The sequence below is a fragment of the Dryobates pubescens genome, chromosome 22 (genome assembly GCF_014839835.1).
Source record: "Dryobates pubescens isolate bDryPub1 chromosome 22, bDryPub1.pri, whole genome shotgun sequence".
NCBI classification, from domain to species: domain Eukaryota; kingdom Metazoa; phylum Chordata; class Aves; order Piciformes; family Picidae; genus Dryobates; species Dryobates pubescens.
In genome coordinates this window covers 5,970,160-6,041,483 of record NC_071633.1, presented here as the reverse complement: position 1 = coordinate 6,041,483, position 71,324 = coordinate 5,970,160, and the positions used below count along the sequence as shown (strand labels likewise).

Here is a 71,324-nt window from a genome sequence, read left to right as displayed (position 1 = left end):
TTGACAGTTAGCCAGCCATTCATCTTGTCTGAGCCTAGTCCTCCGTCTTGCGTAGGCAGAAACTAAGTTTGCATTTAAATGTTGGATAAATGCTTGCAGGAAGAGCACGTGCATTTGCCTGCCTTGACAGACACTGACAAGCTTGAGTACTGTGTCCAGTTCTGGGCCCCTCAGTTCAGGAAGGATGTTGAGTTGCTGGAACATGTCCAGAGAAGGGCAACAAAGTTGGTGAGGGTTTTGGAGCACAAGCCCTATGAGGAGAGGCTGAGGGAGACGGGGTTGCTTAGCCTGGAGAAGAGGAGGCTCAGGGGAGACCTTATTGCTCTCTACAACGTCCTGAAGGGAGGCTGTAGACAGGTGGGAGCTGGTCACTTCTCCCAGGCAACCAGCACCACAACAAGAGGACAGAGTTTCAAGCTGCACCAGGGGAGGTTCAGACTGGACGTTAGGAGGAAATTCTACACAGAGAGAGTGATTGCCTATTGGAATGGGCTGCCTGGGGAGGTGGTGGAGTCACCATCATTGGAGCTGTTTAGAAGGAGGCTTGATAGGGTGCTTGGTGCCATGGTTTAGTTCATTAGGTGGTGTTGGATGATAGGTTGGATGTGATGATCTTGAAAGTCCTTTCCAACCTGGTTTATTCTATTCTATTTACAAGATGGGAATCACTCTGAAGTGAGAAGAATTAGATTTGTTGCCCAACCACAGGAAGGAGATACTTTCAAGCTTTGAACGTGTTTTGCTATAAGATGAAATATATGAGTTTTAAATAAGGAAAGTTGTCAGCTAACACTGGATCAGTGGTAATTTTATCGGCCTCAGAACCATCCAGTGTTATTGGGAAGAATCTACTTCATTTTCTGTCTGCACATCTGTGTAGCAGCTGCAGGCACATACTTCCCAGGGGCTCAGCCTAATTTGTAGAATTACAGGGCTTGTGCCTGGCTATAGAAAAGGTCTATTAGTGTTGCTCATGTTGAAAATTTAGGCCTGATGCCTTCCACATGTTTTTTGTTTTGTTTTGTGTTGTTTTGTTAGTCTCTTTCTGTGTCTGTAATTAACCCTCTTGGAGCAATTTCTCTGAGAGCAAGGTTACTTTTGTGTTGTTGAATTCCTGATTAACCATTTTCAGGAGGCCACAGCTTCATACTGCGTCCTCTCTGAGTTTCTAATAACAGTGTCAGATGAACCGTGAACTCAGTTGGATTTTTCCCTCCCTCCTCCTTTCTCTCTCTTTTAATTGCATACAGAGATCAATTTATCCATTCCTGGAAAGCAGCCACTCCACCAGAAAGAGCAGTTGACAGAAGAAGTGTGTATGCGGCACACGGAGAGGAATGTATCGGGCGAATTGAACCTTAAAGATACTTTTGGATGGCAGAGTGACACTGACCAAATTTGAATTTGGTCAAAACACCAAACACAAGAATTCACTGCAATATTTACCAGCCACCAGCAGCAGCCTGCACCCCCTGCCGCAGTGAGGCACAAGGCTCTATTCTGCGTCCACAGTAAATCAGCAGTGGCAGGGTCAGTCCTGTAGCCAGCTCCGTGCAGATGGGCTCCTTGCCTCTTTATTTTAGTCCAACAGAAATCTACCATATGTTTGTGTTCTGAAAGTTAAAAGCATCAGAGAAAAGGGGGGGGGGGGGGGGGGGGGGAGGGGAAAGGCAAAAATAAAGTGACAACAGAAAAAGCCCTAACAAACCCCAAACACTTCTCATTTCTGAACCTCTGGACAATATCATGGTTGTCTGGGGTCTGGCTGACCAGGGCTTCTTGCCAGACTACAACCTCATGGAGAAAAGTGCCACCTACTGAATAACCACTACCACATCCTGCCCTTTTCCTTTTCTGTCTGCTGTCTAAACGCTGCCGCAGCTCGGCTCATCCACTCTGACAAAAGCTGACAGCTTCATGTCAGGCTCGTTCTGCACTTGGAGGAGCCCTTAAGCTGAGTTTTCAAGTGGGAAAAACATAGGCTTTTCGTGGGAGCTGGAGGGCATTGCTCTGTTGTCGTGTGGAAAGGGAACCAAGGTGTTTTTGTAACTGTTTTGCTGGAGTTTTGGATCTGCTACTGGAAAAGAAACTGCAGCTGAGAAGAAAACACTTTTTTTGTCAGGCTAGCTCTAAAAACACCACTTAAAAAACATCACTTTGTAAAACTAAGCCAATTCTTTTCCTTCTAAATCTGCTTCTTATTAATCTGTGTTGATCTCTGTTGTTATGATACCTTCACATTGCTTTATTTCACAGGGCCTGGGTTCACTGGAAGAGCCACGTTCTTCTTGCCAGATGATGGCCATGCAACAAAGTCTGCAGCACAGAAATCCTATTGCAATGGAAAGCACAGACCGTGGAGAGGTTTGGCACAGAGCACAGATATGGGATTCAGGCAGACTTCATGAGGTGCTGAGAAAGATCCATGGAAAATAGTCCAAAGAAAACAGTTCAACATTTCCCACTATTTTGAGTGGTAAATGTCTTTTCAGGGAAAAAAATAATCTCCGTTTGTGGTAGTTTGAGGCTATGGCTTTAACATTTAGCTGCAGGTTTCGGGCAGAGAAGTGGAAAAATGCAAATCAATCACTATTGGGTGTAAAAAGAAAAACAAAAGATTATTCTAAACAAATTCATTGGGTAATGTACTGTGTCCAGTTCTGGGCCCCTCAGTTTAAGGAGGACATTGAGACACTTGAACGTGTCCAGAGAAGGGCAACGAGGCTGGAGAGGGGTCTGGAGCACAAGCCCTATGAGGAGAGGCTGAGGGAGCTGGGGGTGTTTAGCCTGGAGAAGAGGAGGCTCAGGAGAGACCTTATTGCTGTCTACAACTACCTGAAGGGAGGTTGTAGCCAGGTGAGGGTTGGTCTCTTCTCCCAGACAACCAGCACCAGAACAAGAGGACACAGTCTCAAGCTGTGCCAGGGGAAGTTTAGGCTGGATGTTAGGAAGAAGTTCTTCCCAGAAAGAGTGATTGGCCATTGGAATGTGCTGCCCAGGGAGGTGGTGGAGTCAGCATCACTGGAGGTGTTTAGGAAGAGACTTTATGGGGTGCTTGTTGCCATGGTTTAGTTGATTAGATGGTGTTGGATGATGGGTTGGACTTGATGATCTCAACTGTCTCTTCCAACCTGGTCTGGTCTGGTCTGGTCTGGTCTATTCTATTCTATTCTATTCTATTCTATTCTATTCTATTCTATTCTATTCTAATTCTACTTTGATTTCCTTGATCCTGTGGTAATTGTTTGAAGAGATAACTACTCAATTACAGCAATTTTCCCCTGGAATTGTCATCAAAACCTTTGATGAAGGAAGGAGCAAATGCTTTGTTTTTATCACAAAATTCATTCTTTTGAGTCAGCTTTCTATTCAGTGTGTGCTACAGCTAGTGAATTGCTCAAGCAGCTGTTAAGCAGATGATTTACCTACTTTTTTTTTTTCTTTTATAAGAATAAGGTTTATAATTTGATCATCTAAGCAATCTGATGATAAATTTCAAGTACAGAGGTAATCTGAAGAAAATATTGTTCACTGACTGCCTGTGGACTAATGCTACCTGGCATTCATCTGAAATTTGTTACACAAGATCCAAGTGCACTTTAGCCATGATTACGAAACTGATTGTGTGAGCAGTTTGTTAAACTCCCATAATCTTCAGTGGAGCCATGAATTTGTCCTTACTTGAGGTCGTTAAGCCCTCTTGCTCTTCCTTTTCTCAACATCTGCCCTCTTCCTTTCTCTCTCTCACCCTGAATTCCCCTTATGGGCTCAGTACATTCATCATTAAAATGCAGCTATTCCTGTTCAGCAGCTTGCAGCGGTGTTACATAAACAAATGAAGAGAAAGAGAGGGTTGGGTTATTAAACAAGGTGGGTGCCCTAAAACTTTATTTTTAACATTTAGAAGATTATTAGACCTGATTTTGACATGCAAAATTGCACCACCTTGTCTTTGCATGTGCTGTTTCTTCAAATCCATAGTTTTATTTCTGGCAAACAGCTAATCCTGTAAGAATTGCCCGAGTGCTTGAAAGCATGTGTTGGCAGGTGCAGCCAGAAGCTTGCCACAGCACAAGCAGGCTCATACAATGGATTCAAGGCTCTTCCACCTACAGGTAAGGGTAGTTTTGTCATTTATTTGGGTAACAAAACTATCAGGCCCAGAGAAATAAAATAGAGATGGCGCATCACATTTTTCCTGTTCATTGTTTACCTTTCATTCCTCATCTGCTCTTTAACTATGAGCTCATTATTTTATATTCCTTCAGCTGAATATGTGCAAAAGGAATAGATGCTCACATGCTGTGTAACCATCTGTTTGCTCTGGCAAGTTGTATAGTTGTGCCTTTCAGGAGGCTGCCATGATATTATGCAATCGTGTCTGTGCATTTGCTACACCATCTTGGTTACCACCTCAGCCACAGCCTCAGTTCTGGCTTTCACATCTGTATTTCTGACTGTGGAATGGCCAACCCCATTGCTATTTGGAGAACTTCAAAATGAAAGGAAGAGATAAATGGCCATTTAACAACCTGTGAGCAAAACTCTCTGCTTTGGTTGTCTTCATTGTTTAAGATTAGGTGATGCATGTGCAAAAGAAAAAAATGAAGTAATGGGATCAAACAGCCAAGTCAGAGGAATGTCTGGAAGTTAGATGTGTCTTGGGTTTAGTGAGAGCTTGAAAAAGTAGCAGGTCTGTGGGAAACATGAAAATATAAAAATATATGCAATAAAGCATATAAAGAGAGTCTCCACTGGGCAGCTTTACTAAAATACAGTGGTAGATTGTGCAGTGCAGCTTTTGTTGGCTGAAAACCAAATAAACCCGTTGGAAGTACCTGCCTGCTAGCATAGGGCCTTGAAGTGAATGAGTTTACTCCAGTGAATTTTAGCCAAAATCTGTCCCTGCATACAAATAAACATGGTGAGGATGACCCATTTTTTATGGCTGCATAGGTCAGATTGAAGTTTCTGGAAAGCTGTGCTGTCCCTAGAAACTGCTTATCTCCATTCAACTGAGTGAGGAAAGGAATACAGGTTGGTTATAGTTTGAGGCTGGGTGCCTTGAAGAACCCTAAAGTTGAGGCCTCCAGGAGGTCCAGAGTATCCAGGGGTGGACATGAAATTGTAATCTTTTGCTATTTCATCCCCATAATGACTGCACCTCTAGAAAAATGGCTGCAGAGTCAGCTTTCTTCCCTTTCCCCCTTCCGTTTCTGCTCCCAGGAGGATGTGCAGGCTGTTATCTACACCCCCCTTGGACCGCATCTTCAAGTTAGCTCTTCACACTCCTTGGAGGGCATCTCCAAGTTGTCCCTAGGAGACTTTGTCCTTTTTGGGTATAAAAGAAGACGTGGATCTGTTCCTAAAAACAAAGCAGGCTCTCAATGATTGTCTGCAATGTATTGGGAAGCTGCTATGCCACCAGGACAAATTTGCTGGAGTCGGTATGCGAACGTCCATGGCAAATCTCCAGGCTTACTGAAACTTTCCTTCTCATGTAATTCACAGCGATCCTTGAAAGCTTCCCAACTTTTTCCTATGTTGCTATTTTTTATTTTGAGTGGGAAAGGAGGAAAGACATATGACCAGTACCAGATGTAGACACCTTTTATGTAAAATTATACCCTGCTCCTCTAATAGCACACAGAGATGAATTCATGATCTGCATTGGCATCAATGTATGGTCTTCATTCACAAGCATGTTGTGAAATTGATTCCAAACCAAGCACTGCTGTTTCATCTGGGAGAAAAGGCTTTGGTTAGATGCCTATGTGCAGACTACATTTTCAGAATAATGATGGCAATGCCTTGCCTGCCATGTTCACTTCCAAAACCCAAGATCAGTTCCAATTTTTAACTAAGCTTATTTTGGGAAAGAGCAGTTCCTGGCTCTGCAAGAATTCACGCTAGCAAGGAACTGAATTGGCTCATTAGAAAGACTAATTTGGCAAATCAAATCATAATTTTTTTATCCAAGCTTTACAGTTTAATTTAATTTTGAGTAATTTTCAAGACACTTGGGAAGCCAGCTGCAACCAAGGATGTTGTGAATGGCAGCTCCAAATAAACTGCAGAGTTGGCTGCGCCGCAAGCAGGGACTTAGGGATGCTTGCAAGCAGGGGCTTAGGGATGCTTGCAAGCAGGGGCTTAGGGATGCTTGCAAGCAGGGTTCAGAGCACAATCCCCAGCTCTCTTTAGTGGATAACTACTCCTCTAGAGAAAGATCCCTCTGTGGCTAAAAGCATATGGCAACTGCTTTGTGATACCTGCATACAAGGGCTCTCCAAATAGTGCAGCACCCTCTGAAACAAAGGCAGGAATAGAGTAGAGTAGAGTAGAGTGTAGAGTAGAATAGAATAGAATAGGAGATTTATTGATTGTCTGTTGATGCAATTGCTTCCATTTCTCTTTGACAGACCTTTGTAAACATCCTTCTTGTTGGACCCCTTCAGGTACTGGAAGGCCACTATTGAGTCTCCCTGGAGCCTTCTCTCCCCCAGGCTGAATAACCCCAGCTCACTCAGCCTGTTGGCCTGTGAGTGCTCCACAAGTTTAAATGATCTGGAAAAATCTGTTTCAAGGTAAATCTGTTATAGTCTAGTTAATACTGAAGGTTCAGAAGCTAATGAAAGAATGGTATCCACAGAGCAAAAAAGTAATGGTGGGGTTTTTTTGGTGGTGTGTTTTGGGTTGGTTTTGTTTGTTTTGTGGGGCTTTTTTAATATGGTATCGCAATGACCCTGTTATTTTGTTAAAGCCAAACACAGACATTGGCAATCATATTGCCTCTGCTTGAACAAAGGTGCTCGACACACAAAACCACATCATTCAGCTGTATGAGGAGCAGAATCAGACAAAGGGAACATAGCAGACTCCATCTAGTACCTGGCCATTGTAATGTGTCTAGCTCCTGACTGCACAAGCTGTACAACATGACATATCTGCTCTTATCACTAGGATTTTGAGGGCGTGGAGGTCTACATGCACTCAAGGCATTTGACATTCTTCTCTAAGCCAGATAACATCACTCAGAGGGAGGGCACTGGGCTGAAGGAGGGAAAAAAACCCCTCTATTTGAGTTGCAAGGTCACTCAAATGAGGGAAATGGAGTGCAGGCACTGCAGAGCTCTGGACAGGAGTCTTTAGGACATTCATTCCTAAAGTTCTTCAGCCCATGTATTAGAAAGAACAGCATAGTAAGATGTGAGGACAATGGTGATTTCCCTGGGCATGGCAAGTTTGTGACTTGATAGTGGTTCCTGCCAAAGGTCAGTATTTAATCAGATGAGTGGAACATTTGCACAGTTTCCTGAGCATCCCAAACACTACATCTGTTTGTAAAGTACCGGCAAAGGATATTTAAAGTACTTGCAATTATTCAGTCCCTGCAACAACAAAGTGTTTGCATCTGCAATTGCAGCTGAACCAAAGACTAAGCAAGGCTTTCCATGCCAGCGAAGGTCTGTGTTTGCACTTCTTTCTCATTTTAACAGTTTTATGCAGTCAGTAGATGGTGTGTGCACTGTGCAATTTGGGAAATGAAAGCAGTTACTGGTTTAATAAATGTTTAGCAGAATGTGATTACTTCAGCCCACCTGCAGGTGAATTTTTAGTCTGTAAGGCAGGCAGTTACAAAGATACTCTAATCACCTGCAGGAGAAGCAAACCAAACAGAACCACAGCAGGAAAAACCCATTTCTGGTTAAGTCTGTGGAACTGAGACTAGCCAAAGCAAGCTGTGTGAGATAGCACAAAGGAAAAGGCCCAGTGCTAGGTTAGCCTCAGGAAAGTTACTCGAGTTTACAAATTAATTTGGATTCAGTATGCTTCTTGTTTACAACCTGTTCCAAGATTCTCAGAGGGAAGAAGAGTAACCTTCCTGTTATAGATGGGATTAGATGCAGTGCTGTCTATTGTATTAGCTTTGACTTGAATTGAGCTGGGACTTCATCCTTTTAACAATATCCAGCTCCCAGAAGTTTAGCCATTTTGATCTCACCAAGTCTTCTCTTAGCTTACTTTTTTTCCCCCTTCAGCTTTGGAATGTCCCCCATGAGTCTGTAAAATAATGGGGTTTGTGCAACAAAGAAGAGGAGTCTGAGAGCAGACCTTATTGCTCTCTACAACTACCTGAAGGGAGGTTGTAGCCAAGAGGGGGTTGGTCTCTTCTCCCAGGCAACCAGCACCAGAACAAGAGCACACAGTCTCAAGCTGCACCAGGGAAGGTCTAGGCTGGATGTTAGGAAGAAGTTCTTCATAGAAAGAGTGATTGGCCATTGGAATGTGCTGCCCAGGGAGATGGTGGAGTCACCATCACTGGAGGTGTTTAGGAAGAGACTGGATGGGGTGCTTGGTGCCATGGTTTGGTTGATTAGATAGTGTTGGATGATAGGTTGGACTTGATGATCTCAACGGTCTCTTCCAACCTGGTGTCTCGGTCCGGAGAGGGAAGGAGACTAGTTCTTTTGAATATTCCCGTGCTGTGAAATTAATCGGCACAAACGAGGCCAAAATATCAACAGCTAGACTATTTATTGCATAGAGAAAATGGAAATAAGAAGGGGAGAGGGAGAAGATAGAGAGGGAAAGAGAGAAGAGAGAGAGAGAAGAGGAAAGGAGTTATATTACCACACCCCTCACCCACCCCAAGACAGTTTGAGTCTGTGGAGGAGAGGTGCTGCATGAGGTGCTGGGTTTGTGCTGAGGCTTTGGCTGGAGATGCGATGTGATCCCTCTGGGCAGCCTGGGTCTGTAGAGAAAGGGTGCTGAGGCTTTGGCTGGAGAACAGATGAGGTCCCTCTGGGCAGCATGGGTCAGCTCCATGAGTAGAGGACATGGAGAGAGGGTTCAGTCTGCTTCCTTCCTTCTCAGCGGCATGGTCCTCCTTCAGCGTTTTTCTCTCTGCGTTTTTCTTCCCTTCATTGCGGTTTTCTTCCTCTGTGGTTTTCTTTCCCCTGAGCCAGTAGTGGTCAAGTCTTTTATACAGTTTTTAGTCCTTAGGTATGTGTCCAAGCATTGTCCCTCAGGAATTCAGGAGCCAGGAAATCATAAGTATCCAGATATCGTTCCCCAGGAAGTCTTTCTGTGTATTCATGTGAGTTTGGACAGTGGTCTGGATGGAGTGGGGGGGGGGCCTCCGCCTCCTTCCTCTCCATCTCCCTGCCTACCCACTTATCACACATCAGGACACAGGTGGAGAGTCCACTGACTCATCACCCTCCCTTCCTGGGGGTATCTGATAGCTGTCTTGAAGGCGTGATGGCTGGGTCCTTGGGTCATTGTTATAGGCCAGCTGCAGCCCAGTGTTATCACGATGCAATCACAAGGTGATTTGCATCCAGGATTGGTACTGTCTGGGCAAGCAGCAAGTGATTTTATCTTTGTTGAGTCACACCAGGAGTAGACTCTTACACCACCCCGTCAATCAAAGATAAAAGCAAGAAAGAAAGAAAGAAAAGAAAGGAAAGGAAAGAAGTTTTAAACAATTTTTTTCAATAGACATAAGTTTTGGTTGGCTAATGGCACAAATCTGTTGTACACCATCATTAGACACAAATTGCATATTGGACACTACACAAGGTGAAAGATTAACAATACTAGCAAAATAGAACAAAATTTAAACAGGTAATTACACAAGGTGAAAGCATCCTTGTTCCTCCTGGAAGCCAAGAGAACAAACCCGTACCCCCCCACCCCGTCAGTCCTTCAGTTTGGAATTGAAGTGAGAGCTTCCATCCAGATCTGAATGTCTGCGGAGCTATGGAAAGTACAGTCCTTGAAGAGATGTCTTCTGCGATGCAAAACTTGAGAGGTCTTCTATATTGTAACAAGACAAGTCCTTCCGACAATACATCAAGTAGAATTCAGCATTATAACTTAAACAACAGGTAATTTTAGCATTAGACTTAAATAAGAAACTCAACCTTAAAACATACAAAACTGGTATTTCCAGGTTCCCATACAGTCACCCTCTCAGGTGATGTCCCTTGAAAGAGTTTGCTTAATTACTTTGAATGGGCCTGGAAGTATCGTTGATTGTTTCAGGTTCTCTCAAAGCCAAGTTAAACACGAACAAAAACACAAACAAAAGCTTTGTCCCGAGCCACGTACAATTTTCATTTGGTGATCTTCGGACTCATGCTTCACCCCCCACTCACCACTGAGAAGTGAAGCCCTTAGTTGCCCTGGCGGGCATACCCCTCCCCTCACCAAATGGTTTCACAAAGAGAGGAGCAGTGGCCTCAGCCCTCTTTTTAGGCTCAGGCCAGCATTTCACAATGATTTCTAATTGCCTCGTGGGTACCCCATCAACCACTTCTTTTGGGATACCTTTCTTCTGACCCACCCCCCACCAATATTGCCGGGTATTCAAGTGTTCCCTGCCCCTAGCCAGGTGCCTACTAGGAATACGGCGCGACTGGCCCTGGGGGCTTGGTGGGTGAATCATTTTCACATGTCTCAAGCCTCTAGTTTGAGGTTTTTTACTTTCCTCAGGAATATTATACTGCCTGGCATAATCTAATAACTCCCTTCCCAAATCTTCCCATGTCCTGGAAGAAAGTGGGGTATTAGCTATTTCCTTTTGGAGCTGGATACCTCTTATTTTAAGCGAGTCAGGGAGACCCCTGATCAAAGGAGTCATTCTGTTTGCATCCACCAGAAGAGAAAGGGGGGATTCAAAATGATGCTTTAGTTCTCTTTCATATATCATTTGCAGGCATGCAGCCTTTTGCACATTCTCCATTATCTGATTCATCCCTCCCTGCAGAACTACAGGTTCTCCTCTCTCCTTTGGATCAAACCCCCCTGCCCAATAGGCAGCTCGCTGGGTAAGGCTCCAGGGTCCACTCCTGTTTTTCGTGGTTAGAAAAACATTATCACCCCAATAACCCATGGCTTCAGCTTCTGTTAACATAATCTGATCACCTCCAGTTTGTGAAACTCGCCACACATATTCCACCTCAGATTCCCCAGCAGAGCGTGCAAATTCTTTACGAATTTTGGCCAGCACAGTGTAGGAGAAAGGTGCATCTTTAGTTGTGACAGTGGGGGTAGTTTCCCCATCCTCATATAAAACTTCAGTTTTAATGAGAGGTCTCACATGCACAGCAGCTTCCTTAGCTGTTGCCAATTCTGCCCGAGGGTACATAGGGGCAAACTCCAGGTAATTCACACCCTGTTTTGAGTCCAAATACGAATTTTGCCTCCTCTCCTTTTCCAATCGAATTTTAAGGTCTGCCACTACGTCTTTCAAAGTGGCAACATGGCTTTGTAGTGACGAAACTAAGTCCTGCAAAGAGGAAATAGTTGTATTGTCCCGCTCATGCCATTCCTCTTTCTCCTTCACTGAAGCAGCTAAACAGGCGCCTAAAACCGCACAAATAAAACCTTTGCCTTTTCCGGCTTTTGCTCTTGCATCTTTCTGCAGAGCCACAATTCTATCAGCCACACTCTGGAAATTATGCCAATTTTCACGGGCCCAGTCAAGTACCTGTACAGATGGGCGGGCACCGTGAGCTTCTAAAAGGTTAAAAAGCCTCTCACTCCGGGCCATCTCTTTTGTTTCACAAGGCATTTCTTAATAGGGCACTAAGTTTCACAGGGAGTCGGATCAAAACACTGTTTGTACCAACAAAATCTTCCCTGGAAAACGTACACTTTTAAAAAGCTTACTCCAAACTAATCTTCTCCAGGAAAAATGCACAATAGATTTTTCAGGAGAGGTCACACACAAGAAAAAACAACCAATCTGGGCTTCTCAAGGAGGTAACACGATTTCCCTGAGAGAACCCACACTTGCAAAAGCTTCTCGGCTTTTGTACCTCAAATTTTCTGTTACACCGGGACAAGAAACCCTATGTTTCTCAGGGAAGAGTCACTCTGTTTCCCTGAGAGAACACACACTTTACAAATATCACCAAAACTGGGTTTACCAAAACAGGGTACTGAGAATCCTCGGGGAGGCCACACTATAAAATCAACGTTTGTACCCCAGTTAATCTTCCCCGGGAAAGCACACACATTTAAAGCAGGGTACAGAGGATTCTCAAGGAGGTCACACTATAAATTCAACATTTGTACCCCAGATAATCTTCCTCGAGAAAGCACACACATAGAAAGCTTTTGAGAACTCCCACACAGTCTCTCTGAAAATTTCGCTTCGTCCTTCTCCGGCCACTTCCCTCGCGGGAGAGTGAAAACGCGAATCTGGACTCCGCACTCACTTCGTACTCAGAGTACGTCTCAGACACACACACACATCTCGGGGTGCTCAGAAATACAGGAGTTTTGCTGTGATACTTTCACTGCACGGGAATCCTGCCGACTACGCCAATTAAATGTCTCGGTCCGGAGAGGGAAGGAGACTAGTTCTTTTGAATATTCCCGTGCTGTGAAATTAATCGGCACAAACGAGGCCAAAATATCAACAGCTAGACTATTTATTGCATAGAGAAAATGGAAATAAGAAGGGGAGAGGGAGAAGATAGAGAGGGAAAGAGAGAAGAGAGAGAGAGAAGAGGAAAGGAGTTATATTACCACACCCCTCACCCACCCCAAGACAGTTTGAGTCTGTGGAGGAGAGGTGCTGCATGAGGTGCTGGGTTTGTGCTGAGGCTTTGGCTGGAGATGCGATGTGATCCCTCTGGGCAGCCTGGGTCTGTAGAGAAAGGGTGCTGAGGCTTTGGCTGGAGAACAGATGAGGTCCCTCTGGGCAGCATGGGTCAGCTCCATGAGTAGAGGACATGGAGAGAGGGTTCAGTCTGCTTCCTTCCTTCTCAGCGGCATGGTCCTCCTTCAGCGTTTTTCTCTCTGCGTTTTTCTTCCCTTCATTGCGGTTTTCTTCCTCTGTGGTTTTCTTTCCCCTGAGCCAGTAGTGGTCAAGTCTTTTATACAGTTTTTAGTCCTTAGGTATGTGTCCAAGCATTGTCCCTCAGGAATTCAGGAGCCAGGAAATCATAAGTATCCAGATATCGTTCCCCAGGAAGTCTTTCTGTGTATTCATGTGAGTTTGGACAGTGGTCTGGATGGAGTGGGGGGGGGGCCTCCGCCTCCTTCCTCTCCATCTCCCTGCCTACCCACTTATCACACATCAGGACACAGGTGGAGAGTCCACTGACTCATCACCCTCCCTTCCTGGGGGTATCTGATAGCTGTCTTGAAGGCGTGATGGCTGGGTCCTTGGGTCATTGTTATAGGCCAGCTGCAGCCCAGTGTTATCACGATGCAATCACAAGGTGATTTGCATCCAGGATTGGTACTGTCTGGGCAAGCAGCAAGTGATTTTATCTTTGTTGAGTCACACCAGGAGTAGACTCTTACACCTGGTTAATTCTATTCTATTCTATTCTATTCTATTCTATTCTATTCTATTCTATTCTATTCTATTCTATTCTATTCTATTCTATTCTATTCTAAATTCTAACACTTCTGAAACAGGTAACTGCATGACCTCATACAAACCAAGAAACTTTGCAGTTTACCTGTTCTGTAAGGTTTCCTGAGCTGAAGAAGGAACACCAGAGTTATACTGTCTGGGGAGGCAGTCTGCACTGGGTTTGCTAATCTATGTGTTCCTTCAGAATGTAGCTTTGCACCTCACTGCAGAGCTCTACTGTGGTACCACCATACTGCTAGTGATGGCATTTATATTCAGGACTGTGATTAACTTGTGTCATAGACCAGTATTGCTGTGGTGGTCTGAACCATGCTTACAGCTAACAAAAACCTTGTTTTGTGCTGCTTCTCTGTTTTTTTCCTCCCCTTCTTTAAATCTTATGCTGCATTTTCATATCTTTCCACTGCTGTGCTGTCAAAGTATAGAACAGATATTTACGCACTGATCTAAGCTGTTCCCAAGAAAGGTCTGAAATTAATTTTGGTTCATCATTTGCTAATTTCATGCAGGCTATTGTCTAAACACCCCCAAAAGCTACCCTAAAGCTTAAGTAATTTTAAACTGCAGAAATTATTTTTACAGAACACACCCTGCTTGTATAAAATAGGAGCTAGATAGGATCCAGCCTTTCTTATTAAAACCCATCTACTTTGAATATAAGTCATAAAGCAAAGTTTATTTGTCACATCCTGAATGGTAGTTGCCTACTCAAGCAGTGTTTATGCTTGCTTGTGGTTAGGAGTCTCTTACCTAGAAGCAAAGGTTGCTATCTCACTCATGAAGATTATAGAGAGCACCTCCTGAAGCCTCATGACCTAACCGGCAGTGTTGCCATAGAGTCTGCCTGCTGTTCTGCTGTTCTGTTGTTCTGTTAAACAGATGGGAAGCTGTCATCCTTCCTCCTTTTCAGACTGCCCAGACACGCTGCAGTGCAACCTCCCTTGCTGAGGCAGCAGTCCAGAGTGTCAGAATACCTATGTGTTTACAACTGTTACTCTATATTAGGAACCCTGCTGTTCCTACAGGGTGTTCCATGATTTTACAAGAGCAGAAGGAAGGCCTCTTTTTTTTTTTTCTTTTCTGTGGTGTGAGATAAGTTAATTTCTAGAATCAGTAAGGTTGGAAAAGACCTCAGAGATCATCAAGTCCAACTTGTCACCCAACATCTCATGACTACTAAACCGTGGCTTCAAGTGCCATGTCCAAGCACCTCCAGTGATGGTGACTCCACCACCTCCCTGGGCAGCCCATTCCAATGGCCAATCTCTCTTTCTGGGAAGAACTTCTTCCTAACCTCCAGCCTAAACCTCCCTTGGTGCAGCTTGAGACTGTGTCCTCTTGTTCTGGTGCTGGTTGCCTGGGAGAAGAGACCAACCCCCACCTCTCTACATCCTCCCTTCAGGTAGTTGTAGACAGCAATAAGGTCTCCCTGAGCCTCCTCTTCTGCAGGGGAGACCTTATTGCTGCCTTTACATCCAGTATCTCTTGGAAACTATAGTTCTACTGGAAGCCTTCTTTGTGTATTTTTGTGCAGGTGAAGCAGGCGGTGTTGGAGATCAGTACTGCTTTGGTGTTAAGCTAGGACCTAGACTGTCCCCCATATTTTGGTTTTATTGTGTTTTCTCTCATGTGACTTGCAAAAACCACTGTGCCAGCATGTACCATTCATAAACAGAAGTGCCAGGCCACTGCTCTCTGCATGGCAGCATCCTTCAGTACCTCTATTCTAGCCACAAGCATAAAATCAAGACCCTGGTAGATCCCAGTGTCTGATTCTGTGAGCCACTAAATACATGACAGCTGTGTAATCCACCAGATTTTTTTTTTCCATGTCTCCCAGTGCCCCCCAGACCACAGAAAATTTGCTGATCACTTTATCACTAAAGCAAGGGCTGCAGCAAAAGACAGGAAGCCATAAAGCATCATCAGTGTCACAAGAAGAGTGCAAGAGGGACTGAACAACACTTTTGTTTCTGAGGATGTCCATGGATGCCTGTTCAGCAGATCTGACAGTGCCTGTTGGAGCTTGCTTCGCAGCCTGTGTGACATAGAAGATACATGAGCCCAGATCTGCTGCTTGGTGAGGCTTTGTTTGGCTCAGTAAAACACAGTAACCATTTAAGCGCTTCAGGGCAACTCTGCTTGTGTGTTTTAAAGCAAAGGATAAACACTGAGCTCAGTTAAGAAGCGAGAAGGGGTTAAAACTTAGTAGCACACATTCTTTAGGGAAAAAAAATGTAGGGAGGAGGGTTGTGGTACCTGATCTGTTTATTTTTGCAGCTGAGGTTTTTTCCTCCCAGGACGCCAGCTTGCCGGAGCAGTGCTCCGCACACAGAAGGTTCATTTACAGTGGCAGGCAGGCAGGCAGCTGGGCTTGGAGCTCTATTTGCTTTATGTTGTGATGGATGACTTGAGTGGGAGATGCAAAGAGTGAATTAACAACTTTAGTAAAACACACTGTTTGTCTTCCCATTGACTTCCCACTTTGTGTTACCTTGCTGTCTTACCTGCCTCAGGTCCCTGTTCTTGTCTGCCCTGCTCTCTCCTTGTGTCTCCTGAATTTCAGGACTGCTTTTCTCCCTTGGTTTTGTTGCTGGGTCTCTTTATTTTTCCCCTCCAAGCTAGTTCACTGAAGACATGAGAAATCATTGCATCTGCTGTCTGTGGTCTGGATGGAGGCCTGCTTCCTGGCCAGGACACTATTCTTAGTGTGAAGATCTCAGTAATCCAGTAATACCCCTGTTGGGGAATAATTCATATCTGGGAAGATGCCTTCAAACACCCTTTCCAGCTGTGTTTGTCCTAAAAGGTGGCTGAAGGAGATTACCAATATCTAGTTTAGATCATCAGTCACAGAGAGGGTTTAGGTTGTCACTTAGCAACATGACCAGCCTGCAAAATATGCCAGTGAGGTTGAGGAAAATCAAGCCTGTCTCTGGAAAAGACAGTTCTGGAGGAGAATTGAGGCAGGCCATATTCAAGGGGTAGTCAATCTCCCAGGCTTGTCACCAGGAATCTGGGAGGCTGATGTGTAGGCTTTTTATTTTCCTGTAGGCTTTTTTGTGGTGCCTTACCACTGCCACAGGAAAATGTCACTGTCCTGCAGAGAAATGTTCTGTTGGGTTTTGTTGCCTCCCTTTTCTTTCCCTGTGGTACCTAGACAAGCACTTCACATGATGACTAACTCACTCTGAGGGTACAAACACCAATTCTATCATCCTTCACTTGAGATTTATAGGTCTGGGAGTTTTGAGTCCTTGTTTTTATTTAATTTTTTGTTTAGAAGTTAAATGTCAGAAATATGAAGCTAGAGGGGACCTCAACAGATGCTGTAATTTCTTCCCCAGCAGAAGGCCAGAAAGCCCATATTTATGAGAGTCCTTGCAGATGTTTTCCTGCTTGTTCTTAGACATCTGCAATGATGAACACACTGTAGTCTGACAATTTCTTGACTTCTGCTATCCCAAACACAAGGATTTTTGTCTTAATTTTCTTAATTCTTCAGTCCTCTGTGATGAAATATAATTCCCCTTACATTTATTCATCATACATCTTGAGAACAGATTTCCTTTCCCTTCTGCAACATCCTTTTATTTAGTATCCTACCTAGCTCCTGCTCTCTCATTTACAGGCTATGCAGTCCAAGCTACATCCTGTTTTTATCCCACTTTCATCCAGTTCCAATAGCTCCTTTTCTTTCCTGAAAGGCAGCACCACCAGACTAGGTTCTCAGCTCCACCTGAATAGGCTGGAAGTGACACTTGCCACATGACCCCAACATCCCAGTGTGACATTCACTTCTTCCAGAGGATGATCAGCCTGACCACCACCAGCCCACAATTCCCTGGTTCATATTCATAAGGCTGTTTTTGTTCCTGTGTACTCATAACACCTTGCACTTGTCTCTGTGGAAAAGCATCCTCTCCTTTACAGTCTGCCCTCCAACTTCTTGGTTGCCTTTTCTTATCTTCATATCATTCATCAGGTAATGCTCTCATTCTTCCTTTCTCCTGACTATTTCCTATCTGCTCCTGATCATTTAGTAAAAATCCTGTGGCAATCCCTGGCAGAACCCTAGCTTCCATTTAGAATCATAGACTGAACCAGGTTGGAAAAGACCTCAGAGATCATCAAGTCCAACCTATTACCTAATACCTAACACCTCATGACAACTAAACTATGGCTTCAAGTGCCAATCCTTTTTTGAACACCTCCAGGGAAGGTGACTCCACCACCTCCCTGGGCAGCACATTCCAATGGCTAACAACTCTCTCTGTGAAGAACTTTCTCCTCACCTCCAGCCTAAACTTCCCCTGGCACAGCTTGAGACTGTGTCCTCTTGCTGTGGTGCTGGTTGCCTGGGAGAAGAGACTAACCCCCTCCTGGCTACAACCACCCTTCAGGTAGTTGTAGAGAGCAATAAGGTCTCCTCTGAGCCTCCTCTTCTCCAGGCTAAACAATTCCAGCACCCTCAGCCTCACCTCACAGGGCTGTGCTCGAGGTCTCTCCCCAACCAGGGGAAGTTTAGGCTCGAGGTGAAGAGAAAGTTCTTCACAGAGAGAGTTGTTTGCCATTGGAATGTGCTGCCCAGGGAGGTGGTGGAGTCATTGTCCCTGGAGGTGTTCAAGAGGGGATTGGACGTGGCACTTGGTGCCATGGTTTAGTAGTCATGATGTGTTGGGTGACAGGTTGGACTTGATGATCCCTGAGGTCTTTTTCAACCTTATTGATTCTATGATCTGGCATACTGTTTGCTTATCATTCTCCATCCAGTGCTGGTGGATTGCTGTGTTAAATTGCTTTAGTTAGAAGATCTGTCTGCTGTGTCAATTTTGAAGTCTGAAGGGAATTTAATTCCCTTAAATCAGACTTACATTGAAGCAGAGGTGGGATCTGATATTTCTAATTCATCAGGTAGACACAGCTATGCAGTACAGAATCCTGAGAGATGAGAATTGAAGTGAATCACATCCTTTGCTGCCAGGCATAAGGGTGCATCCAAGGCTACAACAAATGAGACACTGGTTAAATTTTATTATTGCCTAGTGGTGCTTTGGTGTCAATTTAATAACGAAACACTGAACTAAATAGAAACTACCAGTAATATCTGTGAGGGGGAAGTAGTACAGCCATTGAATCCTTCCCCTCAGCAACATGATTGCTCTTCTGTGTGATTGAATCAGTTTTGTTTCAGTTAGGTGGTGTGCACGCACGTGGTGTGAGGCTGGAAAGAGAGCAAATACATCATTAACAGACCTAACAGAGAAGGTAACTTTTGGCAGTGACTCATGAAGTGACCAATTCTGATGACAGTGCCACCTGCCAATATGAGTCTCAAGAGTAGCTGAAATGTGTATTTATTAGAAATGAACAGTTGTTCTTTTCATTTTGTGTGTGTGTGTGATCAAGTTCCCGTGAAACAAGGACATGAATCCAGCATCGTGGGTCTCCCATTTTTAAAATGATTGAGTTTAAGGCAAAAAGATTCAAAGATGACATTTTGAGTCTTAGGTTTTTGGGTGTTTTTTTGAATTGTGGTGGTTTTCATTGTTTGTTTGTTTGGTTTGGGTTTGTTTTAAGAAGCCGAATGGGAAGAGCAACCTGGGGAAGAGCATGCGAAGGTGAAGAAGTCCTTATCTCCAGAGAGCAATCTCTCTTCCCACTATCAGTGAAAGTTGTGTGAACTGATGTTATATACATATGGCATCAAAAAATAAACACTTGGTCCTAACAGATGGTCTAGACCAGCAGAGAAACTGGTGGCCATGGCTTTTCTTTTTTTTAATGGAAGCTATAGTTTGGTTAAAATGTATGTGGCATAAAACTGTTTGCTTTGAAATACAGTGTTTATAAAACTGGATGTAGTTACTAATGACTGTTTTTCTCTCAGGAAGAAAGGAAAGGGCTCTGCTGGGCAAGGTGCTACACAAATGCACAGATGTTATCACAGACCCATGGGCTGAATGTATTTTGAGAGATCTGAGTTCATTGTGCTGCCCCAAGGCAAGATTAACTATCCCTGTGTTACTCCTGAAAGATCTGTGTCTAACATGTTTTTAAAGGTCTCTGAGGATGGACATACCACAGCTTCCCAGGACAGTTTCTTCTAGTGCTTTACTACCCTTCCTGTTACAGAATTCTTTTCCATCATGTTTAACATCAGTTTCTTTTACTGCAGTTTAAGCTTGCTCTTTCTTTTCCTAGACACCACAGATACTGGAAAAAAAGATTATTTGCTCCACCTTGCAGCAGCTTTGAGCACTGGAAGTCATCCCTTCCTCAGTCTCCCTTTTTCAAACAGGAATTTCAATCCTCCTTTCCTCACTGTACTGTTTCTAACAGTAATTTCAGTCTTCCCTGCTTCAGCCTCCTTTTTCTAACAGTAATTTCAGTCCTCCCTTCTTCAGCCTCCTTTTTCTAACAGTAATTTCAGTCCTCCCTTCCTCACTCTACTTTTTCTACAGTAATTTCAGTCCTCCCTTCTTCAGCCTCCTTTTTCTACAGTAATTTCAGTCCTCCCTTCTTCAGCCTCCTTTTTCTAACAGTAATTTCAGTCCTCCCTTACTCACTCTACTTTTTCTAACAGCAATTTCAGTCCTCTCTCCCTCAGTCTCCTTTTCTGCCAACAACTATTTAATGCAGACTCTTCTCATGTCTTTGCCAGTCTGGGCTTCTGATCTCTCTGTCTTGCCTTCCTCAGAAGTCTTCCTACTGGTTTGTCATCCCCAATGTTCAGCTAAAGCAAGATGCTGTTCTTCAGCTGGGGTCCTACCAGCAGGTGAAGGAATTTTGTGTGCTTCACAGGGTCTTCTCCTATTGGTAACCGAGAGAGGCTTTTGCTTTTTCCATAACAGATTACATGGTTGGTTCGTGCTCAGCTGGTGATCCATTACAACTTTCAAGACTCTGGCTAATTGCTCCCTGTTTTGAATTTGTGTAGCTGATTAATCCTACCTAAGTGCAGTACTTTTGTTTTGCCGAGGCAGACTTAAGGTGCATTTTCCAGCTAGACAGAGGGTTGAAACAGGGAAAAATAAACTCACTTAGACAAGATCACACAAGGAGTTTGGGGAGAAGCCAGGAATAATTTCTAACTGACCTCTGGAGGCCTCATCTGCAGAGTCTCCTCCCTGGCTTTAGTGGAAAAATCACTGATTTGAACACTGAAAATATGGCAGGCTCATTTTCCCCCATTGCTGGTTTTATGGCCCTCGCTAATGAGACCCAACAAGGTGAGTCTTTGCCAGCTGTCAGTCAGAACTCCCTGTAAGTTCACTCTGCACACAGTGTTATTTATAACTGCACACTAAAAGCAGCAAATGTAAATGTTGTATGAATTAGTGGCTTCTGCAGGCAGACAGGCTGTCAGCCTGTTGGACAGCACTGACTTTGTATTTCGTCTTCTCCTGAGGTTAAGAGCTGTTCTGCTCTGTTTTACTTAATGACAAAACCAGATGGGCATGGTAGAGCCAGCCGCTGGTATTCATCATGCTCCTCTCCAGCTGTGTGTTGAAGAAAAGAGAAGGGTGGGAACATCATGAAATTGCTGAACTGCCTCTTCTTTAGGAAAGCTGTTTAGGTAGAGAGTTGTCAAAATGAATTTCCCCAAAAGGTATTTCAGAGGGAGTTATTTGGTGTTAAGCACTCCAGAATAGCTGGCTACTTCACTGAGTTCTCTAATAGGAATAAAATCCTTTAGGAAATCTAAGCACTTATTCCAATAGGAGTTGGTGAGTGGTTTTAAAAATCACAGTGCTTAAAATAGAAGTTGTAAACAAGCAAAGGAAATGGTATCAAGTAAGAAAGTTGGTGTGACTCTAGATGAGGTAGGCATAAAACAGTTGTTGGACAGAAGAGTGACCATGAGCCAGCGATGTGCCCTTGTGGCCATGAAGGCCAGTGGCATCCTGGTGTGGGTTAGAAGGGCTGTGGTGAGTAGGCTGGGAGAAGTTCTCCTTCCCCTCTGCTCTGCCTGGTGAGGCCACATCTTGAATATTGTGTCCAACTCTGAGGCTCTCATTTCAAGAAGGACCTCAGGGAACTGATTGAGAGAGTCCATTGCAGAGACACGGAGATGTTGAAGGGAATGAAACATCTCTCTCCTGAGTAAAGGCTGAGAGAGCTGGGGCTCTTAGCTTGGGGAAGAGGAGACTGAGGGTTGACCTCATTCATGTTTGTACAGATGTGCAGGTCAGTGTCGGGAGGATGGAGCCAGGCTCTGCTCAGTGATGTCCAGTGATAGGCCAAGGGCCAATGAGTGCAAGCTGGAGCAGAGAAGGTTCCAAGGTAACAGAAAGAAAAACTTTTTCACTGTGAGGGTGAGAAAGCACTGGAACAGGCTGTCCAGAGAGGTTGTGGAGTCTGGCCAGGTGTAAAGCTATCCCTGATGTTTTAGCTGTAGCACTTCCATTATAACTCAACGTGGTGTGTGTCCTGATCACCTTTCTGTATCACTGGGTGGCTTCTGTGTCCTTTGGCCAGAGAGCTTCCACAATGGTCTTTAAACAAGCAAAAGCAAGGAGAAAAGGGACATCCATTTACATTACTTGCATGCTAATTACTGCTGCTTGTAATGTTTCTGCAACTCATGTATATTAATGAAGTACCCCAATGTGCTTGTGTGGTTTGGAGTCAGTGAGAACAATCCCCTTCATTTTACAATCTCAAAGTACAGTTTATGGGGTAACAAAAGCAACTCTGGACGTTCCTGATTCACAGTATGGCTGTATAACTTGGGGAAAAGGGAACCAGAGCCTCTAAGCACAACATGCCCTTCTAATTAACTGCTTTCTCAGATCTGATTGAATTCCTTGCCAGCAGAGACTTAGAGAATGAATTCAGCACTAGAAAACTATTTCAGCACCACAAAATAATATTATTTATTATTATTATTATTATTAGAAAATTAGAGGTCACACTTAGGAAAACAAAACAAAGCAAGGAGCCTGCAATTTTGTGTTTGCAATCTGCTGGAGGGTGCAAATAAAGGAAATTGAGATTTCTTTGTGCTTGACAATGCTGTGATACTCTCCTTTTGATAACTCAAGATTTACTGCTAAAATAACTGTGGAGATAATGAGAGGCATGCTTTGGTGCCAATGCCTCTGCCTGTTAATAAGGAGGGAATGCAGCTTTTTGTCTCTTTGCTGTTTTCTGGTTTGGCCTTGGCAATCAGCATACATGAAGCTGACAAACCCCCAACGTTCCCTGCACTGCAGTGCCTCCAGCACCAAGCACTTTTGGAGCAACTTGATCCCTCTTTACTCCTTGCTCCTTCCCTCCACATTAGTTACATCTGCCACAGTCCAGAGGACCTGGGTGATGTTTTGTTTTCTTCTCTCCTGTTCACCCTCTCCTCGTTCTCTCTTCTTCTTTCTCCCCCTGAATATCAAACTATGAATCTTTATTTTTCCATCTCACCTTGAGTTCACATCACTCCTCCATCAGTGCCTTTGGCTGCTCTTCCTTTCCTCACACTAGGGTCTGCTCTTGCCTTCTCTACAAGACAGCTGTGTGAACCTCCTTCCCCCTTCCTTGGTCATTTCAATATTTCTTGCTCTCTGCAAAACACAATGGTTTGTGGGGTTTTTTTGGTGTATGTGTTAGAAGGAGGGAAAGAGCACACCTGGTAGATGAGGCCAAGGTGGAAGTCATCAATGTCTGACAGTTTTTGGATTAATTGGACAATTAATATAGAGCTAGTTGAAAGTATTTGAGCTGTACTTGTTTGGGTACCCTGGGTTTGTTTTCTCCTCACTGTTTTCCGAATTTCCTCTGAATCCTTGTGCTGATTTTGACCATACCCTGAAGTTTTTGACACTGATCTTAGGCCAAGTTCAAAAGTGAAGACCAGACTGCTGACTACAAGGCTGTGCACACTGCTGTTTGCAGACTGGGCTGGCAGGTGCATATCCATTAGCAGACTGCTGGACCATCGTGGAAATCCAGCTTTACTACTGTCATTTTCACCCAAGTCAAGTCTTCTGCACATTTAGACCTGAAACCTTCCCTGGCTTTTTCAGTTTGGTATTTTGAGAGACACAGAGAAGGAGAGTAAGCTAAAATATTGCCTTGTTTGGCAATTGCCTTGTAGAGAAAACATGCACCTGACCTCCCTTCAGGTAGTTGTAGACAGCAATAAGGTCTCCCCTGAGCCTCCTTTCCTGCAGGCTAAGCACCCTAACTCCCTCAGCCTCTCCTCATAGGGCTCGTGCTCCAAACCGGGCAGAGCAAGCTGTGGTACTCTCTGGGTCATGGAGAGGAGATGAAGTGTGGCCTGTTTCTAACTCAGCTACTTTACTCCTAAAACAGAGAGGGTATGAAGGTAACTTGCCCTCTCTGTAGGGAAGAAGGGCAGAGGAGCTAAGAGGTGAGGCTGCTCAGGCAGGGTGGAGAACAGGTGCTGGGGCACAGTACTGCAGACGCTGTATTTCCTGAGGAGACTGGAACTGGCTGTTTCAGTAGTGCTGAGTGTCTTGCACAGTTGGTCTGCTACAGTCATGGTGCTGCCCATTGATAAGGTGTTTGTGTGTAAAGGGTTGAGAGAAAATTGTTTTGGGAACATGTTAGTGTCAGGAGCCTCCCAGGTTCAGATCTGAGCTGCCATCAGATTCTGTCTGCAGTTAGAAGTGTGGCAACTATCTGCACCTACTAAAACTCTGCTATCTTCACTAGAAGTTCATCAAGACCACCTAATCTTGAGAGGCTGCCATCACCCTGTGATTATATCTTACATACTTGTCTGCTTTCACATGGAAGAAACGCCTGCTCTTAGCTTTGGGTTCTGTTCAGATGCCAGTTCTCACGAGGGCTAAATTTACATTTGGGGTTGAACATGCCTGCAGTGGGACACAAACACCACCCATCCTTAATGCTTTCACCTCTGCATGGAGTGAGAAGGACAGAGCTTGACACCTTCTCCTGCTTTCAATTCCCTGACTGCTCACTCCTTTAAAGAAGTGGATTGCAGGCATTTGGTAGGTCCTCAGCTTTCAGTGAGTGTCTTGCAGTCAGCTCTCATCCGGATGGACCGTACAGCTTGGCCAAGCTGTTTAATGGCTGGTAACAAAGCACCCACAGCAATCGGCTGCAGTGATGTCATGGGGTAGGACATGCACTTTTCCAGTGTGTAAGCACTAGCAGCATTCCATTTCTGCCAGCAGCAACAGCAGCACAGAGAAAGCTGACTCAAAGCAGGCTGCAAGGGCTTTGAGAGCCCTCACGGCAAGCAAATGAAAAGGATGAAGGGATAGCAGTCAAGGAAAAATTACTAGTAAAAGAATAAACCAAGAGATTTCCTCCTCGGAATGTATCTGGAGCTCGCCGTGAAGACCGAGGTGGCTTTGGTGAGATCATTTGCACCTCCTGGTGGCAAATCAAACAAACGGCCAGAACTGATATAAATACATCTATGCTGTAATGAGTCTGGTCAGAAGAACCTGGAATAAGACAGCAGCAAATTCCTTAAACACAGAGCACCATAAATGCAGGGATTTTGTACGATGTGCTGTCCACTGCAAGCACAGTTACAGGTAATGGAAATCCCAGTGAGGAAGCTGCTGATCTGGTAATCAGAAGTGGGTTTGGGTGCTGTAGGGTTTATAAGACAGCCAGACATTGCCAGTGCCTGAAAGGTCCATGGCACTCACTGCTTCTTGGCCAGGAAGCTAAGGCCAGACACTCCAGTCACAAGGTCAGCTCATCATCATTTTGGAGAAGAGGAGGCTCAGAGGAGACCTTACTGCTGTCTACAGCTCCCTGAAAGGAGGTTGCAGCCAGGTGGGGGTTGGTCTCCCAGGCAACCAGCACCAGAACAAGAGCACACAGTCTCAAGCTGCACCAGGGAAGGTTTAGGCTGGATGTTAGGAGGAAGTCCTTCATAGAAAGAGAGATCGGCTGTTGGAATGTGTTGCCCAGGGAGGTGGTGCAGGCACCATCACTGGAGGTGTTTAGGAAGAGACTTGATGGGGTGCTTGGTGCCATGGTTTAGTTGATTCAATGGTGTTGGATGATAGGTTGGACATGATGATCTCAAAGGTCTTTATTAACCAACCTTGTTTATTCCATTCCATTCCATTCCATTCCATTCCATTCCATTCCATTCCATTCCATTCCATTCCATTCCATTCCATTCCATTCCATTCCATCTTGCTGTTTCCACCTTGTCTGTATCTCTGGAGTTGCTTTGCAATTGTGTGGCTTGATCTGGAGGTGTTCAAGAAATGTGTGGCCATGGCACTTTGGGACATAGTTTAGTGGCCATGGTTGATGTTGGACTTGATGATCCTAAAGGTCTGTTCCAACCAAAACAATTCTGTGATTCTAATGTGAGGGGCTGTCGGAACCGTAGCATGTGCTGACAACACATCTCTTTACAGGCTGTGTGCAGGAGAATTTCATTGCAAGGTATTTTCCAGGTAAAGATCAGTGTTTCAGGTACAGACCTGAAAATGAAAATGAAAATGAAGCTTGCCATTTTAGAGTAGTAACTGCATGTGTTTAGCATCGTAATGATTTCCCAAATAGTTGACATGATCTTCCCTGAAGCCTTACAAGCCAGCTGTGCTTGCACTGAAGAGTGGAGGTTGGCTGATGTTTTATGTAGTCTGTTTAAGGTCATTGTTATATTATACTGGTTTTGGCTTGCTTTCCAAAAGGAATTGCCCAGGCTGGAAGGAAACACAGAAGTCAATTTCTGTAGCTGTTGTCCTGTTTGACAGCATCACACTGGCAGGCTTTGCAGCAGCAAAATCTGCCAGTCCTGCTGCTCCCCTGTGGGAATGGAACCTACACCTGTACCCCCAAACAGTCACTGTAATGCCAGCCCTCCCATCTGTGTGGCCTCCAGAGCCCAATCAAGAGACCACCCAGCTCTGTGCAAGGCTGTCAGTGCATCCCAGGACAGCCTTTTGATAGCTGGTGGCAAGATGAGGACACCCTGGAAAAGTGACTGTGACAATTCCACAAAACGATGTTTCCAAGCCTTGAAGTCATGGTGCCTCTTTGGTCCTGGGGCAACACTGCTCTGCTGCACTTCAAGACAGGTGCTGGAGACCCTTGGCCTCAGTTTCTATGGTTGAAATGTCTATTTAACCTTCTACTGGCTACTTCACTGTCTTCTCAGTATTCTTTTACCTCTTTGAATAAGTTTCTTTCTATTTCTCTTTTTAACATTTAAATCTATCCAAAGTAGCCTTTTCAGAATGAAAAGTCCTGACTTTCCAAGGCAAAATATTGTGAATTCTGTGCTGAAATTGATTTTCAGTCCTAAAGCATTTGTGAAGGATTTTCCTCACTCAAAATTTTGCTGTTAAATGTTCTTCTTTTTTTTTTCCCTGAACACTTCTTCCTCTGTCATGCTGGGCACACAAATGAGACAAGTTCAAGCTTTAACTCTGGGTGGATCCTAGTGTCTTGACTTTGGGGGATGTTTGCCTAAATCAAGCTGAAGGCAAGAAAAGAATCTGTCTTTGAAGCACAGTAAGTCTTCTTGATCCACAGTCTTCCAGAATAGAGCTCCTTTCTCATTTTTATCTAGGGGTCTCCCAGCCCTCCTCTATTTTCCATTTCATCTCCTTCAGCAATGTGGCTAAGCACCTCCTGAGGGTTAGTCTGTGACGTGGTCAGTTCATCTGAGCTGATGATTTCTGGGAGTTACACAGCTGGACTCGTGTTTTAAAGCTTCCCTTTACCCCTTTTTTTTTTGGTTTGTTTTCCACTTGGAATAGCTCAAGGAAATGCACACAAACTAAAATCTACATGTGGTTTGACTTGGAAGGCTTGAGAGATGCTGGCTGATGGGTTTCTGGTCTGCTGTTGCAACAAAAAGTTATTCTGAATTCTGTAGAGAACTTCCCTTACATATGCAAAAAGTGAAGATATTGGGCAAACACTGTTCCAGCCAGGAAGTATTGCCCCTCAGTTTAGGAAAGATGTTGACTTGCTGGAATGTGCCCAGAGAAGGGCAACAAAGCTGGGGAGGCGTTTGGAGCACAAGCCCTGTGAGGAGAGGCTGAGGGAGCTGGGGTTGCTTAGCCTGGAGAAGAGGAGGCTCAGGGGAGACTTTATTGCTGTCTACAACTACCTGAAGGGAGGTTGTAGCCAGGTGGGTGTTGGTCTCTTCTCCCAGGCAACCAGCACCAGAACAAGAGGACACAGTCTCAAGCTGCACCAGGGGAGGTTTAGGCTGGATGTTAGGAAGAAGTTCTTCCCAGAAAGAGAGATTGGCCATTGGAATGTGCTGCCCAGGGAGGTGGTGGAGTCACCCTCACTGGAGGTGTTTACGAAGAGACTGGATGGGGTGCTTGGTGCCATGGTTTAGTTGATTAGATGGTGTTGGATGATAGGTTGGACATGATGATCTCAAAGGTCTCTTCCAACCTGGTCTATTCTATTCTATTCTATTCTATTCTATTCTATTCTATTCTATTCTATTCTATTCTATTCTATTCTATTCTATTCTATTCTATTCTATTCTATTCTATTCTATTCCAGTTCTAGAACAGCACATTTATGAACTTTCTTCTTTCTACCACCCAGAGCCTCTTTTAATAAGGGAATGACCTTGGTAGTCGCTTGTTCCCAAAAGCTACCCCCACACTGTGTTCCAAGGAACAGTAAAAACCATCTGCTGTGTAGACTGTTGCAGCCTTTATGATTTTTGCCATGACTAAACCTGTCAGAACTGATGTATTGGATTTAAGGGAATGTCTGGGTTAAAGTACAGGCCAGACTACTAGGGAAAAAAGAAATGAAAGGCAGAGTGAAGGCTGGGTGAAAGCTGGAGGTGTAAGTCCCCTGGGCTGGACAGTTCAGGCAAGTCTGATTTTGATCTTGGGCTCTCGTGGTTGCTAACCTTTACTCACACACAAATGTCAATAGGATGACGTGTGAGGTTAAATTAGATTAATAAGTGTTTGCTCAGTTGTTGCTTTGATCTGTACACACTGCTGGATGAACAATACTGGGGGGGGGGTAGCAGGAGTCACAACTGAGTCACCTCACTCAATGAAACAGGAAGAGCATCTCTTAGTAGAAGGTGCTTGCACAGGAGTAAAATGAAACACATAGGTCTCATTGCTCATCTCTTTATTGTGTTGAGGCTCATTTGTTTCTAAGTAAACCTATTTTCTTCACTCATCTGCAATTCCCAAATCACAGTTCCCTGGGGCACTTGAGTACCAGCACCCCTTTCTATGTGCTGGCCTCTCCCTGCCTGGCTGTTTGCTGCTGCTTGGTGCTGCAGCCGGGGAAATTGTGGCCTCCCTTCCGTCAGGTCGTGTGACTTTCCTTATCTGCTTCTCTAAATCTGAGAGCCTGAAGCAGTTGCTCCTTGTGTTTCTTAACTGCCCAGGTTTGTGCTGTACCATGAAGCTGAACGAGGATTTGCCAAACTGTCTGGGTTTTGGTCTGCAAACAAAGACACTCAGAAGCTTGGCTATTCCTGTTACAGTTACTGAAGAAAGATCCTGCCTATTTAAAGTTAGCATTAAATGTTTGTTGGCTTCAATGAATAAGGAAAGTTTTGTGTGGGTTTTTTGTGTGTGATTTTCCAGGTGGTTCAGAGCCTCCAGAGATGTTTTCAGTTAGCATGTAACAAAGCTGGCTTTTAATGTAGGCTCCTGCAACGTGGAGGAGAAGATTGAGCTCTGTGTGAAATGTGATTTGTTTTCCCAGAAAGGACTCAAAATAGTAGTTTGTGGTTTGGATGTGAAGTGTGAAGAGGTTATCTGGCTGACCTGGGATCACACAGGGTATCTGCAGCAGGGCTGGAAAGCAGGTCCCTATCTTCCAGGGCTGTGCTGTTTCTAGTGATACATGAAACAGCAATGAACTCTTAAGTGACCTTTATTATAAAGCCAAATTTTTATGTACCTTTCTCTTTTGTTTCCTCTCTGAGTGTTTGGAGGCTACTGTCACCATATTCAGGGAGGTTTCACTGCCTCTAAAACTGTGATTTATTAAGACAGTAGTAACTAATTCAAGAGCTATAGAGAACTGCTCAAACTAACAAATACCTTTCTTTCTTTTGAATGCAGGTTCATGGAAGTCATGAGAGACTGTGGTCTACAGAGAGAACCGAGTCTGAGGACCATAGCTTAACCACAGAAGCCATAGCTTAACCACAGAAGTGTTGTGTTTCTTCTAGGTTTGGTGTTCCTTACTGCTTGAAGGACTGGTAGGAAGCTGTTTCCAAAATGAATAGAAGTAAGAGGGTTGGGTTCTTGTTATGCAGATCTGGCTGACCTACAGGCAGTGGAACTTTGTGAATGCTGAGAATGTAGACAGCAATGCTGGTGGAAAGGAAACTGTAGGACAGGTGAGAGTAAGTGGTTCATCTTCAGTTGAGCTGAGAAACTGCATGTTTGTGATATAAATTTCTTCCCTCTTTCAAGTGAACTTTTAGTGTAAGGTGGCTGGAACAGTATTTGCCCAATATCTTCACTTTCTGCATATGTAAGGGAAGTTCTCTACAGTCAACATCTTTCCTAAACTGAGGGGCCCAGAACTGGACACAGGACTTAAGGTGTGGCCCAACCAGTGCTGAGTACAGGGGCACAATGACTTCCCTGCTTCTGCTGGCCACACTGGTCCTGATGCAGGCCATGATGCCATTTGCCTTCTTGGCCACCTGGGCACACTGCAGGCTCATGTTCAGCCTACTATCAACCAGTACCCCCAGGTCCCTTTCTGCCTGGCTGCTCTCCAGCCACTGTGACCCCAGCCTGTAGCACTTCATGGGGTTGCTGTGACCAATGTGTAGAACCCAGCACTTAGATGTATTCAATCTCATGCTGTTGGTCTCTGCCCATCTGTCCAGGCTGTCAGGATCCCTCTGATGGCCTGTATTATTGTTTGCCTTCATTAACCTTTGTTTTCCTTCATTAACCTTTGACCTCCAAATACCTGGGTTGCAAGTCCCACTGAGACAGGGCAATGTTTTCTGATAACAGAAGAAAGCACAAGGGAAGCTAAAACTGCACTCTCAGTTGTCACCACCTTGTTTGCCAGAGGTGTGTGGTGATGGTCAAGGGACAAGTGTTGAAAACACTGTAAGGATCTTTTCCAAGGAAAAGCTAAGCATGAGGGTAAGGAGATGTGTCCAAAGGTCAGTTTTGCTTTGTGTGTGTTAGCAGTGTTAGAGAGAATGGAAGCTGGAAATGAGACTCTATGGCTGTCTACATATCTAAGGAAATAGAAGATTCACTGTTTTCTGACCTGTTCTTTTGGTAAGAGGTTTTTGTGGGCCAATTCAGACTTTTGTTGTTGTTGTCAGTGAATGCAGTGTTAAAATGCACACAAAGCTGCCATTCTGGCAAGCCAGCAAAGTAACACAGTCTCCATCACAAATCTTCAGTAGTGGTATTACAGGATGGAGCCAGACTCTCCGCAGGGTGCCCAGGGACAAGGGGCAACAGGCACAAACTAGAACACAGAAGAATCCATGGGAATAAGGAAAACTTCTTTCCTGTGAGGGTGACAGAACCCTGGCACAGGCTGCCCAAAGAAGTTGTGGAGTCTCTTTCCCTGGAGATACTCAAAACCATCCTGGATGTTATCCTGTGCAACCTGATCTAGCTTTAGCAGAGGGTGTTTGGACAGATGATCTCCAGAGGTCCCTTGCAACCCCTACCATTCTGTGATCTTTGCAGCTTTCTCTCTTCCCCTTCCACCTTCCTCCCTTCCCCTTCTTGTTCGGGGATGTGGTTAGCACTCACCTCTGCATTACCAGTATTGACCTGTTCCATTGGGGTAGCTGGATGGGGTGATTCAACTTAGTTTACTGCCTACCAGGACAACTTTCTTGAGGCAGAGAATCCCCAGGATCCAGTTGGAGCAGACAAGGCAACCCTGTGCTATATATTTATTTTGGATAATGGGGATGTGTCAGGTACTCCACTTATTTTGGGTGCTTGTGAAGTCCCCTTGGGCCCTGTGACGTGGTGTAGAGCAGACTGATCCATGGTCTGCTCTTTTTCATGCTGTCTGCTGGCTCAGTGCTTGAAAGCACGACTGGGAATCACAGTATTTGGGTCTTTGGGGGATACTGTCTTCTGTTTTTTTCTAAGCTTTGTTTCATAATTTGCATCCATCCAAACTTGAGGGAGGTGAGGACATGGAGCTGTGTAATCTGTGTTCCAGGATTTTTCTGAAGTAATCAGAACTGAATACTTTCCAGAAAGTGCCAATAGTCTTCAGTGGCTGTTTGGGGACAGGATGTGTTAAGCAGAAATCTTGAGAACTTCTTTCATGCTACTACTCTTTCATCAAAGCTTCTCATTACCCTACCATTCAGATTAACATACCATTGACCTAATTCTCTTCTGTCTTTTTAAGCGCTGATGCATGTGTTTCATGCTGGAATGAATGTAGGGTGCCACTAGAACTCTCCTAATTTATGTACTATGTGGCAGAGCAGCTCTAATCTTTGGATGGGGATGTTCTTGGAGTGGCTGGAGAGCAGCCAAACAGTAAGGGACCTGGGGGTACTGTTTGACAGCTGGTGAAACATGAGCCTGCAGTGTGCCCAGGTGGCCAAGAAGGCCAATGGCATCATGGCCTGCATCAAGAATAGTGTGGCCAGCAGAAGCAGGAAAGTCATTGTGCCCCTGTACTCAGCACTGGTTAGGCCACATCTTGAGTCCTGTGTCCAGTGCTGGGCCCCTCAGTTTAAGAAGGACATTGAGACTCTTGAATGTGTCCAGAGAAGGGCAACGAGGCTGGGGAGAGGTCTTGAGCACAAGCCCTGTGAGGAGAGGCTGAGGGAGCTGGGATTACTTAGCCTGGAGAAGAGGAGGCTCAGGGTAGACCTTATTGCTGTCTACAAATACCTGAAGGGAGGTTGTAGCCAGGAGGGGGTTGGTCTCTTCTCCCAGGCAACCAGCACCAGAACAAGAGGACACAGTCTCAAGCTGCACCAGGGAAGGTTTAGGCTGCAGGTGAGGAGACAGTTCTTCACAGAGAGAGTTGTTAGCCACTGGAATGTGCTGCCCAGGGAGGTGGTGGAGTCACCATCCCTGGAGGTGCTCAAGAGGGGGTTAGACGTGGAACTTGGTGCCATGGTTTAGTAGTCATAAGGTGTTGGGTGGCAGGATGGACTTGATGATCTTTGAGTTCTCTTCCAACCTTATTGATTCTATGATTCTATGATTCTTGCAGTTGTGTCAAACTCTGTAAATGGTTCACAGCAATCACAGAAGCGGTGAGAGCTGAGAGACCAAATTGAACCCCAGAAGCTGCAGTTAAAAACTCATTGAAGTTACGGGAAGGGTTTCTGGTGACCTTTTAATCTCTGCATCTGCCCCAGTGGCTGTGGGAGTTTGGAACTGGCTGAATGGTTCATGTCCTGTGTCAGGAATGAACAGCCTCTGGTCTATTCCCAATGGAAAAAATGCTGGAGAGCACATGCATGTGTTAGGGTGGCACAGGGGAAGACTGAACAGCATTTCTGTAGCAGCTGCTGCTTGCAAACTGCATCAGGGAAGCTTTGTAAGGGCAGTGGATGCCCTCCAGTGGCAGAAAATAGGGAGAGAGATCTGTCCGGTTTGCTTCCCATCATTTGTAAGGGATTGGTGTTACTTTCAGTTACTTTCAGTTCCTGGATGTGTCCACTCCCAATGCAGAGGTGCCATGTTAGTGGCCGTCTCTGGTCTTGCAGTTCCCAGCAGCACACAGCAAAGAGCTGAAGCCCTGTCAAAATCTTCAGCAGGGATTCCTTTAATAGAGGGCAGTGGACCTCAAGGTCCTCTTACTAACAAACTTGTGCCTGTGGAGGTCGTGTAATCCAGCTGTCCAGCTTGAGGATCTGTCTGGTGATACAGCTGTGTTTGCTGGAGCATGTAGCAGAATTGAGGGCACCCTGCATGCTGAAACCACCAGGCAGAGATGAGGAGAGTGGGAACTGTGGGGTCTGAACACAGGAATCTCTTGCACAGTGAGGTTTTATGCAAGTAGTGAGGTTTCTCTGTGGTGCCTTTGTGTTTTCCTTTATAACCAATATTGTCATAATGTGTCCAGGAATCATAGAATCATAGAGTTGTTTTGGTTGGAAGAGACCTTTAAGATCACAAAGTCCAACCATTAATCCAGTACTGTCAGGTCATCACGAAACCATATCCCTCAGCACCATGATGATTTCTGGTAATAGAGGTCAACATCAGGCTTCAGATTCAATTCAGTAAAATAAGTGACTGGGAAGTTTCCAACCAGCCAGTGGATGGTCTTGTACAGATGGAAAATCTTCTATTTGTGTGATTAAAGCTAAGATTGTGATTAAGGATATTAATGATTCTGGATGAATGGAATGGAATAGAATTAACCAGGTTGGAAGAGACCTTTGAGATCATTGAGTCCAACCTATCATCCAACACCATCTAATCGACTAAACCATGGCACCAAGTGCCTCATCCAGACTCTTCCTAAACACCTCCAGTGAGGGTGACTCCACCACCTCCCTGGGCAGCACATTCCAATGGCCAATCTCTCTTTCTGTGAAGAACTTCCTAACATCCAGCCTAAACCTTCCCTGTTACAGCTTGAGACTGTGTCCTCTTGTTCTGCTGCTGCTTGCCTGGGAGAAGAGACCACCTGGCTACAACCTCCCTTCAGGTAGTTGTGAAGAGCAATAAGGTCTCCTCTAAGCCTCCTCTTCTCCAGGCTAAGCAACCCCAGCTCCCTCAGCCTCTCCTCATAGGGCTGTGCTCCAAACCCCTCCCCAGCTTTGTTGCCCTTCTCTGGACACATTCCAGCAACTCAACATCTTTCCTAAACTGAGGAGCCCAGAAGTGGCCACAGGACTCAAGGTGTGGCCTAACCAGTGCTGAGTACAGGGGCATGGATGAAAGCAGTAAAGATGATTATGAGCACTGTAATTTCTCATCTAGATAAAAGTATTTCTTGCCCATCTACAGTGTGGAAACACACTTCAGTGGACTGTGCGTTTATTAGCGAAAGCAAACCCTTCATACATTAGCTTGGTTGTTCCTGTGTCCTAGGATCATGTATGGGGATGCACCAATCTGATCCTGCTGTTTGTTGGTTGGGGATTTTCCTTGTTCCATGTTTCACTTGTTTTGATAGCTAGGCAGCCAGTGCCCAGCCTACTCCCAGTATAGGCCAACAGCCTGGAGTGGTGGTTTGAGCCTTAACTGGCACTTAAGAGCTCAGATGGGGGCAAGGCTGAGAATCCCTCCCCCGCTCCCCCCTCCTCTTTCCCAATAGAAAGGAAAAAAGAAAGGGAAGGGGAAAATCCACCAAGAAATAATTTGGAGTCGGCTTGGAAGTAGAGAGGTACAAATTTTCTTTAAACAATATATATGTGTAACAATAACAGGTAGGGTTCACAAGGGTAAGAAACAAGGATGGATGGGAGAAAAATAAGAATACAAAAGCAGTCTCTTGGAAGAGTTGTGGAGGCAGCAGGGAGAAGGATCAGGCCTGATGACATGGCAGAGAAGCAGGGAGCCACCAGCAGTCCTAGTCCAAGCAAAGGCAGGGGCCAAGAGAACTAATGGCTGCAGTATCCTCCTTTTCATAGCTTGCTGGTCAGGGAGGTGGAGAGGAACAGACTAAACTCAGTTTCCCTGGGGGAAAACCTCCTGCAGGGAGGGCAATGCTCTCACAAGCCCTCCCCCTGCTCTGCATTCAGGATGGGAGTAACCCATCACACCTGGAAATGGAAAGTATTGAGTCCTGCCCAATGCGTTTCCACTCTGGGTTGCCCCAGAGTTTAAACATCTGAAAATCACATTGCCTTGAGCATCTGAAAAACAAAATTAAGGAGTGCATTTAGTGTTTTGTTTTGTTTTCCTTGTGAAGGATGGCCCTTGCAAATATTCTGGAAATGTTCACCTCAGAAAGTGCTGGTTCTAAGTGGTTTATCTCCCTGGTGGCCTTTGCCATGCCTGGTCTGGACCCCTGCTTGAATACTCTGTGGTGGGATTGCACCATGGGTCTTGATTAAAGCTTTTCCAGGTGTCTTTGATAGCTTTACCTTGTTATTTACAACACTTACAGTGAGTCTTGGCTCAAACCAAAATATGGGCTGTAAAGTAATATGTTTGGGTGATACAGAGGCTGCCCTTTAGGAGGAGAGATTAAGCTGCACTGCGTGTCCTATGTGACTATTAACAGAGGCAGAAGAAGTAATTTGTACTCTAAATGATCCTGGATGTTGCCTCTGGAAATATTGCTCTTGCAGAATGAATTTTCTGGGTTCATCATCACTTGCTGATGGCTCGGGAAAGAGTGAGATCAGAAACTGATGCAAGTGTTTGTGCAAGGTGCACGAGTCTGTTGTAAGCTGATTTGCTCTGTAAGCTGAACACGTATTATTGAGCATTTCCCACACCTCCCTGGGTGCCTCTGCACAAACAACTACCCCTAGCAAACCAGAGAGGTACTATTTAACATCACTCATGAGGATTACACTGAAAATATCTGTAGGAAAGAGACTCATAGTGTTCGTATTATTTACGTTAGCTCTCAAAGTCTGCTTTCCTTGCTGGTCCTGGCAGATCACTGATTTTACAGTTCAGCTCTTTTGTTCAGTTCAGCATACAAATATAAAAAGGCATTTTGAATTTTATTCTAGGAAATGTAATAATCTGTATTGAATTAACTCAAAGAATTATCAGAGATGTTAATTAAAAGCACTGGTTATCCCTTTATAGTTAAATGACTTAGCAGACATCTTAGGAGTTTTATAGTCCTAATCACAGTTAAAAAGATCTTTTCTTTTGGATATTATGTATCATAACTTATTATTTATTATAACTTATAATTATTATAACTTATTATGTGTTATAATTTTATTTATAATAACTTATTATAATTACATTATTTGTTATGACTTTGCCCCCCTTGATGGTAGTATTAGGAGCACTTAAAACACACCCATTAAGTGTGTATGAAGGCAAATAATGTCATTAGTAATTCAAGAGCAGAGAAGATCCTCAGGGAAAGGAAAACATATTTCTTCTGCTTTCTTCAGATTGGTTTCCAAAGGCAATTTCCACTTTGATCCAAATGATACTTGGCTGCTGTTGAAGGCTGTCACATCAGAAGTCATCGGTAATAATATTCTTCAGAGGATGCTCGGACGGAGCCAATTCCGTGCTTAGAGGTTGCAGCTGAAGGTTAAGTCTTCTGTTTTCAAACACAAGTTGTAACAGTGTGTTCATTCTGCACAGCTCAAATAATACCAGTGTCCAGAAAATAATTCCTGTTGACTTTCCTGTTGAACACTCATGTTCTCAAACTCCATCAGTCAACATTGCCTCCTGTGCATTTGTGTGCGCTGAAGGGTGTCAGGCTAAGAGGAGAACGTGAGCTCATGTTGACACAGCTTTACTGGGAGGAAAAGGTACATATCTGCTGGGGCCCTTGTGTTTAACAAGAGGAGTGGTGTTTGGTGCCATTACTCACTTGCAATCAAGCACCACAGTTGATTTGTTCGTACAGCAGCTCCACAGCCTCACGGGAAGTCTCGCTGTGCCATCATCCCTGATCTGGCTGGCCTGGGTTGGGTAACAAAAGTAGTGAAACCAGGAATCTTTGCCTGGTTTGGTCCTGGCTCTGGCTCTGGCAGAGACATGTTGCAAAAGTCTTGGGTGGTGGCATCTCTGCAGGTCGTTTTGTTTTCCTTAGGGAATGTTAGCTGCAGCCAAGAGGGAGGATGAGACAAGCACTCTTTGACTGATCTCTGCTGAGCTCCAGCTCCTGGAGGTAAGGGCTTCTCCTCTAGCATTGACCTCCTGCTGAGAGAGGTGTCCTCTCACAGATTGTGCAGACAGCAGGGGTGTCCTCTCACAGATTGCTCAGACAGCAACATGAAGCCTCTGTAGCTGCCTCTGTCTTCAACTATACTGTACACTTCTGCTCCCTGCAGTGGTGGTCACTGGGATTAGTCAAGTCTAAGCAAGTTTTAATGAGCCCTTATCTGTACATCTAGCCAGCGTGTTGGTACCCTGATGTTAAAGGTTATATTGACCCAGAAAGGGACTGGAGTACATCCAAACTCCTCTGCACTGAGCTTCATTGGTGTATTCAAATTAAGAGAGCAGCTGCAGCAATGCTAAGCTGTGAATGCAGGGTGTTTCATTCCTGGTTTGATGTCTGTGCTTGACACTGTGACAGCCATCTCTCACAGTTCTGTGTTTTGAGGTGTTCCCCTTGCCCTTTACTGAGCAGTGTTGTGGCCCTTACACACGGTCTTGGGTCAGTGTCTGGGCAAGATCGTGTAGGGGATCTTGAGTGGTACGAGGAGGCCTTGCTCTTTCAGATCTTTCTTGTCCTTCATGGTTTTGTTTCATTAGTTTTGTTTGGTTTTGGTTGTTTGGTTGCTTGATTTTTTGATATTCTGAAACATGCTCTGACAAGGAAAAGAGTCCATGAGCTCATGCCACTTCTATGTTCAACAACCCTTTTTGACAGCTCACATTTCCCCCTCCAGAAGGAGCAGTGAGAGATGTGTTTGTGAGCGAGGATGGTCGTGCATGGCAGCAGAAAACCTGAGCTCATCCTGTTTCTCCTTTCCTAAACAAGAGCCTAAAAATAATGCCAAAAATTGCTGGCTGCACAACAGACCAGGGCTCCTTGGCCATGTAAATGCTGTCTGGAGCTGTGCCTCTGCTCAGAGCGCTTTCAGATTTATAGACCCTGTGGACTAAACGAAAATACTTGGAAGGAAAAAGGAGGCTTTCAAGGACTATTGAATCTTCACCTTATCCTGGACAAAATAAACCCAACAAAACCTGTGGGTGAAAAGAGAATAGAAATGTGTTTACTCAGATGAGACATTTGATCTGATAGGGAGAGGCAGCTGCAGAGACAAACTTGTCTCATGGTGCTTTCTAATCCCCAGGGGATCTGGGCTGAGGATGAGACCTATTAGCCAGTCCCTAACTCCAACAAAGCCTCTTGTAGAGGGGAAAAAAGGTCAGAGGAACCTGTGGCAATGACTACTAACACTCAGCCTGCGCCGTGGTGCTTTTGGCAAGCTGGGTCTTTGATTTGGCAATGCCATTTCTAGCCTATGTAACCCAACGCTAGCACACACCAGGTTGCCAAGTTTGTAGTGGCAAGTCTGATTTTCTTTCATGCTTAGGAGTGAATAGGTACAGGGTTCTTTCTGCTGTGTCTTATTCTCCTGGGGAGTAAGCAGCACTGTACTCAGCCATTGCCTTCATCTTCAGAGCAGAGAGTCAATTGCTGGGAGAACTTCAAGCTTCCAGAAAATCAAGGACTCCTTGTGAGGGCAGTCAGTGCTGGGAGACTCGCTCACCTGCAGAAGGTAGGGTCCTGTGAGCACCTTGGGAGCTGTGTTGCTGCTCACATACCAGGGCAGTTCCCTGGACAATCCCTGTGTGCTATCCTGCGCTAAGGCCCTGTGGAGGACAAGTGCATTGGCAGCCAGGATAATCCATCCCTTCATGTGGGGGATAATCCACCCAGTCCTGTGGTCATAAATGGAAAAAGCTGAAGGGAGCGCAACAGATCTGCCCCAAATTCTGCTTGGTGTTCTGGCTGCCTGAAGTGTCCTGGGTCTGTCTTTAAGCCTGGGGACATGTTTCCCTTGCCTTTGTGAACTGTTTTAACCAGTCCCATAGAAGATGTCAGGGAGGGATCACCCAGCTGGGAACATCAGTATTAAGTGGAAAAATATTTTGGGGGGCTTTTCTGTTCATTGGCACTGTACTGTGATAAATCATCCCTAAAGTGCTTTTCCAGCAGACGTGGCTGTGATGTATCTGACAGCAAACATCTGTCCAGGCTGCAGCAGCAATGTGGTCTGGTTTTCCTATCAGATTGGTTTACCTTACTTATCTGATGCAGATGAAATTCCCCTGAACCTTGACTTGCCCTTGGCTGCTGTGTTTCCCAGCTGAGTGCTCTCCATCCTGTACACCATGGCAAGGATGGCGAGGAGACCAAAGGCTGCTGGTGCAAGCCTTCCAGCCTCAGGAGGACTCACTCCAAGATTAAACTCCAGTTGTGAGAGTTTAACTTGGCTCAACTTGAATTGGGTTGCAGATTGCATCAAAAAACCCCAACAAAACACCCCCCCCCCAAAAAAAAACCAACAACAAAACCCACCAAAACACAATTTACTGTCTTCCTCTGGCTAGGCTAAGGCTGTAGTCTCACCAGGCATACATATTCTCACTGGACCTTAGTGAACATCTTACAAGATGTTGATTCCATTACAAATTTAGTATAAATTCCCATAAAAGCAACCAAACACCTGATACCCAAAGCCCCAATTTAACCACAGGTGCAGTCCTGAACATTCGCTTTTGGTCTTCACTTGTTCCCATAAGCTTCAGCTTATGTTTGTATCACTGCTGCTATGAGGTTGGAACCACTGGGGAGAAATTCAGCCAGCCAAGTGGCAATCTGCTGGGCTGGTTAAATCCCAAAGAGTGGGAAAGGGGCTTTTCCCACACAGCAGGTGCAACCAGAAGCAGATTGAAATATGTGGGGTTACCCCTCTGCTGCACAGAATCATAGAATCAATAAGGCTGGAATCAAAGATCATCAAGTCCAACCTGTCACCCAGCACCTCATGACTACTAACCAAGTGCCACGTCCAATCCCCTCTTGAGCACCTTCAGGGATGGTGACTCCACCACCTCCCTGGGCAGCACATTCCAATGGCTAACAACTCTCTCTGTGAAGAACTTTCTCCTCACCTCCAGCCTAAACTTCCCCTGGTGCAGCTTGAGATTGTGTCCTCTTGTTCTGGTGTTGGTTGCCTGGGAGAAGAGACCAATCCCCTCCTGGCTACAACCTCCCTTCAGGTAGCTGTGGATAGCAATAAGGTCTCCCCTGAGCCTCCTCTTTTCCAGGCTAAACAACCCCATCTCCCTCAGCCTCTCCTCATAGGGCTTGTACTCGAAGCCTCTCCCCAGCCTCATTGCCCTTTTCTAGACATGCTCAAGTGTCTCAATGTCCTTCTTAAATTGAGGGGCCCAGAACTGAACACAGGACTCAAGGTGTGGCCTGACCAATGGTGAGTACAGGGGCACAATGACTTCCCTGCTCCTGCTGGCCATGCTCTTCTTGATGCAGACAAGTTCCTGTTCCTACTCAAAAGGAATTAATCTGACTGAAAAATACCCAGGAAAATCAGAAACAAATACTTAGGGTCTGGAAATGAGCAAAATGCTTAAGAGAAGACAATACTTTGTTTTCTGACACCTATGGTTCTTTTAGCTTTGATAGCTACTCATCATGAAAAAAAAACCCACGTTTTGAAAATTAAAAGCAATGGAAATAATGGCAATGGATAAAAAGCAAATACTACATAAAGCATGTTACTTATAAATAACAATACCCAGAGGTAAAGATTCTCATGCATTGCATGCCTCTGAGCGAAGGGATGATGCTGCGAGGGCAAGGGAGTGATGAAGTCAAGGAGAAGCTACAAACACAACTCACAAAGCTACCTCTATGTACTTGCAGTACACACCTGTAAATGAACTGCTACCATGTGGCACTGGGGAAATGTGAAGGGATGAGGAAAGGCTCTTCTTGAGTCTTTGTAGTTGCCAAAACCTCCCAACAAACCACACACAATTTGGCTCTGTGGTGTTTTATTTTTTTGTCATGGTAGACTTGTGGAGGAGCCAAGAGGATGAATGGGAAGGGTTTTCCTCCTGCCTACCCTGGTCCTGTCTGCTTACTGCTCAAAGTGAAAATACAGTTCTAAGGAAAACTTAATTCTGAACAGGATTTTGAAGACAGCAAATGACTGAAATGGAGTTGGACTTGATGATCTCCAGAAGTCCCTTCCAGCCCCTGTTGTTCTGTGATTCTGCATGATTCTGTGACTGGAGACAGCTAAGGACTTGGGTGGCGAGAAGTGAGAGAGTTGTGTCCTGCTGATGTCCAGACAGGCTGTGGAGAGTTAAGCAACTCCATCATGAGCAGCTTTTCAAGGTATGCTGGCAGCAGCCTGCTCCTCACTCGCTTCCTTTCAAGGGCATTGTATGGACCTTAGCACATTTTTGTAACAGCATTCCTGTTTGACTAAAGAAGAAAAGCAGGCCAAGGTTTCAGAAATTGAGTATGACACTGAAGATTGCTCTATCTTTTCCATGGCCATTGCTCTGTGATCTTTGCTGTTTTGAATGCTTCCAGAAATAACTTGAAAGGGAAGTGTAGCTCCACTATTGCCAACATGAGGAGTTATTGATCTAAGTAACTGCTTGGAAAGAAAGGATGATAGAGAAACCATGCTCTGCTATCCACATGTTTAGACCTCTTGCCTTACTCTGCTTGAGCTAATGGGGAAAGGCATGTATCGTGGCAAGGCAACAAAGAAAAGCCTCTGCCTGCTTTTAAGTTATTTGGCACTTCTACATGTTAGGAGAAAAAGAAAGGTCATTAAAAGTACCTAATTTTTTTTGCTAGTTTAGTTAAACCAGCTTCTATCCTGCAAAACACCCAAAAAGCAGCTCCTAATCCTTTGGTTGACCAGATGCCCTTGACACAGTGCAGAGCAGCCTTGGGGCTGCTCTGACTTGCCATGGCTCTGCTGAAGATCCTTTTAAACAGCCAGGGAAAACAGCTTGTTTGTTGCTTCAGCTGCTTCCCTTGCTCCCCAGCACCAGCCCTCGGGACATGCTGCAGGAGACTGGGTGTTATGCCTCTCCCCTCCCTTGTGCTCTCAAGAGGAGCACCCTCCTGCCCACAACTTGTCCTCACAGCACCAGTGTGGGAAGGCTGGCTGCAAATGGCCTCACTCCCTTCTCTTAGATCTCATCCCTTGCCCAATGTTGCAACCGGTTTCAGCCAGAAGCATCCCACAGAGCTCCATGTCTGTGCTTTGAAGTTTGATGCTATGGTACTTTCCTACAAGTGATGCATCTAGTTCCCAGCCCTTGACAATTTCCTTCTCTAGACCATAAGAAGTTTGTTACACGCAGTTGCCATTTGTTTTCCTTTTTGTTTTGGTGTGAGTTAGATTTTTCTGCCTGGTTGATGATACATATATTTTTTTTAATGCCTTTTTAAAGGGTATTTTTGTGCTCTTTCTATGTCTCAGTCTTTACCACCTTCCCACATCAAACCTGAACAGATCCAGGTCTAATCAATCATACTTACAAATTATTTGTAGATAACAATACTGACTTTAATATCTGGGTGTAAGATGTTATGTGTGAGATTAGATACAAGCCCACTGAGCAATCAGTTCTGTAATAGCTTTTAATGGACAGAAATTTGAATGAAACAGGTTTTAGAAAAGTACAGAATAAAAGCAACAAAACAAAATCTCTCTTCACTATTAACCATTGCTATAAACCCCAAGAGCTTTCCTTTTGAAGTTACAAATTGTAATCTTCACTCAGTCAGTGTATAGAGAATAGCACAGTTAAAGCAGGTGCCTTGTAGAATGCAGGTAACTTTTCCTCATCTTTTCCTCCTTTTATGGCAAAGGCAAAAAAATTCTTTGCTCTGGTAGCCAGTGTAGCAAAACTGGATGTGAGTTCACTCACCACTTCCCCATGAGGCGCAGAGTCAATAGCCACCTCTTGTGCTTTGTGGCTTCACAACTACCTGAAGGGTGGTTGTAGCCAGGAGGGGGTTGGTCTCTTCTCCCAGGCAACCAGCACCAGAACAAGAGGACACAGTCTCAAGCTGCACCAGGGGAGGTTTAGGCTGGATGTTAGGAAGAAGTTCTTCATAGAGAGAGTGATTGGCCATTGGAATGGGCTGCCCAGGGAGGTGGTGGAGTCACCATCACTGGAGGTGTTTAGGAAGAGACTTGATGGGGTGCTTGGTGCCATGGTTTAGTTGATTAGATAGTGTTGGTTGATAGGTTGGACTTTATCTGGAGGGTTTCTTCCAACCTGGTTGATTCTTTTAGATTCTATTCTATTCTAGCTGCCAAGCAGCATCCTGACTCTGCAGGTTTTAACCATATCTGTGCACAGCTTCTGATGAGATTTCTGAACCCATCTGCAATCTGAGATTTACTTCTATCCTTACTGCAGAGGCAAGTTAATAGGACACATCCTCTGGTGGCTCTGTTTCTGAGCTTATGGATTTAGAAATGTTGGAAACATTCTCTGTGGCTGTGACAGTCACCACATGTACAGTGGGATATACAGAACACAGCACCTGTTGAATAAGAACTTGTATTAAAGTGGTATTAGAGAGGTGAGAATATAAAAATAACTCCACAGCAGTGGCTGTTTCTTTTGACAAGGAATTTTAGTTGAGATTGGTGCAACAAAAAACACCTCTCTGTCCTGTTCATCACAAACCTTTCGTAAGTAATAGCTGAAGCCCTTTTTGATGCTGCCTTCCAAACTTGCTAGGGAGGACAGGTATATTTGTAGAGGCAAAGGCAGGCATTGATACCCAGGCAGCCCAGTAGAGTGAAAATCTTCCACACCGTGTGCACAGTGATTCTAAACAGCAGATAAACTGACAGAGGTAGCAATGCATTTTAGAGATTCAAAGGCCAGAGCACAGATAAATGCTAAAGTGTTAGAAACAGCAGGTTTCTTATGGCACTCAGAAATATATGGGTGATGTTAAATGTATTGGGCTGCAGAGCCTCCCCTATGGGGACAGGCTGTAAGAGTTGGGGCTGTTTACCCTGGAGAGGTTGACTTGAGGACACCTTAAAGCAAACATCCGGTACCTGAAGGGAGGGAGCCTACAAGAAAGTCAGAATGGGACTTTTTACAAGGGCTGGTAGTGATAGGATGAGAGGATATGGATTGAAGCTTGATGAGAGGAGATTTAGACAGGAGATTAGGAAGAAATTCTTTCCAGGGAGGGTGGTAGGATACTGGAACAGGTTGGATGAGGCCTTGAACAACCAGATGTAGTGGAAGGTGTCCCTGCCTATGGCAGTAAGGTTGGAGCTAGATGATCCTTAAGGTCCCTTCCCACATAAAGCATTCTACTCATCTGTGAATTACATGAACTTGTGTTAGTTTCTGGAAAGAAAACATAATACTTTTGTTGTTGTTTTTGAGGTTAGACATTCTAGGCTTTGTTCCTTCTAGTTAGCTAGAATAGCTCGGTCCCTGTGGAGGACCTTCTTCCTGAGGAGCCGGAGCCTTGACATGGCCACGTCCCAGTCTACGTAGGCACCTTCCAGGTGCCGAGTCAGCCCTGCTCCCGCCGGGTAGCTCTGGCGACCGTGGAGCACGCGCCAGTTATCGAACGTCACCACGTCTCCTGTGGAAAGAGTGCACACATGTCAACCTTGGCTATCTTAACAGCCCATTCCACCAGCTGCAGGTAGGTGTTTGTCAACTGTGAGACAGCTATAACTTCAAGTGGCTTGTCTGGAGACAGACAGCAATACAATACAATACAATACAATACACCAGGTTGGAAGAGACCCTAGAGATCGTCGCGTCCAACCTATCATCCAACACCACCTAATCAACTAACCCATGGCACCAAGCACCCTATCAGGTCTCCTTCTGAACACCTCCAACAGTGACTCCACCACCTCCCTGGGCAGCACATTCCAATGGGCAGTCACTCTCCCTGTGTAGAACTTGTTGTAGCCTATATGACACAGAGATGTCAATTCCTTCTCAGTCAGAGGGGGAGGTCCCTTTGGATCTCTGCAGCTTTTCTCGTATGAGCAGAGTTAAGAAGCAGAGTGGCAGGGGAGTCTTTCTGAGAAAAGGAGGCCTGGAGGGGAATGGTGACTAAGGCAGCTCCACAGGAAGGATAAAAATGGTAAAAGCCACAAGGATCATTTTTATTTGATCAGTTTGGTACTATGTGCCACGGTTTAGTAATCATGAAGTCTTGGGTGACAGGCTGGACTTGATGATCTTTGAGGTCTTTTCCAATCTTATTGAGTCTATGATCCTATTTGTATATACAGATCCTGCTTTGCTAGATCTGTGAAGAGAATTTTATGAGAACAAAGGCAAGCCATTGAAGGTTAGGAAATCACACACCTAAGGCCAGCATGCCACTCTGTTTTAAATCCCTTGTGTGCCACCATTATGAGTAATCTCTAATTAAATAACATTCTAGTCTGTCTTTTCTTCTCCTTTCCCTTTTACCACTGTTCTGGTGCATTAATTGATGGGATGGATGGTATGAATGTAAAGTGAGATCCTTTGTTTTACCATTTATTATGTGATTTTATAAACTATTTTATTGCATATTCCTAACAAATTTCCTCACAGACATTTCAAAGACACTAGCATCATAAGGCAGGCAGATACACTAATGAATTTACTTTTGTCACATCTCCTGAGAGCTGAGGAACTATTCATAGCTCCATTTTATAGCTGGAGAATGAAAGAAAAGAGATTAAGGCCAAAGCAGTTAAATACATGCACAGAGTGGCTTTTAAAGAGTGAAGGGCACTTTTGCAGCATGTTTTATGATCAAAAGACAGACCTGCACAACTCCAGCTGAAGTTTAGAGCACTTGGTGCTTCTGCAAATCTGCCTCCAGCCTGTCTTGCATGGTCCACCCAGAAGCAGCAGCACAGCAGCAGTGGCCTTTGGTAATTCATCCAGCATTGTGCTGGCATTTGGGGTCTGAGCAGACAATAACTCAATTCCCCATGGCACTGTTCAACATCCTTCAGCGTTACCCACGTTATGCATCTGTGCCATCTTCTAGATGTTCTGTGACCCCTGCAGCCATTGGGAGGGTGCCCCTCTAACAAATGCAAGTGTCATAGTGGAAGTTGTGTCATTTGGCTTAATGTCTGCACTCTGCATCGAATGAATCAGAGCAAGAAGCATGGGACTGAGTATCACCTAGTGAAAAGACACTGAAATGGGATGGCACAGACATTTACAACAGCTTGAAATTAGAGAAGAGCAGATTTAGGTTGGATGTTAGGAAGAAGTTCTTTACCATGAGAGCGCTGGACCACTGGAACAGGTTGCCCAGGGAGGTAGTTGAGACCCTATCCCTGGAGATATTCAAGGTCAGGTTTGACAGGGATCTGAGCAACCTGATCTAGTAGAGGATGTCTCTGTTGACTGCAGGGAGGTTGGACTGGATGACCTTTGGAGGTCCCTTTTAGCCCAAACCACTATGATATTTCCCATCTGTGGTGCTATTGTTATGACAAGTTACAATTTCCTGTATGGTACAGAAAGCTGATGTAGTTTAAAGATCAATAGCCTCTATTCCTTCCCTGCCTTTAAAAGCAATAATTCCTTACAGTGTAACAAGGGCAAAAGATATTCATGAGAAAAAGGTAAGGCTGCAGCAGGACTTAAAAGAGGTGATAGAAGGCCTGACATTCCCTCTCAGTACCAGAGCTAACCATGCTCAAATGTTTTGACGGTTAGGAAAACTGTGAAAAATGTTTGTGAGGAGAAGCAACTTACTGACCTGGTTTCAGCTTGTAAGTAAGCTTGTGTTCTGTGCTGTTTAATAAATCATTAAATTCCTTCAGAGCTGCATAGAACGGCCTCACTTTTTCAGCTGGTATGTCAAACACTGTGTCTCTTGTTGCATTGTTGTAATTGATGCGAACTGCTTGGCCTCTGGCATCCACACTATGAGACAGAGAAGGAAAGGAATGTCTGGTGTTGTTACTGAAGCCTTTTGAGATGGTTAAACAGCCACCTTAAAAACTCTCCTGCTGGAATTTTGGTGTGTTTCTATGGTGAAATTCAGATTGCTGTTGGGTTGGATTTTGAGAATTTAACTTAACTAGGAAAAGGGAGAATCAGGAGGAAGCTTAGGCAGTTAATTTGCTCAAAAAACCCTATCTATGTTCTATACTCCTCAATGGTAGAATCATACAATCAATAAGGTTGGAAAAGACCTCAAAGATCATCAAGTCCAACCTGTCACCCAACACATCATGACTACTAAAACATGGCACCAAGTGCCACGTCCAGTCCCCTCTTGAACACCTCCAGGGATGGTGACTCCATCACCTCCCTGGGCAGCACATTCCAATGGCCAACAACTCTCTCAGTGAAGAACTTTCTCCTCACCTCCAGCCTAAACTTCCCCTGGCGCAGCTTGAGATTGTGTCCTCTTGTTCTGGTGTTGGTTGCCTGGGAGAAGAGACCAACCTCCTCCTGGCTACAACCTCCCTTCAGGTAGTTGTAGACAGCAATAAGGTCCCCCCTGAGCCTCCTCTTCTCCAGGCTAAGCAAGCCCAGCTCCCTCAGCCTCTCCTCATAGGGCTTGTGCTTGAGGCCTCTCCCCAGCCTCGTTGCCCTTCTCTGGACACTTCCAAGTGTCTCAATGTCCTCCTTAAACTGAGGGGCCCAGAACCGGACACAGGACTCAAGGTGTGGCCTAACCAGTGCAGAGTACAGGGGCACAATGACTTCCCTGCTCCTGCTGGCCACACTACTCTTGAAACAGGCCAGGATGCCATTGGCCTTCTTGGCCACCTGGGCACACTGCAGGCTCATGTTTCAGCAGCTGTCAAACAGTACCCCCAGGTCCCTTACTGTTTGGCTGCTCTCCAGCCACTCTGACCCCAGCCTGTAGCACTGCATGGGGTTGTTGTGCCCAAAGTGCAGCATTATAAACTTCTTACATTCAGAAGAGATTATGATCTTTCAGAGATTATGAACCTTTACATTTGATCTTTTAGTGGAACATTGTTCTTAATCCAGTGCTTCAAATGATGACCTCTCTTTGGCACAGTGCAGATGTACATTGCCTGGAATTTAGCAGCAGACTCAGCTGCTGTTACTCTGTGTCTGCACCTAGGAGTTCCTCTAATTCCCACTGCTTATTGCTAGCGTGTGGCAAACTAAATAAGGAAAACTATGCTGTGGTGGTACAAAGCACAGAACAAGTCAAACACTGGAAGGAAAACCCTAAACCAACCCCAAACCCCACACCAAAGTCCAGATCAAGTCAAAGCAGGGTTTGCCCACAAGGTGGCAGGAGCAGACCTTCTCCCGCACGCCTAACACATGCTGCAACAGGGATTTTCTTTTCCGATGTTGTGGGCAATACTCACTCTATAATCCTTTGTTTACATTGCATGGCAAACTCACAGAAGTCGATCCCAACATCTGTATAGTCTACAGCAGTAGAGGACAGGATCTCATATGCCTGAGGGTTTTGCTTCTTCAGCTTGTTGCATACGTGAAAACCATCTACGACTTCACTTTCCCCTCCTGTGGCTGTTTGCTTTATACAATGGAGAAACTGAACCTGGAATGAATTAACAGCTCATTGTAAAAGGGATTAGTTTGCACATTTAACAGTTCATTAGTATCAGGTCCTTCATATGTGTGGTTCTGGGTTTGTTTTGGTTTGGTTTTGGTTTGTTTTGCTCGGTGAAAGGCTGAGTTCCCATTGCTGCAGCTTCACAGCACTCTGCCACCCCTACCACAAAGGCAGAAAATTAAAGGAGCATGTTCACATACCCACCCCGTTTGAGACATCTTCAAATGCTTGCAACTTGCAAGGCAAATGCAAAACCCCCCTCTTGTTTCTTTGCTCTGAGTTGCTCTTTGCAATATCATGTAATTTTAAATGCATTTGTGATCTTACCTCAAGGAGGAGGATTGGCTTTCTCTGGCAGAAACAAAACCTGCTGTGAATTCTCTGCTCACAGAGGGGGAAAGGTGGCTGTCACAGATGGCAGCTGACCCAGTGAATCTATGGACACACTGGGTCTGTGGAACACTGGAAGAGGTTGACCAGGGAGGTGATTGAGGCCCCATCCTTGCAGCTATTCAAGATCGGGCTCAACAGGGCTCTGAGCAACCTGATCTAGTGGAGGATGTGCCTGCTGGTTGCAGGGGAGTTGGACTAGATGACTTTTGGAGGTCCCTTCCAACCCAAACCTTTCTATAATTCTATTAATGAAACCCTATTCCATTCTTGCTCTACATTAACAAACAGTATCTAGAAATGATTTGAAAAGCTGACGTTAGTGTGAAACATTTGGTACTTACTTGTGGATAAAACTTTTTGTTTAGTTATAGAAACAACAGATATAAAGTACTCCACAGCATTAGAAGTGAAGATTTTAATAAACAAAAAGCTGTTCCAGGGTTATTTTTATTCCTTTGTACTGGTTGCTACAACTTTCCTGTTTGTTGGTGCACGAGGTTTTGATAGGACAGGGGCAAGATGAAAGCATGTTTTCTGTGCATGTTGTCCAGCTTTACAGACTGCCCTTTTCTGTCTATTAGGAAAGACTAGGTGTCTGTCTGCAATCATAGAATCATTAGGGTTGGAAGGGACCTCGAGGATCATCCAGTTCCAACCCCCCTGCCATGGGCAGGGACACTTCACACTAGAGCAGGTTTCTCACAGCCACATCCAGCTTGGCCTTAAAAACTTCCAGGGATGAGGCTTCCACCACCTCCCTGGGCAACCTGTGCCAGTGTCTCACCACCCTCATGGGGAGGAACACTCACCACAGGGACATTTCCCTTTCCTCTTTGGTGCTGTGACAAGGTCAGTAGATTCACCTTACCCCAGGTGGATGCTGCAGAACAGGGTAATCGGTGTGAAAACATAGCTTCCCGGTTGTATAAGCCACATTGTTAGCATCTGCTTTGTCTTGCACTTGCCAAGTTGGTCTTTATAATGAAAGGGAAAAGAGAAAACATGTTAAAACAGCCAGCCAGCATGCCAGCCAGTATATACTGAAACTGTGAAATCACAGTATGAAACAGTCATTCCATCCTTGGCAAACCCAAATGATGGTTTATCAGTGCCCCCCCACCCCAGCAAGCAAGGGTTATTTCAGCAGCCAGAGATTCAAACTAGAAAATTACACTCCACAAGAGACATCTGGCCCCAGTGCAGTATCCTCTGCAGGGGGATCTTTCCTCTTACTTGAAGTCTTGATGCTAAAGGAAAATGTCTTGATGAAAGATTTTGTAGCTTTGCGAACAGAATCATGGAACACATTGGGTTGAAAGGGATCTTTAAAGGTCATCTAGTCCAGACCCCTGCAGTCAGCAGGGACATCCCCAACTAGATCAGGTTGCTCAGAGCCCCATCAAGCCTCACCTTGAATGTCTCCAGGACTGGGGCTTCCATCACCTCCCTGGGCAACCTGTTCCAGTGTTTCCCCACCCTCAAAGAACTTCTTCTTAATGGCCAAATCTTGCCTTACTCTGCTACTCTGAGAGCTACCCCTATTCATTCTTTTACATACTTTCTGTCTTGAAATTTGACAAAATTCAGTACCAAAGCTCACTTGGAACTGCAGGGCAGAAAAAAAAAAAAAAAGAAAAGAAATCTTAGATATATGAACAAGACATGAATGAATGCATCACTTGGCAGCACAACCAAAATCTGTTTCAAGTACCACACCAGGCAGGAGAATTCGAAACCAAGAACCACACGTTTTCCTTGCACAGCGTCCACACGATTGAAGACAGTCCTCAGCAGATGCGTGTTGTAGACCCAGACATTGGTCTGGAAAAAGTCTAAGTCACCAGATGTAGGCTGTGTAATCACAGGAGCAAAAAGTGATTTACAAGAAAATATGAAACTCATTTACCCTTGTGCAATCCTCTTGAGCAAATACATTGTGTTTCGGATGCTACGTGTCTCGCCTTACGTCTTAATAAGAGCTGGAAAAGAAAAGAACGTGCTGCCCCAGATGATTTATACACAGCAGATAAACACTTTTGTGCTAGCAGTGCTGTTCAGCACAGAAATATGCAAAATGCTAGAAGGAAATTTCTGCAATTGCCAGGGGGAAAACCCCCTTGAACATTTGCAAATGTCTTTAACTGCCTGCGAGAAATGATCTTCATTGTCTGCTACGGCACACACTCATCAGCGCATGACTTCAGTGTTCAAGCATGATAATGTCAGCCACACTTCTCTTGTTCCCTGTTTCACAGCCCCAAAATAGCCCCTTCTATCATCCTTGTCACCAGTGGGGAAGGTAGCTCTTCACTGTGTCTGTAATTTCGATGGCTCAGGTGTCACTTGACAGTTCCAAACCAATGGAACACTTTTCACTGTCTCATGCCCAGGGAGGTGGTGGAGTCATCATCCCTGGAGGTGTTCAAGGGGGGATTGGATGTGGCACTTGGTGCCATGGTTTAGTCATGAGGTCTGTGGTGACAGGTTGGACTTGATGATCTTTGAGGTCTCTTCCAACCCTTGTGATTCTGTGATTTATAAGCAACATGCACAACTGCTGGACTGCTACAAGATCCTGCTCTGGTTTTGCTAAAGTGGTCAGTGCTGTTGTGCTCCTATGCTGGGCGAAGGGAGATGGTTCCCAGGAGCTTTCCTTCCACACAAGGAGCTTTGATCAAAGCTCAAGTGACTGACTCAAAATCAGGAATGCTTATCAGGAGCTCAGTGCTGAATGTGAAAAAAAAAAATAATCAACCTTACTTTGTCTCCCTCAGGCTGAAGTATCAGCTCAGCTTCGGGGAGAGTGCATGAGAAGGCAAAGAAGATGATGTGGGGAAAGTCAGAGGGCTCTTGGCCCTTAGGGACAGCAAAATGAAGTGGAATGGTTTATGGTTTAGTCATCAGGCTCAGATTTCAAGGCCAACTGCTCAGGCTGGTTGACAGAGGAGGAAATTTGGCACGAGGCAGGTGTAGCAATTTTTTGGATTAAGTGGCAATGTGGCCTCTGCCTCCCCAGGCAGAAAACCAGCCTGCTGCCACATCCTCAGTCTGACAAACCCACTGCATTAAGAACTGAAACCACACTTGAATCATCTGGTCCTGCACTTCATTAAAAATTTAAGTCTCATTCATAAGAGATCTGGGACCTCCTCTTCCAGCTGAAGCCCTCTGGGAGGTGCAGATGGTCTGGCTGTTTCAGGGAAGGAGCACAAAGCCTAGGACATCAGAAGCTGGAGAAATGAACTGGGGCATGACTGGAGACCTTGTTGATGCAGTTGTGCCTCCATAATGTAAAGAAAAAGGTTAATCTGAAAGAGTGCAAACCCTTATGTTGTTCTACAGCTAACACAGAGAAGGTTTACACTTTGTTACAGCAATGACATTTTAGGTAGCATGCACCACAAGGCCATCTAGACAAGGAAAAAGGCTTTTGTTTCCCCACATGTCAGGGTTATATTCATTGCTGCTACATTTCAGTTCAAAATTCATGGCCCTGTTGAGGTAATGTTTTATTTGGCAAGCTTGCCACTTCTAATTTTGTCCTTTTATTTCTAATATTGGGTAGGCTTTGTATTTGGCTGCTAGTGGAACAGCATGTGAATTACCCCAAGTTATGATTTTACTACAGCTGTAAAAGCCACCTCAGAGTTGGATGCCAGTGAGAAATTAACTTCTGTTTTAGAGTTGAAGGGCTGCAAAATGCTGCTCTAAGCCTGTCCTTAAGACTGAAAGCTCAGTGGACTTTCTGCTGCTGCAAGAGTCATGGAAGAGGAACGAGACCAAGCACTACAATGACTGCAGCTGAAAATGAAACAGGTTAAATCAGGAGGAAAGATACTAGAGGGAGAGAACTCTTTTCTCCCTTGTAGTATTTTTAGGCTGGGTTCCAGCTGTGCATGGTAAAGAAATCAGCATTTTTTTTCCTTATGAAATGCCCCTCTCTTTGATAGCAAAAAATAAGCCAAACCCAGACATCATGTGATGAATTACAGATTTAACAAACACTGGGTTATTAAACTGTTTGAGTACAGCTCTCTAACTATTTTCTGATGTGGTCAGCATGTTACTGCTTCATACACATCTCTGTGAAACATTTGAAACTAGTTTTCTGACTTTTAAAATTACTTTATGGGTAATTTCTTAACTGACTACAGGTATCAATACAAAGTTTATGCATGATCCTCTCCCTGTATTTTCCAGGTTTTTTTTTTTTAGCACCAAGCAGAGCTCCCAACATAAAACCATGGCCTAAAGAGTCTCAGCACAGGAAGGAAATGGAGGGGGTCCACAGGAAGGGTTAGAACACCTCTGCTACGAGGACAGGCTGAGGGAGGTGGGGCTCTTCAGCTTGGAGAAGAGGAGGCTCCAGGGAGACCTCAGAGCAGCCTTCTAGTACCTGAAGGGGGCCTACAAGAAAGCTAGAAAAGGACTGTTTACAAAGGTCTGGAGTGATAGAACAAGGGGCAGTGGTTTGAAATGGGAGAAGAGGAGATTTAGATTGGATGTTAGGAACAAGTTCTGCACCATGATGATGCTGGAACACTGGAACAGGTTGCCCAGAGAGGTAGTTGAGGCCCTATGCTTCAAGGTCAGGCTCAACAAGGCTCTGAGCAACCTGATCTAATGAAGTATGTCCATGGTGACTGAAGGAGGGTTGAACTAGATAACCTTTGGAGGTCCCTCCCAACCCAAACCATTCTATGATTAAAAAAAATCAACTCAAACCAGTCCCCATTAACATCACCAGTATGATGACAAGAGAAGCTACACATTGCTGAAGATACCAAGCTGCAGCATGTGTGCCTCTAGATGTGTTCATGTGCCCAGAGAGGAAAGAGGCTTGGCCAGCAGCTGTGCAGCAAAATGGAGAACAACTCTGTTGAGAAGCTGTAGTATTTTGGAACTCAACTGTCCATATACAGCCTTTGAGATTAAAGAAACTCCTATTAAACAGAGATAAAATGCATCAAGAAGCCAGAGCTCAGCCACACTGTGACAGTTTTGCCTGCAAACCATCCACACTTCTGTGCTTCTGTAAAATGTTTCCCACAGACTCCATGCAGTGCCAGCAGAACTTGATGGTGGGGGCAGAAAAGTATACATCTAATGATTCAAGTTAAGCTTTGGGTCAAGGTTCCTCTGTTTAGGTAAGAAACTCATCTTGTGCACCTCCTTGGCAGGATCTTTGTGCTGTAGAGTTCTGGCAGCTTACCCCTGTACTGCTGCAAGTGTTATGTTGGAACAGGCATGCTCTTGCTGTACAGCCTTCACAAAGGCATCCTTACAGTGCATCTTGGAGACTGCCAAGCAGCGTCTGATCTCTGAGCTGCAGAACTGAAAGCCAAGATGAAAGGGCCAAATCAGCTCATTGAGTCTGGCCCTGAACTCCAGAGCAGTCTGCCCTTGTGTACACAGCTACTTTCTCTTTGGAAGTTGGCAACATGGTTTGAAAAAAGAAAGTGTGCTCAACGGTTTTGGTTCCCTCCCCAAAAGTCTTGGCTCTGCAATGTGCACACTGTATGGTAGCCATCCCACCCCTCTATAGCTGTGCACTGCACCATGCACTCTTGTTTCCAGAGCTGGACCTTGGTCTCAGCAGCCAGTGTTTTTACTGATCTCCTTTGCATACCCTGCTGTAACAGCAGAGCAATCTTCTCAGACTAAGCTACACCAAGAGGAGTGTGGCCAGCAGGTCAAGAGAGGCGATTCTTCCTGTCTTGTGAGACTCCCACCTCCAATACTGCATCCAGTTATGGTGTCCCCAGCATAGAAGGACACAGAGTTGTTGGAGTGAGTCCAGAAGGGGTCCACAAAGATGATACAAGGGCTGGAGCACCTCTGCAATGAGGATAGGCTCAGGGAGCTGGGGGTGTTCAGCCTGGAGAAGAGAAGACTCTGGGAGGACCTGAGAGCTGCCTTCCAATACCTGAAGGGATCCTATGGGCTGGAGAGGGACTTTTTATAAGGGTGTCTAGAGAGAGGACAAGGGGGAATGGTTTTAAGCTGAGCAAGAACAGGTTTAGACTGGATCTTAGGAAGAAGCACTTTGGTACAAGAGTGGTGAGACTCTGGAATAGGCTGCCCAGTGAGGTTGTGGATGCCTCCTCCCTGGGGGTGTTCAAGGCCAGGCTGGATGAGGCCTTAAGCAATGAAGTCTTGTTGAGAGGTGTCCCTGCCCATGACAAGGAGGCTGGAGCAGATGATGTCTAAGATCCCTTCCAACCTAGGCCATTCTATGATTCTCACACAGAATAATAATGGACACCACATTTTCTAACATGCAGAGGGGGGAAAAAGCAAAAATCACCTTGTTTCAATACACTAACCTATAAAGTAGGTCCAGCAAGCTGAAGTGAAGGACATTAGCAGTGATCACATAGTCAGCAAAGCAAGGATCTTAAAAAGGCAAACTCACCCATAAAATGTGAGACGCAGGAAGCCAACCCTGTGGCCAAGTTTAACCAACTCTCCCTGCCTAGCAGCAGCTCCTGTTAGCAGCACGATGCCTACTTTCTTGAGGGTGCACAGCCACTTGTAGGCACTTTGATCGTTGTATATGACTTCTTCAAAAGGCATTTTGGGAAGCTGCAGGTCTGAGCCCCAGTACTGGTGTTCTGAAAGGGAAGGAACACAGAACAAGCACTCAGCTGTTTTGCCATCACAGCTCAGGACAGTGTCCAAGTATGAATAACTGGTGGCCAGTGGGTTTGGATTCCCTTGCCCTTGTCCATGAACCATTTGTCATCCTCAAGCATCAAGATGATAGGATAGGATAGGATAGGATAGGATAGGATAGGATAGGATAGGATAGGATAGGATAGAAGAGAAGAGTAGAGAAGAGTAGAGAAGAGTAGAGAAGAGTAGAGAAGAGTAGAGAAGAGTAGAGAAGAGTAGAGACCAGACCAGACCAGACCAGGTTGGAAGAGACCTTCAAGATCATCGTGTCCAACCTATCAACCAATCCAACTCACCTAATCAATTAAACCATGGCACCAAGCACCCCATCAAGTCTCCTCCTGAACACCTCCAATGATGGTGACTCCACCACTTCCCCGGGCAGCCCATTCCAATGGGCAATGGGATAGGATAGGATAGGATAAGATAGGATAGGATAGGATAGGATAGGATAGGATAGCATAGGGATAGGATAGGGATAGGGATAGACCAGACCAGGTTGGAAAATCTCTTCACCACTGAAGCCACCTCACACCTCCCTATAGAAGCATTTCATTTTTAATTTGGGCAAACTCTAGCCATTTGGGCTGAGGTCTGCCATGGCACCATCTGCTGATACTAAGTTTGAGAGAGCTTCAATGCAACGAAAGCAGATCAAAAGCCCAGACCAGTGAACAATGGGGAGTGTAGCCAAGCCACAGTTTCTACACTGGTGCAGCAGAGAAGTTTCAGAGCTTTCATTATTTCAAATGGCAAGTTTGGCAAATAAGTTGTTCATGTGGTAGGAAAGTACCTTTGCCATTCCTGTGAAACTCATCAGCTTCCAGCTTTGGAAAAAATATCACCTTGCAGATGCTCCACAGACTTTTAAAAAGGTATTTATTTTTTTTTTTTAACAGTGAAACTCTCCAAATATTCCTTTCACATTGAATAAGCTCCAGAGCTAGGGTGAAGGGCAGAGCAGGGCCATTGCAAAATCCAGATGATTAAATAACTTCCATGTCAAATTAGCAGACTCACAGGAAATGAGGCCAAATGTAGCATAATCTGTGTGCTTCCCAAACTGTGTCATTCAAAATTCAAACACCCATTCCCCAGGACTTCTCTCACCCGTTGATTTCAGAGTAGTCTGAGGTTTGAAAAGAGATGACACAATAACAGTAGGATTGTTCTTCCTCAAGTGGTGGAATGTGCCACTGACTTCCCCAGTCTGGTCTACAGATATCGAGCATCAGCTCAGTATTTTTACTTTCCATTATTCCACACACAGTTTTGCACAACCTCAAATCATGTTCATATCACACCAGAAGCATACAAGAGATCTAGGGAAAAAACCTACTGATAGAATCATTTGTCCATGTGGAGAAGATAGGACAAGTTGGGAAGTCCCTCTCTGTTAACCATCTGTTTAAAACTACTCCAGTCAAGTATATTTCGAGCTTTTCAGAGGCATTTGCAAAGCCACAATAATTTCCTTTAATAAAAGGCAGTGCTGTACCCATTCATTAGTCCAGGCAAAACCAGAGGATAACTCAACCCTGTGATTCTTTATTTTGGTCTCAGTATTTAGAGGTCAAGATCACTTTGTTAAAATAATCAAGATTCCCACTCCCCTCCACATATTTTTTTCCCCAGACTGATTCTGCCAGGACTAATTTTGCTAGACAACACTGAAACCTAAGTTTTAGTGGCTGCAGTGCATTCACCCAGAACCCAAGGGATAGATAATGCAGATACAAAGCAAAAAGGCAGGAAATTAATCATGGAACCCATGGCACAGCTTCTCACCAGGCCACTCTCTGGAGTCTGCCAGTTGTGAATGCAGTTAACTTTAATTTAATTAGTCTGTGCTACTGGCAGAGGACACTGGAATCCACAGTTGTGGGTCACATTTGGTGCTTTACAGCCCACAGTGATTTTCTTCCACAGCTTTAAGGATTCCAGAGAAGACTGTCCTAAAATACCAGATGGTGTCCCTAGACCACTGATCTCCTCCTGCTCTTTTGTTTATTCATGGTCAGTGTAAAATGGCACAGGGAGTTTTAAAACAGTGCAGGGTTTACAGGCGAATGAAATGGTTGCCCAGGCACCTGAAAGCAAGCTGCTACAGGGACTTGGGAGTGAATTGGCTGTTACAAATTGCATTTGTGGGCTTTGTTAGCACATTAAGACAGAGTCTCAAGCTGCACCAGGGGAAGTTTAGGCTGGAGGTGAGGAGAAAGTTCTTCACAGAGAGAGTTGTTAGCTGTTGGAATGGGCTGCCCAGGGAGGTGGTGGAGTCAGTGTCCCTGGAGGTGTTCAAGAAGGGATTGGATGTGGCACTTGGTGCCATGGTTTAGTAGTCATGAGGTGTTGGGTGACAGGTTGGACTTGGTGATCTTTAAGGTCTCTTCCAACCTTATTGATTCTATGATTAAAACTGACATGGCTACAGGTTTACTACCATGAATGAATCTCAGGTCAAGATACAGCTTCTAGTAAGCAGCCTTGATAGAAAGAATCAACAGAAATTGTTTTCTCCCTTGGATTTGCACTACCCTTCACTGAGGTGGCATGCATAATAGCACTCCCCACACACACACTAGTAGCGATCTATTGAAAGAGTTCTTTTGTTAATAATAAGATTTCCTCAGCAATCCATTTTACTCTTGCAAAACTCTTTGTGATGCTTGAAAATTCAGCAGATTTTAATCTGTTGAGCTGACAGTTTTTATGCCAGATGTTCCCTTATGAGGAGAACAGTCAGCACCTTGGAAGAGAAATGAGCACTTTTTGTTCATGTTTGAAAGAATTCGATCAAAAGCTCTAATTGCTCTAATTTTGGAGATTGACACGGTGTCAGGAATACCTTTGGGTGAATCCTTCCTGACTCTAAGCTTGTTAAGATGCAAGTCCACTAGGAGACTTGATAATAGAACTCCCTACAGCTTCACAGCTGAAAACGTCCCCACTGCTGCAGGAGGTATCCATGATGCAGTCAGCTGGGCAGAGAGGCAAGAGGGGAAGGCGAGCTGGGCAGAGAGGCAAGAGGGAAAGGCGAGCTGGGCAGAGAGGCAAGAGGGAAAGGCGAGCTGGGCAGAGAGGCAAGAGGGAAAGGCGAGCTGGGCAGAGAGGCAAGAGGGAAAGGCGAGCTGAGCAGTTCCTATGCTCTCATCAGAGCCCCAGAGAAGGAAAGATGTGGACTGAAGAGTGGCAGCAGCTGTCAGGGAGGAGAAAGAGATGCATTACCTGGGACTGAAGTGGGGACTAGGTAGTAGGAAGAAGGGCTGTTTGTTTCCTCTCTCTAGATATAGGCAGCAGGTAGAAAATGCAAACTGCTCATTAAAAAAACCTCAGTGAATCCAGACACTACTACATAGTTACAACAGCTTTCAACTCTTGCAAGGTCTGCAGATTTCCAGCCACCAGTATTCCTCTCCCCTTTGGCTAAGGCCAGTTAGAGACTGTCCAAGAAACACAACGCACCTACCCAAACACAAGCTCTCCACATAGATCATCTTTTATGCTCTGCGTTTCAAAGGAGCTGCAGCATGACTGACAAGCTGTTGAAGTTCACAACATGTTCACAAAATGAAAAAACAGCACAATCCTTGAGGAGAGATAATAATCTCACCTCATTAAATTCCTTTTGGAGACTGCTCCATGGCCTGCTACTCACCGCTCCGGAGTGTTTAACTCAACCTTTCACACACTTGAAAGGTGGGAAAGAGGGGTAGGGGGGGAAAAAGAATGTTTACTTTTACTCTGTTAGAAGTTATGAAATTAAAATAGCTTTAGGTATGCTGCGTGAACTGCCAAGACTATCCTTTGAAAGGCAAACTTAAGCCTCAGTGTTGGTGCAGGTAACCAACTATGTGAGGACTTAGAGAGCATTTTAAGTTTCAGCTTTTCCATCCTAGTCTTTCTGGCTGTCTTGCTAATAAATATGTTGTTCATCTTCCTCATATAAAACAAGGAGTAGAAGAATATTAGGTTTTCAAGGAACATAGCAACATTTTCCCCACTTTGGGAAATAATTATCATAAAGTCCAAGAATGGCTTAGATTTGGAAGGGACCTCAGAGATCATCTACTCCAACCTCCCCACCATGGGCAGGGACACCTCTCAGCTAGACTCAGCTGCTCAAGGCCTCATCCAACCTGGCCTTGAATACCCCCAGGGAGTGTTAGAGTTTGCACAGAATGAGAAGATGGCCTTTGCCTAGTTACTGCAGGCTCTGTGTATGCATCAACAAACATTCAGCATTTACTATACAGGTTGGAAAAATTCAGAAGACTAAACTCTTAACAAAAAACAACTTTTAACTTCTTCCTCTTCAAATTATTCTCTTTCATGACCCAGTAGAAACAGTGTAAGCATCACTGATGCTGTTAACATCCTGATTCAAACTTTGGTGGAGTTGGATGTATATCCAATGTCATATGATCACATTTTAAAGGACAATCAGCATCTGAAACCTTAAGCCTTAGGTTAAAACCTTAACCTAGACTAAGGTTAAAAATATTAAGTAGCACCAGGTACTCCCTCTGCTGAATCTTCTTCTCCTCCACCTAACAAGAAAACAACATTTTGATATTACTGTCCACCCCCCCTCCTGTCTTTGGGATGCCAGCATCTTAGAAAATGAGCCTTAGAAAACGCAGTACAATGTAGTGAGAGGTTGGAAAGCACCTGATGTACTCAGTCTCTGCCGTAAGCTTCCTCTACCACACACAAAATCTGAGCTGTAGAGAGACTGCGTGAGGTGGGAAATCACTTCTGTGACATTTGCTGGGGAGAACACGAGTAAACAGGAAGGAAGAAAAGGGCATCAGAGCTGGAGAAGCAGTAGATGGCTCTTTTACTGCTCTTTTGAGAGTACCTTGTCAGCTGGGCTGAGACAAGCCTTGATATACACAAATAATGAACTTTGCACACTTCATGGGTAGTATCTGGCAGGGATTTTAAAAGGGGAATCTTGTCATACAGACAGAGAGCTATTTGTAGTCGCTTCATTGTGCAGGTTAAAATCTGACTTAACTCTCCTCTTTGGGTTTGACACACGCCTGACATCTAGTTTTATTTGAATCAACATGAAAAGCAAATAACCACTTGCAAAAGAAAGAAGGAAGGGTAAAAAAAAAAGCCACAGCTGTGATAATGTCAGCCATGAAGGTTAACCTTGAGCTACAGCAGTCTGGTGAGCTTGCTCTTATATTTGTTGGGCCAGTATGTAGGGCTGGCATTTCATAGTCTGTAATACTACACTGCTGGGATATGGTTAGCTACTCAAGGGCATGCAATTTGCAGCATGTGTGACTCCACTGACTAGAAGGAAGCAAATTCTAAACTTACCCCAACACACAATGAGAAACAGGTTTTATACAGCCAGCAATAGAGCTCCCAGGCTTTAAAACTGCAGCCTGTTTTGCAACATAAACCTGAGAAAAGCCCTATCAAGCAGAAGAGAACCTGCAAAAGCACTGCCCCCCAAAATGAAAAATAGATATGATTTTAAAAAGAAATAAAACTTACTTATGGTTTGAAATTAGAGGAGATTTAGATTGGATGTTAGGAACAAGTTCTTTACCATGAGGCTGCTCTAACACTGCAACAGGTTGCCCAGGGAGGTAGTTGAGGTCCTATGCCTGGAGATACTCAAAGTGAGGCTCAACATGCACTGGGCAACCTGATCTAGCAGAGGATGTCACTGCTGACTGCAGGGGAATTGGACTGGATGACCTTTGGAGGTCACTTTGAAGCCAAACTATTCTATAATTCTGTATTTGGTGTGTATTTTACATGGATGGCTCCACTGGACAGGAGCAGTAGCAAAGGGGAGAGCTGGCATCCAAACCAAGTCTTTTATTGAGATGCTGAGGGTAAGCCCTATGTAAATGTGTATGTACAAAGGCAAAGTTAAACTTCATGATGGGAGAAAAAAGTAGCATTACATCTGAGATACTGAACTTTGCTAATAAGTATAACCAGAGGTCTGGACTGGGCATTAATTAAAGCAAGATTCAGTTTACATCGATCCCCTCAAAGTCAACAAGCCATCCTGCTTGCTTCCACAGTATCCTTGTTTTTCCCCACTAAAAATTCTTAGTGCCTGAGAAATCACCTGGTTTTCCTGAATGAGGTCTGCATCTTCACCACACTCATTCTGGGAACATGCCCAGCCCTCCAAAACTGTAAATGGTGTAGTTTATTCTTGCCAAAGCTGCAGCAGACACAAACTTTTATATTAGTAGGAGACAAAGTTCCATTCCAAACTATGAAGGCTCTGTTCCATGATCCCCTGAAATGAATGGATATATTATTCATCACTTAAGTTTTAAGCCAGATATAAAAAGCTGAAGCTTAAACAGTGACTTTTGTTTAGAATGGGTGCTAGGAGCTAAGGAATACTTGACCTGCAGAAACTGGTCCCTGAAGTACCAAAGTTCAAACACAGGAGATACCTAGAGCCACCTATTTTCCTATTTCTTATCTTTCAGGGGACTAAAGTCCAACCAACCAAACTTTTTACTTGTTAGAATGAAAAACACCCCCCAAAAAAGGAGTGTAAACCAATATCTGGGTGTGAGCTTGACACCACCAGCCCATCTCTGGTTTATTTGTAATAAAATCACAGAATCATAGATTCATCCAGGTTGGATGAGACCTCCAAGATCATCCAGTCCAACCTATCACCCAGCCCTATCCAATCAACCAGACCATGGCACTAAGTGCCTCATCCAGTCTTTTCTTGAAGATCTCCAAGGACTGCAACTCCACCACCTCCCTGGGCAGCCCATTCCAATAGCAAATCACTCTCTCTGTGAAGAACAACTTCCTAATATCCACCCTGAACCACCCCTGGCACAGATTGAGACTGTGTCCCCTTGTTCTCTTACTGGTTGCCTGGGAGAACAGACCAACACCGCTCCTGGCTACAACCTCCCCTTAGGTAGTTGTAGGCAGCAATAAGGTCTCTCCTGAGCCTCCACTTCTTGAGGCTAAGCAACCCCAGCTCCCTCAGCCTCTCCTCACAGGGCTGTGCTCCAAACCCCTCGCCAGCTTTGTTGCCTTTCTCTGGACATGTTCCAACTCAACACCTCTCTTGAATTGAGGGGCCCAGAACCGGACACAGGACTCAAGGTGTGGCCTAACCAGTGCTGAGTACAGGGGAAGAATACCCTCCATTGTCCTGCTGGCCACACTATTCCTGATGCAGGCCAGGATGCCATTGGCCTTCTTGGCCACCTGGGCACACTGCAGGCTCATATTCAGCCTACTATCTACCAGCACCTCCAGGTCCCTTTCTGCCTGGCTGCTCTCCAGACACTCTGTCCCCAGCCTGTAGCGTTGCTTAGGGTTGTTGTGGCCAAAGTGTGGCAGACAGTGTCAAAGGGTTTGCTGAAGTCTAGGTAGACTACATCCACAACCTTCCTCACATTCACTAGGCAGGTACCCTGATTGTAAAAGGAGATCAGGTTGGTCAGGCAGGACCTGCCCCTCCTAAATCCATGCTGGCTGGGCCTGATCCCTTGGCCATCCTGTAAGTGCTGTGTGATTGCACTCAAGATGACCTGTTCCACTGCGGTCAGGCTGACAGGACTGGAATTCCCTGGCTCCTCCTTCTGGCCCTTCTTGTGGATGGGCATCACATTGGCCGGCTTCAGTCATTAGGGACCTCTCCAGTGAGCCAGGACAATGGAGAGTGGCTTGGCCAGCTCATCTGCCAGCTCTCTCAGCACCCTAGGATGGATCCCATCTGGTCCCATGGACTTGTGAGGATCCAAGTGTCTCAGTAGGTCCCATGAATAATGCCTTAACTCTGAACACAGATCTGCAACAGCAGAGCTTACAGCAGCACTGTCAAGAGCAACAGCAGAAATCCTGTAAGTTTTCACACTTTTCATGCTCCCAGTCTCAAAAGCTGCCAACAGAATGATGCTGTGCATCATAATGAACCTAGTGGGTTTGTAATTACCCACTCAGAAGGGTGAGGGATTTGCACTGGGTAAAATGCTGCATTGCCGGTTGCACAAAATGTTTCATGACCAAAAGACAGCTCATGAACTACTGCAGTAAGCAGGGGAGACAGAGCAAACAGAACATGAACTTCAGCACTAGACATGGCTATGCTGCACAGTTACTCTTTAACAGAAGGCCATGGAAAGGGGAGATTTTTTCATTTCAGTTATAACTCCCTTGCAATTCTAAATAATCTTTCTTAAAATACTCTAGTGCATGCTTTAAACAGCACAGCACACACACATTGGCATTGTCTCATAGATCACTGCTGATCTATAAGGCTCGTTTTTTGAGACCAATTAACTCCTTCTGGAAAGAAAAGGCTTTTCAGAAAGTAAACACAGCCCAACTATTCTCAGGTCCAGAGGTTTAAAGAGGGAAAGGGTAACCATGAGCTCCTGTTGTGCATTTACAGCCTGGCACCAAGCACCAGCAGCAGCTGCCACTGCTCCAGATGGGTAGACCTGGTCCTCACACAGGGAATTTTGGCCAGGGCTATAAAGTGGCAGAGTTATAGTTCAAGTTCAGACTTGAATTCAAAACAAGCATGACAGATATGTTTTGATTCACAGGATCACAGGATGTTAGGGGTTGGAAGAGACCTCCGGAGATCATCCAGTCCAAACCCCCTGCCACAGAATCTAGCACGGGAACACATCCAGATGGGTCTTGAAAGTCTCCAGAGAAGGAGACTCACAACCTCTCTGAGCAGCCTGTTCCAGTGCTCTGTGACCCTCACAGTAAATAAGTTCCTCCTCATGTTGAGGTGGAACCTCCTGTGCTGTAGTTTGTATCCATTGCCCCTTGTCCTATCACAGGGCACAACTGAGCAGAGCCTGTCCCCTCCCTCTTGACACCCATCCCTCAGATATTTATAAACATCTATTAAATCCCCTTTCAGGCTTCTCTTCTCCAGATTAAAAAGCCCCAGGTCCTACCTGGTAAAAATAAATCTTCTCTCATTTCTGCTCTGGCTTTTTCAGAGAAGCATCGCTTCTTCAACCACCCAGCTTCATATTCACTGGAGTGTTTATCAGGCCATATGATAGAGATCTTCCAACATAAAACAAAAGAGAATTTTAGAACAAAATCCCCATCCCCATCAACTAAAACAACCAAAAACCCACCCCTTAGTAATTGTAAAAATGGGAATGGTCTAAATGACCAGTGACATCAAATGCATTCCCTGGAGCATAATGGTAAGCAAGGGTGAAAATCCACCCTGAACTTCAGCCAAATTCTGACCTTTTATAAAGCATCATTTTCACATGAAGCCATGACCTAATTTGCTGGTTTGTGTGGCCTGCTTTCACTGGGAGAGCTGTGCTTAGCAGAGAGAGGAGAATCACAGGAGCTGGCACATATCACTGGGGGAGAGCACTTCACCACAACTCAGAAGAGAGCAAAAAACTCTTCCAAAACACTGACAGCTTACTAAGAGAAGAAAAAGGACAAGAAAGACAGGGCAAATAAAAAAAGAGGAGAAATGCTAGGAGAGGAATCTCTCTCCTACTTTTGGAAAATCTTCTCTCTTTCAAATTAACCTTAAAAAGGTGTTGGTTTTGTTTGGGTTTGTTTGGTGTTTTGTTTGGGTTTCTTTGTGGTTTCGTGTTTTGGTTTTTTTTTGGGGGGTTATGTTTTGGTTTGGTTTTGGGGGGAAAGAAAGAAAAGGGGAAAAAACAGAAGGGAAAAACAACCCAAAGAAAAATAGAAAAGAAGGTAAATAAACATTTTGTTTGGCTTGTCATGCACTGTAGGAGCTGAGTGCAGCACACCTCAGCTGAACTCCGAGGTTGTTCAGCAGGTATTAATTCCCACTTCACAGCAGTCACAGCAGCCGCACGATGGTAAAACACCAGTAGGAGTTTAGGATTAATGCTGTGGAGGATTAATGAGATGACCTTTAAGGTCCCTTCCAGCCCAAACCATTTTGTAGAAACATCTATAAAGTGAGGTTTCATATCAAAGTGGGAAGATGTGAGCTCCCCAAAGTGCAATTCTCCCTCACAGCTTTGTTGTTACAGTGCAACTGCCTCTCTTTCACAGACTGAATAGCACCGCCAGGCAAGTTTCCTGAAAAGGCAGATGAAAGTTTGCTCCAAATACCTTTTCTCTGTCTGCCAGGGTGACTTCCTTCACCACGATGTTCACATCCAGGTCCTCAAAGACCAGCTTGCGTGCCCCAGCCGAGGGCAGGAAGCAGTGGGGACACTGGCAGTTGTCCCTCAGCCAGACGCAGGGGTAGCAGCTCTCACTCCCATCCTCCCACTCCACACGGACAAAGTGGCCCTCATCCAGAGCTTCCACCTTCTGTATCAGAGGCTTCATGCTAAGGAGCTGGGTGGTGTGGAACCCCAAAGCAGGGCTCTGCCAGTGATGATGAGTGCTCCCGGTGAGTAGGCTCCTGCCCTTCTGTGCCAGCAGCAGGCAGCATGCCCTGCCTCCAGGGACTTTGACCCTTGGCAGGACACTAGCCACCAGCCTCCACATTTTGGCTTCAGTGAAATCATCAGAGGGAGAACATCTTCATGGAGTCCCTAGAACACCACATGAAGAGCAGTTTATTGCTAAAGCAGTCAGTACTGCAGAAAGACCATTTCAAGATGCTCCTCTAGAGCACAAGCACTACAAGGAGAGGCTGAGGGAGCTGGGATTGTTTAGCCTGGAGAAGAGGAGGCTCAGGGCAGACCTTATTGCTGCCTACAACTACCTGAAGAGTGGTTGTAGCCAGGAGGGGGTTGGTCTCTCAGTATTCTGACTCGCTAAGACCTACTGGATTTGCCAGAAGGTTAGAAATAGGTTGCACAGAACACTTTGGGTCTCTTTTTGGTTTTATTTCAGTTGATTGAGTACAGCATATCAGAATGTTGATTTCGGCTTTCTCTTGTTTGCACAGAGTAGTCCCATTGGAACCCAGAGACTACCAGCCTTCACTTGCAATGCATCCAAGCCACAGCTAGTTCTGTATGTACAAACTTAAACTTCTTCTATATCTGGACTGAATATCTTTCCTTTCATATACAAGGGAAGCTGTCCATGGACTGAGTGGATTCATCTGGAAAATGGATGCTATTCCTGATTTCTAACTAAGTGATTTTTTTCCCTTACATTAGGCATGTATAGGACATTTAGGTGAGCCTGCAAATGGCAGTGAAGACCTCAAACCATTCCAGAAAATCCTGCAATTGCATGGTTAAAGGTATCACACAGAAGCTAAGTTCAATTTTGGATCTAGTATGAGAATAATATTGATAACCTGCTGGTGTTTTAGTTGTTGCTAAGTAGTGCTCATCATAAGTAAGGGTTTCTTGGCTTCCCATGATCTGCCAACAAGCAGGTGCACAAGAAGCAGGGAGGGAGCACGGCCAGGACAGCTGATCCAATCAGTCAGAGGGGTATTCAATACCATATGGCATCATGCTCAGTATATAAACTGGGGGGAGGTGGCCAGGGAGGTGATTGCTGTTTGGGCACTGGCCAGTAAGTGGTGAGCAATTGCACTGCGCATTACTTGTCCTTCTTGAGTTGTATGTCTCTCTCTTTTACCTTTCTCTTAATTACAATGGCAATTACTATTATAATTTCTATTTCATTTATTAATTTGTTGCTGTCTCAAACCATGAGTTTGACTATTTATTTTTTGGTCTGATTCTGTCCCCCATCCCACTGGGCAGGGGGCTGGAGAGCTAGCAAGGTGCTGCATGGTGCTTAGTTGCTGGCTGGGGTTAAAGCACAACAGCTTAAAACCAGTTTGCTGCATCAGAGTCTGGTCAGTGTAGGATGTAGCCAAATCTAACACAGATCCATAAAAACACAGAGAACTGTAGGAAATGGCCTCAGTTTGAAATATCTTATCTTATAGATACTGCTTGAGACAAAAATTAACTCAAACTTCAGAAAAGGAATAACCCAGACTAGACAGCATGCCTTTGACTGCAAGGCTGCAATCCCTGAGCACAAAGGTACCAAAACGTCTCTGCAGGGACCATCTGGCTGATGTTACCTAGGACTACAACAGAAACAACCAAATAGGGAAAACACCTCTGCACATTACCATCTCCTCACGACTGCACAGCGCTGCGTCCGCAAGCCCGGCAGCACATCCTGCCCGCAGGATTCCCATCTGGGAGGCGGGCTTCAGCCCTTCTCCGCCTCAGTTTCCTCAGTCAGCGTAATTAAAGCAGCTCGTTTACACCGGCAGCCTCGGCAGAGGAGACGGGACTCAAGCGCTACACGACACCCTGTCCTGTCCTGGGAGAAGCGCGCTGGACGCCCAGGCACCCATAGCCGCGCCAAGGGCAGGGCCGGCACGGATGTTACAGCCGACGGCAGCCGCCTTAGGAGTTGCTCCCCAGCGCCGGCCCGGGTCAGCGGGGGAACCGCGCTGTCGCTCCCCGGTTCGGCTTCGCTTACCTGCCCGCCAGCCGCCGCCGCGGGGCCACCGGTCCCGCCCCCCGCGGAAGGGCGAGACTCAGCTCGGCTGCGCTCGGAGGGGCTTGGAGCAGCCCCGCGGGTAACGCCTGCTCGCAGCGGCCCGCCCCCTCCTCCCGGCGGGTTCGGCTGCGGGATGGCTTTCGGGCCCAGGGGAATCTGTCAGAGATTATTTAGTCCCCTGCGAAATCCTCCGGTGAGAGAGTCGGGCTCGGTTAGTCGCTCCTTTTCACGGCGCTAACTTTCAGCTTGCCCGAGGGATGGATTTGACCAAGGCATTAAGCATGAGTTTGAAGAGGAAGGGATGAGAAACAGCTACCACCACCTGTGGCCGCTTCTCCCCTTCTCAGCCACTTCAGGCTCCCAATTTTTGATGAGGAGAGAGATCAGACTAAGAGCCCTCAATGGACCACAGGACCAAAGCAAGGACCTAGGAAGAAATAGATAAATACAGAATGTCCCACGGAGTGTCAAGTGCTCCTTACAACAGGAGCAGAGAGAGAAAGATAAAAAAGAAAGCAGAAAAAAAGAAAAGGGGGAAAAAAAAGATAAGAAAAAACCACCACCACGAGCAGCAAAACTTAACTGAAGTATTTATTTGCCAGATTTAGCCTACTGGCAGCATCATAAAATGCAGAAGATGACCTTTACAGGCAAGATCTAGTGGGACTGGAGCCAAACAGAGCCTGTGTTCTGGCATAAATCATCCCTACTCTTTCAGACAGGGTAGCTCTTGGCTATATCCTCCGATATCAGCAACAGGGTGACCCAGAAGGACCAGGGCACTGCTTGGCCCCGTGGACTTGGCACTGGTGAGGCTGCACTTCAAATACCGCGTCCAGTTTTGGCCCCTCACTGCAAGAAGGACATTGAATTGCTGGAGTGTCCCCAGAGAAGAGCAACAAAACTGGTGAAAGGTCTGAAGAAGTCTTGCAAGGGGTGGTTGAAGGAACTGGCATTGCTCAGACTGGAGAAAAGGAGGCTAAAGGGAGACCTTGTTCCTCTCTACCTGAAATGAGGTTGTAGTGAGGTGGGGGTCAGTCTCTTCTTCTAAGTAAATAGTGAAAACAAGAGAAAACAGCCTCAAGTTGTGCCAAGGAAAGTTTAAATTAGACATTAGGGGAAATTTCTTCACAAACAAGGTTCTTGGGCATTGGAACAGTCTGTCCAGGGAGGTGGTGGAGTCACCGTCCCTGGAGGTATTTAAAAGATGTTTAGATGTGGCAGTTAGGGATGTGTGGTTTAGTGGTTGAGTTGGCAGTGTTGAGATGATCTTAAATGTCTTTCCCAATCCAAATGATTCTCTGAGATTATTTTGCTGCCAAACAAACCTTGTGAGCTGTAAGTCTCACACAGATGAGATTCGTGGGAATAAATTTAAACCCACCATCAACACACTGTCATTATTTAGTGCCTGATACCTTCTGGTTGGCAAACATGTTCATGCTGCCTTTGATTAAAGAGTGTGTTTCTCATGGTTGAACAGGTGGAGACTCTTAACAGACAGAAATATAGCTTGAATAGCTGAAGGCAATAGTGGGATGTAGCACCCACTAGTTTTCATCTGGGAGACGCAGCAATATAGTCTCTTCAAGTTCTCAGCTTGTACTGGCCTGCAATCCGCACCTTCTTTGGTATGCCTAAGCTGGTGGCATGACCGATGTGAAAAGGAAGAGCAGAACTAAAAAGGAAAAGGAGACTTTATTTTCCTCATGATAGAAGGATTTTCCCCAGCTGTCCAAAAGGCCCCTGTTCCACTGGGCACTCAGTGGCCATGGGCTGGTCTGCAGAGCACTCAGAAAAGCCCTGGTGCCTCCGTGTAGCAAATAAAGGGGAAACCCCTTATGTAAAGTAAGGGCTAACGTAAGTGTTGCTTAAGCAGCACTTTTCACAGGCAGTTCAAGTATCCACGGAGATCTAAAGCTGGCTGGTTGGATGGAAACAAGTACATGCTGAAGGTAAAATATTCAGTGTTTAGAGACTAAGCACTTTGGCAGTTAAAAAAGGGCTATGGCTGAGTCTGTGACTTATAGGAAATGAAATATTTTTGTTGGTAGTTACCGTTCAACATCCTCCATAAAGAACAATCTTCGTATGCCAAAGCAGTGCTGTAATGCATGGGGTTATATAATATTACTTTCATTTTAAGAAAGAGTGGGAGGAACTAGCTGCTTTCAAATCAGGTTGCCAAAGCATTTCCCACCTTTCTTTCACATTCTTGCCTTGTTAGTTTCACGTTTGCTCTGCAGAACACATATTCGTGGTCATCATGTCTGCCTCCTTCCCGTTTGTTTGTTTAAATGGTTTCTTTAATTAGAAGACAATGCATACATCTCCCTCCCACTCCACTGAAATACAATATTTGAAAGCAGGAGCTTGAAAATTCTAAATTATTTTCAGGGTTTGATAGATTGGATGTCTGGCAGGTGATTGGGTTCTTGTCAGATATACTTCATACAGAAAATAACATACTGTTTGCACATTGCTTGAATTCTTTATTCCAGCGTTTTAGTTACTCTTAGACATGTCCAGAGAAGGGCAACGAGGCTGGGGAGAGGCCTCGAGCACAAGCCCTATGAGGAGAGGCTGAGGGAGCTGGGATTGTTTAGCCTGGAGAAGAGGAGGCTCAGGGCAGACCTTATTGCTCTCTACAACTACCTGAAGAGTGGTTGTAGCCAGGAGGTGGTTGGTCTCTTCTCCCAGGCAACCAGCACCAGAACAAGAGGAAACAGTCTCAAGCTGTGCCAGGGGAAGTTTAGGCTTGAGGTGAGGAGAAAGTTCTTCACTGAGAGAGTCGTTAGCCATTGGAATGTGCTGTCCAGGGAGGTGGTGGAGTCAGCATCCCTGGAGGTGTTCAAGAGGGGATGGGTCATGGCGCTTGGTGCCATGGTTTAGGCATGAGGTCTGTGGTGACAGGTTGGACTTGATGATCTTTGAAGTCTCTTCCAACCTTGGTGATTCTGTGATTAAAATAAACCAAAACAGAACAGAACCAAGCCCCCAAACAAACAAAAAGGTGAATAAAAAAAAATAAAAGAAAGGAAAAGAAAAAAGAACTCTGTAGCTGCAGATACTCTATAAAGAGTACATGTCTTAGTCCTTGTGTCACTTGCTAATCTGCAAGCAGCAGCTCTTAGGAAACAGCAGTGTGAACGTTCTGCCTGCGCTAAGTGTAGATTGTCGCGTGAGAACACAACAGCTTTTAATTTCCTGACTCTGATGTTGATGGCTTTGCAACCTATTACACTAACCCCAGGTTTTCCAA

At 45.1% G+C, this 71,324-nt stretch overlaps 1 protein-coding gene across 2 annotated transcripts; it reads right to left on the bottom strand.

Annotated features, from left to right (window-relative positions):
* Positions 1-43,570: 43,570 nt before the first annotated feature.
* BBOX1 (gamma-butyrobetaine hydroxylase 1) lies at positions 43,571-68,066 on the bottom strand. Of its 2 annotated transcripts, XM_054171912.1 has the most exons (8): positions 68,042-68,066; positions 65,735-66,165; positions 64,567-64,681; positions 55,368-55,566; positions 49,821-49,926; positions 48,348-48,544; positions 46,745-46,911; positions 43,571-44,596 (listed from the first exon to the last, which is right to left on the bottom strand). In XM_054171912.1, the coding sequence occupies exons 2-8, from the start codon at positions 66,116-66,118 to the stop codon at positions 44,418-44,420; spliced, it is 1,347 nt and encodes a 448-aa protein (XP_054027887.1). In that variant the 5' UTR covers positions 66,119-66,165; positions 68,042-68,066; the 3' UTR covers positions 43,571-44,417. The 2 variants fall into 2 exon arrangements, with proteins under 2 accessions (XP_054027887.1, XP_009899648.2); XM_009901346.2 differs by lacking the exon at positions 68,042-68,066 and having other exon boundaries at positions 65,735-66,232.
* Positions 68,067-71,324: the final 3,258 nt, after the last annotated feature.

Coding starts and splice junctions, on each gene's coding strand:
- BBOX1 (XM_054171912.1), bottom strand. CDS start 66,118: ATGTGGAGGCTGGTGGCTAGTGTCCTGCCAAGGGTCAAAGTCCCTGGA. Junction 55,567..64,566: donor AGAAGATTTATTTTTACCAG/GTAGGACCTGGG, acceptor CTTCCCTTTCAG/AACACCAGTACTGGGGCTCA. Junction 49,927..55,367: donor CTGCGTCTCACATTTTATGG/GTGAGTTTGCCT, acceptor TTCATTATAAAG/ACCAACTTGGCAAGTGCAAG.